Below are 72,089 nucleotides of genomic sequence, written 5' to 3' on the forward strand. Positions count from 1 at the left end.
GTCGTAAACCAGCGTCGGGTATGCAAATTAGGAGTTACGGCGGATCCACAACGGTTTTTCGCGTTCGCTACGTCGTCCGTAGTCAAGTTTCCCGTCGCAAATTTACACTTTTTTTTTGGTGCCTTAACTTTAGTCAGCAAGTGTATTGCTGTCTAAAGTATGGCCGTCGTTCCCGCGTCGAAATTTAAAAATCAACGTCGTTTGCGTAAGCCGTCTGGGAATACGGAAGTACGCTACGGGCGTCGCCGTTCAAAAAAAATGACGTCACGGCGCGCAAAGCACGGCGGGAGTTCGGAAACGGAGCATGCGCGGATAGCGCGCCTAATTTAAATGGCACACGCCCATTTAAATTGGCCCGCCTTACGCCGGAGGCCGCGGGCATAGTTTTCATCGCAAGTGCTTGGTGAATCAGGCACTTGCAATGAAAAATTGCGGCGGAGTAACTTATCTAGGATAAGTTACGCCGCCGCGATTCTACGTGAATCTGGCCCTATCACACTTCTATTCTGTACGATGAATTCCCATCTTATGTAAAGAGTAAGGGGCAGATCCTCAGAGCGAGTACGCCGGCGTATCTACTGATACCCGGCGTACTTTCAAATTTCCCGCGTCGTATCTTTGGTTTGAATCCTCAAACCAAGATACGACAGCATCTGGGTTAGATCCGACAGGCGTACGGCTTCGTACGCCTTCGGATCTTAGATGCAATACTTCGGCGTCCGCTGGGTGGCGTTCTCGTTGTTTTCCGCGTCGGGTATGCAAATTAGCTAATTCCGACGATCCGTGAACGTACAAGCGGCCGTCGCATTCTCTTACATCGTCTCTCGTTGGCTGTTTCCGGCGTATAGTTAAAGCTGCTGTTTTGCGGCGTATAGTTACACCTGCCATGTTAAGTATGGCCGTCGTTCCCGCGTTTAATTTGAATTTTTTTTTTTCGTTTGCGTAAGTCGTCCGTGAATCGGGATGGGCGTCATTTCCGTCCACGTTCCAAAAAATGACGTCCTTGTTGCATATGCCTTTTTACCACGTTTTTTTCAACGGAGCAGCGTGAAAACAGCCACAACTCTGGGAACGCGCGGCCGGTCTTCGCCGTGTTGGCCGCAGTTGTGTATCTGCACATCTGAGGGAAAACAGAGTGTTGGGTTTCTGCTGCGCTGGGAGGTGAGAGCGACATCTGAACACATAATAGGATCTTGTTCTGCAGTCAGTGCACTTTGATATCACAGCCAAATCCTATAATATAGGAGCCCATCCCCCCCTTCCAGGGCACATTAGATCATTCGCAGGTCTTTTACATTTCCACTCCATTCAGAAATAAAAACAAAATTATGCATTTAACCACTTAAGGACCAGACCAATATGCTGCTAAATGACCCAAGGGGTTTTTACAATTCGGCACTGCGTCGCTTTAACAGACAATTGCGCGGTCGTGCGACGTGGCTCCCAAACAAAATTGGCGTCCTTTTTTCCCCCACAAATAGAGCTTTCTTTTGGTGGTATTTGATCACCTCTGCGGTTTTTATTTTTTGCGCTATAAACAAAAATAGAGCGACAATTTTGAAAAAAATGCAATATTTTTTACTTTTTGCTATAATAAATATCCCTCAAAAATATATAAAAAAACATTTTTTTTCCTCAGTTTAGGACGATACGTATTCTTCTACCTATTTTTGGTATAAAAAAAAATCGCAATAAGCGTTTATCGGTTGGTTTGCGCAAAATTTATAGCGTTTACAAAATAGGGGATAGTTTTATTGCATTTTTATAATTTTTTTTTTTTTTTACTACTTATGGCGGCGATCAGCGATTTTTTTCGTGACTGCGTCATTATGGCGGACAATTTTGACACATTTTTGGGACCATTGTCATTTTCACAGCAAAAAGTGCATTTAAATTGCATTGTTTATTGTGAAAATGACAGTTGCAGTTTGGGAGTTAACCACAAGGGGGCGCTGTAGGAGTTAGGGTTCACTTAGTGTGTGTTTACAACTGTAGGGGGGTGTGGCTGTAGGACTGACGTCATCGATCGAGTCTCCCTATAAAAGGGATCACTTGATCCATGCGCCGCCACAGTGAAGCACGGGGAAGCTGTGTTTACATACAGCTCTCCCCGTTCTTCAGCTCCGGGGACCGATCGCCGCACTCCAGCGGCGATCGGGTCCGCAGGACCCGCAGTCCCGGTCACGGAGCTTCGGACCGGGTCGCGGGAGCGCACCGCGGGCGCGCGCCTGCAACCCACGGCTGGGTACTAGTACAGGACGTACCTGTACGTGGATGTGCCCAGCCGTGCAATTCTGCCGACGTATATGTGCAGGAGGCGGTCTTTAAGTGGTTAAACCGACTCAGAGACATAATTACCTGCTGCTTAGTGTCTACGGTTTTCAGTCTTCTTAAAAGGGATCCCTAGTTTTCACTTTTCTCACTAAATTTTGAGAAAAAAAAAAAAACTGCTTTTGCTGCCATACTTTCCTTCAATCTGGAGCTGACCTCTACAGAAAGTCTGCTCTGTTCTGCTGCTGAATGAAAGCAGCGTAATCGGACCCACTTCCTGTGAGCCCAGGCTGTTCTGGACACACCCCCCTACTTTTACCAGAGGCTCTAACAGGCATGTACTGGCCATTGGGACTACAGGGAGTTTCCCGGTGGGCCGGTTTCAGTGACAGCCTGTCAAAGTAATGGCTGCGCGGCTCGCCCCCTCCACTTCATGCAGTGATGTGGGAAGGATGAGAAAAATACAGAGGAGAATAAGTGAAATAATAAAAGAGGTGAGTGAGGACTCTATGGGCCGGATTCTCAAAGGACTTACGACGGCGCAGCGCCATGTACGCCATCGTAAGTCCTAATCCGGGCCGTCGTCTCTATGCGCCTGATTCTTAGAATCAGTTACGCATAGATATCCATTAAACCTGACAGGCGTAAGTCTCTTACGCCGTCGGATCTTAACTGCATTTTTTTGTTGACCGCTAGGTGGCGCTTCCATCGAATTCCGCGTCGAGTATGCAAATGAGCTAGATACGCGAATTCCCGAACGTACGCGCGGCCGACGCAATAAAGTTACAACGTTTACGTTAGGCTTTTCCCGGCGTAAAGTTGCCCCTGCTATATGAGGCGCAGCCAATGTTAAGTATGGCCGACGTCCCCGCGTCGAAATTCGAAAAATTTACGTTGTTTGCGTAAGTCGTCCGTGAATGGGGCTGGACGTCATTTACGTTCACGTCGAAACCAATACGTCCTTGCGGCGTACTTTGGAGCAATGCACACTGGGAAATTCCACGGACGGCGCATGCGCCGTTCCGAAAAAAGTCAATCACGTCTGGTCACAGTAGTTTTGCATAAAACACGCCCCCCTGATCCAAATTTGAATTAGGCGGGCTTACGCCGGCCGATTTACGCTATGACGCCGCAACTTACGGAGCAAGTGCTTTGAGAATACAGCACTTGCTCCTGTAAGTTACGGCGGCGTAGCGTAAATACGATACGCTGTGCCGCCGTATCATTGCGCGCCCCTACCTGAATCTACCCCTCTGTTTTTATGCTTGTTTGCAAACTTAAAGTGGGCCGGTCTGGATGAAGTCCAGGGCCAAATTGTTGCCTCAGTCCAGCCCTGGGCTCTAATAGGCTTCCGAAAAAGGGTAGGCCTTGGGGTGCAGGTGGATTGTTTTCCGCTCCCCCCCCAAAAAAATATATATACCACCAGCCGCCAGATATAAAGAATTATTTCAAAAATAGGATCAAGTAATAAGATTATTATAATATCAACGGGTTTCGGGGAAAAACGTCCCCTTCATCAGTGCTTTGAGATGAGAACAGTGCACTGGACTGAATTAGAGTACAAAATATTTGGTATTAGAGCTGGACAGGTTCGGGAGCCGCTGATTAAAGCTTCCATATCTCTATTGTCACAGGTCTTCTTTAACCACTTGAGACCCGCGCTATTGACAAAAGACGTCAACAGCGCGGCTCTCAAGTGCCGGGTGGACGTCATTTAAAGTGCATTACCCGCGCGCGCCTCTGGGGGGCGCGCAGCGGGTAAACACTGTCCCGGCGCATCGCTGAAGAGCCGATGCGAGTACCTGGCGGCCGCGATGTCCGCCGGGTACACGCGATCGTCGGTGACACAGCAGGTGACAGCAGGGACGTGGAGCTCTGTGTGTAATGATGAGGTGTAAACACAGAGCTCCACGTGCTGTCAGAGGAGAGGAGACCGATCTGTGTCCCTTGTACATAGGGACACAGCATCGGTCACCTCCCCCAGTCACCCCCCTCCCCCCACACAGTTAGAACACACCCAGGGAATACATTTAACCCCTTCCTCACCCCGTAGTGTTAACCCCTTCCCTGCCAGTCACATTTATACAGTAATTAGTGCATTTTTATAGCACTGATCGCTGTATAAATGTGAATGGTCCCAAATTTGTGTCAAAAGTGTCCGATACGTCTGCGGCAATATCGCAGTCCCAATAAAAATCGCAGATCGCCGCCATCACTAGTAAAAAAAAAATAATACAAAAAAATCATAATTCTGTTCCCCATTTTGTAGGCGCTATAACTTTTGCGCAAACGAGTCGCTTATTGCGATTTTTTTACAAAAATACGTCGAAAAATACGTATCGGCCTTAACTGAGAAAATTTTTTTTTTTTTTTTTTTTTAAATTGGGATAATTATTATAGCAACAAGTAAAAAATATATATATATTTTAAAATTGTCGCTTTTTTTTTGTTTATAGCGCACAAAATAAAAACCGCAGAGGTGATCAAATACCACCAAATGAAAGCTCTATTTGTGGGGAAAAAGGGACGTCAATTTTGTTTGGGAGCCACGTCGCACGACCGCGCAATTGTCAGTTAAAGCGACGCAGTGCCGGAAGCTGAAATTTCGCCTGGGCACGAAGGGGGTTTATGTGCCCAGTAAGCAAGTGGTTAAAAGCCGGTCTTGGCACGTACCTTTTGTTTCTCCAGGGTCACGTCCTGGTGTCTCTGCGGTGGGAGAGTGCTGCTGCCGCAACTCTTCCTGAATCGATCAATGCAGTGTGACATGACCTTCTGAAATATACAGGAGCGCGTACATTGCAGGGAGTGCGCCGGGACATTGATCAGGGAGCCAACCTCCGCATAGAGAATGAGAAGACCCCGGATAATCCAATGGTACGCAGTACACTATATGCCCAAATGTTGGGGGACACCTCAATCGCACCCGCTGTATGGCCAGAATGAAGGTCCCCCTCCTACATGATTGAGTTCAGATGTTTCCAGTACAAATCACTGTTAATACTTCAACATACAGACATTTTAGACAATTGTAGACAGCCTGGTGGTTTACGGTTTGGAGAAGGTCCTCTTCTGTTCCACCACGACCTCCTGCAAAAAGCCAGATTCATGAAGACATGGGTGTGATGGCAGAACAGGACATGGCACAGCAGGAGTTAAGTCCAGCACACAACAGTGATTTGGGCAGAGCAGGGTATGGCACAGCAGCAGGGGTTAGGTCCAGCACCCAGGGCAGAGCAGGGTATGGCACAGAAGGGGTTAGGGGGTTAGGTCTAGCACCCAAGGCAAAGCAATGTATGGCAAAGCAGGGATTAAATCCAGCACCCAGGGCAGAGGAGGTAAGGCAACGCGGGGTTAAGTGCAGCACCCATGGCAGAGCAGGGTATGGCACAGCAGGGGTTAAGTCCAGCACCCAGGGCAGAGCAGGGTATGGCACAGCAGGGGTTAGGAACAGCACCCAGGGCAGAGCAGGGTATGGCACAGCAGGGGTTAGGAACAGCACCCAGGGCAGAGCAGGGTATGGCACAGCAGGGGTTAGGAACAGCACCCAGGGCAGAGCAGGGTATGGCACAGCAGGGGTTAGGAACAGCACCCAGGGCAGAGCAGGGTATGGCACAGCAGGGGTTAAGTCCAGCACCCAGGGCAGAGCAGGGTATGGCACAGCAGGGGTTAGGAACAGCACCCAGGGCAGAGCAGGGTATGGCACAGCAGGGGTTAGGAACAGCACCCAGGGCAGAGCAGGGTATGGCACAGCAGGGGTTAGGTCTAGCACCCAAGGCAAAGCAAGGTATGGCAAAGCAGGGATTAAGTCCAGCACCCAGGGCAGAGGAGGTAAGGCGACGCAGGGGTTAAGTGCAGCACCCAGGGCAGAGCAGGGTATGGAACTGCAGGGGTTAAGTCCAGCACCCAGGGCAGAGGAGGGTATGGCACAGCAGGGGTTAGGTCCAGCACCCAGGGCAAAGCAGGGTATGGCACAGCAGGGGTTAGGTCTAGCACCCAGGGCAGGGCGGGGCATGGAACTGCAGGGATTAGGTCCAGCACCCAGGGCAGTGATTCGGGCAGAGCAGGGTATGGCACAGCAGGGGATATACTCGAGTATATACGGTAACTTTTTTATTTTTCATGAAAAGGTGAATATTTATTTTTTATGTAAGGGGCCCAGAGGAAACCCCCCACTTTTCAATTCACATCGCCCCCCCCCCCCCGCTGCTCAATTCATCAATTAACGCCGGCACCCCCCCCCCCCCCGCTTCTTAATTCATGGCAGCAAAAAGGTGACGCGAGTATAAGCCGAGGGGGGCGTTTTCACAAAAAAATTTGCTGAAAAACTCGGCTTATACTCGAGTATATACGGTAACTATTTTAATTTTTCATGAAAGGGTGAGCCTATCCTTGACGGCGACGTATCCCCTGTATACACTTTTATAGCGTCCGCCGGAGAACGCTGCATCAGCAGTAAGCGCAGCCTCAGCAAGGTCACAGCGCGGCGTCCTCCTTCACATGCATGGAACACAGATCTCTGCAGTGGCAGTAAATGTCACAGATTTGATGCATGTGCGCCATCGCAGCGCCAAGTGTAAAACGCTGAGACTGCAGAATTGTATACTGATACACTCAAAGGCTTTGGGGGCCTGTACCCACCCCCCCCCCCAGATGTGATGTCCCGAGACCCTCCCTTCTAGAGTGTAAGCTCTAAGGAGCCGGGCCTCTGATCCCCCCTGTATTGTAACTGCACTGTCTTCTCTGATGTTGTAAAGCGCTGCGCAAACTGTTGGCGCTATATAAATCCTATATAATAATAATAATATTAACCACTTCAATGCCGGGCACTTACACCCCCTTCCTGCCCAGCCCAATTTTCAGCTTTCAGCGCTGTTGCACTTTGAATGACAATTGCGCGGTCATGCTACACTGTACCCAAGCACGTTTTTTATCATCTTGTTCCCACAAATAGAGCTTTCTTTTGGTGGTTTATCTTATTTTGGTCTTTTGGTGATTTATCACTGCTGGGGGTTTTATTTTTTGTGCAACAAATGGAAAAGGACAGAATATTTTGAAAAAAAAAAAGTTTCACTTTGTTTCTGTTATAAAATTTTGAAAAATAAGCAAGTTTTCTCCTTCAATGACGGGCTGCACTGACGTGCACTGATAAGGCGGCACTGATATGGCTGCACTGACGGGCACTGATATGCCTGCACTGACGGGCACTGATATGCCTGCACTGACGGGCACTAATATGCCTGCACTGACGTGCACTGATATGGCTGCACTGACTGGCACTGATATGGCTGCACTGACGGGCACTGATATGCCTGCACTGATATGCCTGCACTGATATGGCTGCACTGACTGGCACTGATATGGCTGCACTGACGGGCACTGATATGGCTGCACTGACGGGCACTGATATGGCTGCACTGACGGGCACTGATGTGGCTGCACTGACGGGCACTGATGTGGCTGCACTGACGGGCAATGATATGGCTGCACTGACAGGCACTGATATTTTTTGTGCAAAAAAATAAAAAAAAACGAATATTTTGAAAAAAAAAAAGTTTCACTTTGTTTCTGTTATAAAATTTTGAAAAATAAGCATGTTTTCTCCTTCAATGACGGGCACTGATATGGCTGCACTGACGTGCACTGATATGGCTGCACTGATGGGTACTGATATGGCTGCACTGATATGGCTGCACTGATGGGCACTGATATGGCTGCACTGACAGGCACTGATATGGCTGCACTGATGGGCACTTGTATGGCTGCACTGGCGGCACTGATGATTTGATATCGGATTTGTACTGCACCGAATGCGCTCCCATAGGAGTGAGTCTAGGTGAGGTGGCACTAATGTGGTGGCACTGATGATGGGCACTGATAGGCGGCACTGGTATGCAGCACAGGAGTGACGTCACGCGACTCGGGCCAATAGCAGAGCCGGAGTCCACGGCCCCAGACAGAAGAGGGGTTGAAGATGGACGCGATGAGAGAGAGGGGACATTGCGGGCTTCTTCTGCAGGTAAGTGGCACATAATGGGCTACTATGCGATGCATAGTAGCCCATTATGCTTTTACTTTGCAGGGAACAAAGACCCATTTTATTTATTTTTTTAATTATTTATAGTGTTTTATTTTATTGCGTTTGAAAAAATGCCGCACAAAAAAACGTGTGACATAAAAAATTGCAATGACCACCATTTTCTTCTCTAGGGTCTCCGCTAAAAAAAAATATAAATATATAAAGTTTGAGGGTTCTAATTAATTTTCTCGCAAAAATTACCGATTTTTACTTGTAAAACGGAAAATGTCAGAAAAGGGCGGGGTCCTAATATTGGAACCATATAGGGGTAGATTCCGATACAATGGAGTATCTTTTTGCGGGGCGTAACGTATCTCAGATACGTTACGCCGCCGTAAATTAGGGCGCAAGTTCCGTATTCAGAAAGAACTTGCGCCCTAAGTTACGGCGGCGTAACGTATGTGGTCCGGCGTAAGCCCACCTAATTCAAATGTGGATGATGTGGGCGTGTGCATGCGCCGTTCGTGAAAGAATCCCAGTGCGCATGCTCGAAATGACGCCGCAAATAGTCATTGCTTTAGACGTGAACGTAAATTACGTCCAGCCTTATTCGCGAACGACTTACGCAAACGATGTAAAATTTTCTAAATTTGACGCGGGAACAACGTCCATACTTAACATTAGCTACGCCTCCTATAGCAGGGGTAACTTTACGCCAGAAAAAGCCGAACGTAAACGACGTAAAAAAATGCGCCGGGCGGACGTACGTTTCTGAATCGGCGTATCTACCTAATTTGCATATTCGCCGCGTAAATATACGGAAGCGCCACCTAGGGGCCAGCCTAAAATTGCAAATAAGATACGACGGCGTAAGAGACTTACGCCGGTCGGATCTTAGTCAAATCTATGCGTAACTGATTCTATGAATCAGGCACATAGATACGACGCCGCACACTCAGAGATACGACGGCGTATCTCCTACATGAATCTACCCCATAGTGTTCTTATCTATATCGAAGGAGAGAAGCCCAACATGTTTCGACTTGTAAGTCTTCCTCAGGGGGTTTTTTGTTGTTGTTCTCTATGATGATTTCTGCGATTAATAGATATATCAGTATATCTAATAACACAATGATATAAAAAATATATATTATAGGATCCCTTCAAAGAGGCAAATAATTAAACATTTATGTGACTCACATCCAATATTGAACACACAAAAAAGCCACAAGGCCTAAATGAGGCTGAATATCTCCCGGGGGCGCTCCTCTAAGAGCACAAGGGATAGAGAAAAGCCTTCAGGGGATGGAGTATCTGCGGGAATTAAAGTGGAATAAGTAATATTTGGCGCACGGATGGAATTCTTAAAATAAAAAAAAACATAAGCTTGGCGTCAATGAAAAAAAAAAAGTAACATTATTTCTTCGTATTTTTATGAATTTTCTTCAATCCCCCTTTTTTTTTCTTTATGTGTTTTGCCTACTTTAGTATTATCGGCATGTGGTACCACTCACTAGGGTGGATTCAGGTAGGGGCGCGCAATTTAAACGGCGGCGCAGCGTATGGTATTTACGCTACACCGCCGTAATATACAGGAGAAAGCGCTGTATTCACGAAGCACTTGCTCCGTAAGTTGCGGCGGCGTAGCGCAAAAGGGGCCGGCGTTAGCGCGCATAATTCAAATAATCCGGTAGGGGGCGTGGATCATTTATATTAGGCGCGTTCCCGCGCCGAACATACCGCGCATGCGCCGTCCCTAAAATTTCCCGACGTGCATTGCGGTAAATGACGTCGCAAGGACGTCATTGGTTTCGACGTGAACGTAAATGACGTCCAGCGCCATTCACGGACGACTTACGCAAACGGCGTAAAATTTTCAAATCGCGATGCGGGAACGACGTCCATACTTAACATTGGCTGCGCCTCCTAATAGCAGGAGCAGCCTTACGCCGAAAACGAGTTTTGCAAACGACATAAAAAAACTACCGCCGGGCGCACGTACGTTTGTGAATCGGCGTAAGTATTCTAATTTGCATAATCTACGCCGACAACTACGGAAGCGCCACCTAGCGGCCAGCGTGAGAATGCAGATACGACGGCGTAAGAGATCTATTCCAGTCGTATCTTAGGCTAATGTCGGCGTATCGAGCTTTCTGAATACAGAAAGTAGATACGCCGGCGCAGATTTGAATTTACGCGGCGTATCTATAGATACGCCGGCGTAAATCGTTCCTGAATCTACCCCACTGTGCATTAGACATTAGAAAGCCAAGGATTCCCTCACTTCAAGGGATTTCCTCTCACTTCCTGTTTGGCTATGGGACAGGAAGTGAGTGGAAATCTCCCCAATGGGACACAGATGGAGGAAATAAAAACCTGACAGGGGTTATAACCCTCTCTTACTCTATCCAAAATGGGGGAAAAAAAAGGTTTGCGTTTAGTTCTACTTTGACCCCTTCCTGACCATGCTATAGCCGAATAATGGCTACATCGCGGTCACACTTTGCCGGGAGGCCGTTCTATGACTGATGGGGACCCTGCTGTAAGGGACGGGGGGGCTCTCATAGGGTCCCTGATTTAAGGGGGGTTCTAAAGGGGACACTAATGTAAGGGGGGCTCTAATATGGATCCTGATTTAGGGGGGTTCTGATGAGGACCCTGATGTTAGGGGTCTCTGAAAGGGACCCTGAATTAAGGGGGTTCTAAAGTGGACACTGATGTAAGGGGGTGTCTCTTATAGGGACCCTGATGTAAGGGGGGCTCTGATAGTGACCTTGATGTAAGGAGGGATCTCTGATAGAGACCCCGATGCAAAGAGGGGCTATGGTGGGGACCCTGATGTAAGGGTGGGGTCTCTGATAGGGACCCTGATGTAAGGGTGGGGTCTCTGATAGGGACCCTGATGTAAGGGTGGGGTCTCTTATAGGGATCCCGATGTAAGGGGGGACTCTGATGATGTTCCTGATGTAAGGGGGGCTCTAATGGCGATCCTAATGTAAGGGGGGGCTCTGATGGGGACCCTGATGTAAGGGGGGCTCTGATAGGGACCCTGATGTAAGGGTGAGGTCTCTTATAGGGACCCTGATGTAAGGGGGGAGCTCTGATAGGGACCCTGATGTAAGGGGGGAGCTCTGATGGGGACCCTGATGTAAGGGGGGGCTGTGATGGGGACCCTGATGTAAGGAGGGGCTCTGATGGGGACCCTGATGTAAGGTGGGGCTGTGATGGGGACCCTGATGTAAGGGGGGGGCTCTGATGGGGACCCTGATGTAAGGGGGGGGGGGTTCTTTGATAGGGACCCTGATGTAAAGGGGGCTCTGATGGGGACCCTGATGTAAGGGGGGGGACTCTGATGGGTACCCTGATGTAAGGGGGGGGGGCTCTGATGGGGACTCTGATGTAAAGGGGGTCTGATTGGGACCCTGATGTAAGGGGGGGCTCTGATGGGGACCCTGATGTAAGGGGGGCTCTTATGGGGACCCTGATGTAAGGGGGGGGGACTCTGATGGGGACCCTGATGAAGGGAGGGGGGCTCTGATGGGGACCTTGATGTAAGGGGGGCTCTGATGGAGACCCTGATGTAGGGGGGGGGGGCTCTGATGGGAACCCTGATGTAAGGGGGGGGGGGTTTTGATGGGGACCCTGATGTAAGGGGGGGGGCTCTGATGGGGACCCTGATGTAAGGGGGGGGGGCTCTGATGGGGACCCTGATGTAAGGGGGGGGGGGACCCTGATGTAAGATGGAGAGGGATTTTTTCCTCCTGCAGATATTAGTAGAACACACCATGTGCTCCTCCCACCCATGCGTCTGCAGAGCCCCCCCCCCCCCCCTGATTATGACATTTCTTGGGTCACACAGGAGCAGCAGCTGGGCCAGTACAGGGATGGGAGTCATTTGTATCCATATTAGTCCTCCTGAATGATTGCAGCAGCTCCTGGTGATCCTTCCTCCTGATTGGTCAGTGGATCCCCCCATGCACACACGGCTGTGCCAGCCGCCCTCTCCGGTCCCGAAGGAGTTAACAAGCCTGCAGAATGGGGACCCGAGACACCGAGCAGGCCCCGCCCACCCGCTGACATCTAGCCCCGCCCCGGCCCCGACGTCAGAGCATTCTGCAAGAGAACACAATAACAGAGAGCGGCGATCACACTGTCCACCGAGCGCTGACCCGGAGGGATCCCAGCCCGGGACCGACTAAGAGGGGATCGCAGACATGGTGTCACCGGTCACTGTGGTGAGTGAGCCCGGGAGGGAGAGGATGGGGGGCAGGGGGCATCTATCAGACCCCCCCCCTTCTTCTGATACATTGTAGATCAAAGGTGCAATTATCTGCTGTCATGATGCCTCATTATACCTTGTATACAGAGGAGATACAGTGTGATACATTGTATACAGAGGAGATACAGTGTGATACATTGTATACAGAGGAGATACAGTGTGATACATTGTATACAGAGGAGATACAGTGTGATACATTGTATACAGAGGAGATACAGTGTGATACATTGTATACAGAGGAGATACAGTGTGATACATTGTATACAGAGGAGATACAGTGTGATACATTGTACACAGAGGAGATACAGTGTGATACATTGTATACAGAGGAGATACAGTGTGATACATTGTATACAGAGGAGATACAGTGTGATACCTTGTATACAGAGGAGATACATTGTATACAGAGGAGATACAGTGTGATACATTGTATATAGAGAGGAGAGCGCTGGATACAGTGTGATACATTGTATACAGAGGAGATACAGTGTGATACATTGTATATAAAGAGGAGATACAGTGTGATACATTGTGTATATATAGAGAGGAGAGCGCTGGATACAGTGTGATACATTGTTTATAGAGAGGAGAGCGCTGGATACAGTGTGATACATTGTATATAGAGAGGAGAGGGCTGGATACAGTGTGATACGTTGTATACAGAGGAGATACAGTGTGATACATTGTATACAGAGGAGATACAGTGTGATACATTGTATATAAAGAGGAGATACAGTGTGATACATTGTTTATAGAGAGGAGAGCGCTGGATACAGTGTGATACATTGTATATAGAGAGGAGAGCGCTGGATACAGTGTGATACATTGTATATAGAGAGAAGATTGCTGGATACAGTGTGATACATTGTATATAGAGAGAAGATTGCTGGATACAGTGTGATACATTGTATATAGAGAGGAGAGCGCTGGATACAGTGTGATACATTGTATATAGAGAGAAGATTGCTGGATACAGTGTGATACATTGTTGTTATTATTATTATTATTATTATTATACAGGATTTATATGGCGCCAACAGTTTGCGCAGCGCTTTACAACATCGGGGAAGACAGTGCAGTCACAGTGCAGGGGGGATCAGAGGGCCCGGCTCCTTAGAGCTTACACTCTAGAAGAGATAAATATATTGTTCTGTGGGTTGCATTTCTTATCTATGTGATCTCTATGTATAGATATAGAATGTGATACAATGTATTTGTTATGGAAATATATTATTCATTGTGCTGCACTTCTCATAGATCCGACCGCACTATGGAAATAACACATTTGCCTGATTACATATCGGCTCTAACAGTCTCCACCTACCTTCCTATCTGTCTGTCTCCCCCCCCCCCCCATCTCTCTAATCCATCTCTCTCTCATCTATTTCTCTCTCCCTCTAATCTCACCCCTCTCTCTCTCATTTCTCTCTCACATATTTCTGTAATCTCTCTCTCGTATTGCTCTCTCTCTCTCTCTCTCTCTCTCCCCCTCTCTCCAATTTCTCTCTCACCTTTTTCTCTCTCTCTTCCTCTTTCTAATCTCTCTCTCTTTCTCTTTCTCTTTCTCTTTCTCTTTCTCTCTCTCTCTCTCTCTCTCTCTCTCTCTCTCTCTCTCTCTCTCTCTCTCTCTCTCTCTCTCTCTCTCTCTCTCTCTCTCTCTCTCTCTCCCTCTAATCTCTCTCTCTCCCCCTCTCTCTACCCCCTCTAATCTCTCTCTCTCTCCCCCTCTCTCTACCCCCTCTAATCTCTCTCCCCCTCTATCTCTCTCCCTCTAATATCTCTCCCCTCTCGCTCTAATCTCGCTCTCTCCCTCCCTCTATTCTCTCTCTCCCTCTAATCGCCCCTTCTCTCTCTCTCCCTCTAATCTCTCTCTCTCTCTCTCCCCCTCTAATCTCTCTCTCTCTCCCCCTCTAATCTCTCTCTCTCCCCCTCTAATCTCTCTCTCTCTCCCCCTCTAATCTCTCTCTCTCTCTCTCTCTCTCTCTCTCTCTCTCTCTCTCTCTCCCTAATCTCTCTCTCTCCCTCTAATCGCCTCCTCTAATCTCTCTCTCTCTCTCCCTCTAATCTCTCCCTCTAATCTCTCTCTCTCTCTCTCCCTCTCCCTCTAATCTCTCCCTCTAATCTCTCTCTCTCCCTCTAATCTCTCCCTCTAATCTCTCTTCCTCTCTCTCTCTCTCTCTCTCTCTCTCTCTCTCTCTCTCTCTCTCTCTCTCTCTCTCTCTCTCCCCCTCCCTCCCTCCCTCTAATCTCTTCCTCTAATCTCTCTCTCTCTCTCTCTCTCTCTCTCTCTCTCTCTCTCTCTCTCTCTCTCTCTCTCTCTCTCTCTCTCTCTCTCTCTCTCTCTCTCTCCCCCTCCCTCCCTCTAATCTCTTCCTCTAATCTCTCCCCTCTAATCTATCTCTCTCTCTCTCCCCCTCTAATCTCTCTCTCTCCCCCTATAATCTCTCTCCCCTCTGATCTCTATCCCCCCCCTCTCTCTCCCTTATTAGTAATCCATAGTAATTGATGTTTGTAGTTGATCTCCCTCCTCCATTCTCTATACAATGTTCTCCAATAAATTTGACCTGCAGAATTTGGACCAGGATTATCTTTAACAACCGGCCCATTCTACTCTTTTTATTGTATGGAGACATCTCATTGGCTGTCACGTCCGGCCTTTGCTCCATTGCTCATTCGCCGGCCCCCATAGTGGATTTGTGATGCAAATCTCTCCATCACTTTTTCTCTTCATCAGCAGTTTTCCCTTCAATGTATTGAACTTCTATAGAATGCGTTGTTCTCTGCCGAGTCCATAATGGAAATGTATCCATCTATTACCTGGGGGGGCACCGGGGATCTGCGAGGGTCTGTGGGACTCTGTGGGGGTCTGCGGGACTCTGTGGGGGCCTGCAAGGGTCTGTGGGGGTCTGCAAGGGTATGCAAGGGTCTGTGAGGGTCTGCAAGGGTCAGTGGGAGTCTGCGAGGGTATGTGGGAGTCTGTGGGGGTCTTCAGGGGTCTGCAAGGGCTGTGGGAGTCTGCGAGGGTCTGCCAGGGTCAGTGGGGGTCTGCAAGGGTCTGTGGGAGTCTGCGAGGGTCTGTGGGAGTCTGCAAGGGTCAGTGGGAGCCTATATATTATTCATTGTGCTGCACTTCTCATAGATCCGACCTCAGTATGGAAATAACACATTTGCCTGATTACATATCAGTTCTAACAGTCTCCACCTACCTTCCTGTCTGTCTGTCTATCCCCCCCCCCCCCATCTCTCTAATCCATCTCTCTCTCATCTATTTCTCTCTCCCTCTAATCTCACCCCTCTCTCTCTCATTTCTCTCTCCCCCTCTCTTGCTCCCTCTAATCTCTCTCGCTCTAATCTCTCTCTCTCTCTCTCTCTCTCTCTCTCTCTCTCTCTCTCTCTCTCTCTCTCTCTCTCTCTCTCTCTCTCTCTCTCTCTCTCTCTCTCTCTCTCTCTCTCTCTCTCTCTGTGTGTCCATCTATTACCTGGGGGGGCACCGGGGATCTGTGGGGGTCTGTGGGGGCCTGCAAGGGTCTGTGAGGGTCTGCAAGGGTATGCAAGGGTCTGTGAGGGTCTGCAAGGGTCAGTGGGAGTCTGCGAGGGTATGTGGGGGTCTGCGAGGGTCTGCCAGGGTCGGTGGGGGTCTGCAAGGGTCAGTGGGAATCTGCGAGGGTCTGTGGGAGTCTGCGAGGGTCTGTGGGGGTCAGTGGGAGTCTGCGAGGGTCTATGGGAGTCTTTGAGAGTCTGTGAGGGTCTGCAAGGGTCAATGGGAGTCTGTGAGGGTCTGTGGGGGTCTGTGAGGGTCTGCAAGGGTCAGTGGGAGTCTGCGAGGGTCTGGGGGGTCAGTGGGAGTCTGCGAGGGTCTATGGGAGTCTGTGGGGGTCTGCGAGGGTCTGTGGGAGTCTGCAAGGGTCAGTGAGGGGTTCTGTGGATGAGAATGTGCTGAATGCACTGGAATAGTTCACACGTTCCAATCATTCCAGCCAATCAAGAATAAATATTTGAAATTAAATATTGTTTTTTTCCCCCCAATAGTGGCTTATTAGTTACTAACGGCCTGTGGAATGTTCTTTTTATATTGGATTCCCAACTGCTGGCCCTGGGGCCAATGGCGGCCCACCAAGCCTGCTCCTCCATCCCTCCTGGACAGGAGTAAATGAGTTCCTGATGGTGCAGATTGTGCCGTCTTCTTTCTTGGCGTTCTATCTTCTCCTCATTCATTATTAAGGGTCCTTGGCGCTGAGGATTTATAAACGAGCATTAATGACGCCGCCGCCGCCGTTCACCTTCATTTCTGATTTTACTATTTTTATTTCGGCCCTTTGGAGGATTTGGGGCGGAATATAAAGGCCGCCAAAAGCATTTTATTGCCCGCTGATATAAAATGTATGATTTTGGCAAAATTTATTTTACAGCAAAATGACTAAAAGCGGAAACTCTCATAGCCAGATTCAGAGAGTTACGCCGGCGTATCAGTAGAATCTGCGCCGTCGTAACTCTGAATCTGCGCCGTCGTAAATTTAAGTGTATTCTCAAATTCAGATACACTTAAATGTAGCTAAGATACGACCGCCTGCGCCGTCGTACCTTAGCTGTCTATTTAGGCCGGCCGCTAGGGGCGTGTACGCTGATTTACGCCTATTCACGAACATACGCTTGCCCGTCGCAGTAAAGATACGCCGTTTACGTAAGGCGTTTTCAGGCCTAAAGATATTCCACCAAAAAGATGGCGCAGCCAATGTTAAGTATGGACGTCGGAACCGCGTCGAATTTTACATTTTTTACGTCGTTTGCGTAAGTCGTCCGTGAATGGGGCTGGGCGCAATTTACTTTCACGTCGAAACCAATAAGTCTTTGCGGCGTAATTTGGAGCATGCGCACTGGGATATGTTCACGGACGGCGCATGCGCCGTTCGTTAAAAACATCAATAACGTCGGGTCACGATTCATTGGCATAAAACACGCCCACCTCTTCACAACTATTTTTTAGTATTTTGCATTTTTTTTTTCATTATTTTTGTATTGCAAGGAAGAAAGGTGATCAGAATTTTTTTTTTTTGGTTAAAGGGACAGTGTTAACAAAAAAAAACAAACAAAAGAAATAAGATTTTTTTTTTTTTTTTTTTTTTTTTAAAGCGTCCCGTCCCTCCGAGCTCACGCGCAGAAGTGAACGCATACGTAAGTCGCGCCCCAATATATAAATGGTGCTTAAACCACACATGTGAGGCATCGTCGCGATCGGTTTGGCGTGCTTGTCGCGCATTTCGCCGCGCGCAAAAACGCACATCAGTTGGCCGCGTTTGGGGTGTCATTTACAACGAATGTGCAGATGTGAATGGAGCCCGAGGCCGCATTCTCACCCGCGCGTTTCCTAAATGTGTGACAAAACATGCAAAAACGGTCGTTTGGCCGCGTGTTTTGGAGCCAATTAATCTCTGGGGGGGGGGGGGGGCAGATGTGCGTTTTTTTTCGCACAGTAAAACACGTATAAGACACCAAACTGCGCAGTAACTAAGCTTAAGGCCCTCAATTCACACCTGAGCGTCGGTCGTTTGGTCGCGCGTATTCATGCTTATTTGCGCGTTTGCATACAGCGTCGTCCGACGTTTTTGTACTTCGACGTTTTTTCTTTTAGCCAATAGGAAAGATGATCATCTTTTCATCACTTGTTGCTATGCTGGTAGATTAATCTTCTGCCTGGGTGAAAAGTTCTATTGATTAAAGCGACGAAACGCCCGTAGCAAACGCTCGTTGTCGCGCTAGTCGCTTGAATCGAGCGTTTCCATTACTTTCTATGGGAAATGGAAACGCTCAAATACGCCCAAACCGCACGATACGCGCGACAAAAAAAGGTCCGGGACTTGTTTGAGCTTCAGGCGTTCGGCGTTTGGGCGTTCGGCGTTCAGGTGTGAACAGTCACCATAGCAAATAATGTTATTTCATCCTTCTGGCGTTTGTGAGCGTAGTGCTTCAGGCGTAAAAACGCCTAGGTGTGAATGGAGCCTAAAAGATCTTCTTTGGCGTGATAAACGGGCAAAAAAAAAAATAATTTACGCTTCTCGAGCGAGAAGGTTCTGGAGCCGCTTCGGGGTGTGTCGGGGCGTGACGCGCGTTAACGTTTGAAAAAAAAACGCAAGTTCTGGTGCGAAAAGACGCACAAATGGCGTTTCCCGTGCGCGAGTCTGCGCCAAGCTGTACGGCGAAAGGCGACCCGGACTACAAATCTAAGTGCAATCCCCCGCGGGCGCTCTCTCCCTGATGGAGCATGCTGTGACTTGTAGTCCCACAACGCCCAGCCGTCTCCTGCTGCAGATAAAACACAGCGGAGTTGTTTGTGCTGGGCCGTGCTCTGATTGGCTGGAGGAGGAGTGCCGCGTCTGCAAAAGTCCCCCGCTGTTGTGCAATCGTTGTGTCACCTCCGGATGAAAACACAGAGCACGTGATTTGTTTGTTTTGAGCTGTAACCTCCTCCCCCCTCTCCTCCCCCTCCCCTCCCCCTCCCTTCCCATGACCCAGTGACCCTTTCCTTCCCAGCCAGGGTCACTGCAGCCACCTACCTGCCCCTGCAACCCTCCAATCATTAACCCCTTCCAGGCAGGAGGTGGCGACTGCAATGCAGATCCTAGCTAGAGATGCCCCCCTCCCCCTCCCCCAGTGCTCCAGGCTGGATTCAGCTTACACAACAAGGTTCATGTATGGAGGAATTTCTCATCGCACCCAAACGCCATCGCCGCCTTGCAGCTGCTGCGTTGCACAAATGCGTCTCAAAGACTTCACTTGTCTGACGACCGCTCTGATTTGTGCAACAAAACGCACATCCAGATACTTAGGAACAGGAACCCAATCGGATTGCACGCCGTCCACCGCCAAGCCTTTTACTTAAAAGATTTAGGGCCGGATTCAGGTAGCCGGGCGCATTTTTATGGCGGCGTAGCGTATCGTATTTACGATACGCCGCCGTAAATCAGAGAGGCTGGTGCTGTATTCACCAAGCACTTGCCTCCTAAGTTACAGCGGCGTAGCGTCAATGGGGCCGGCGTAAGCGCGCCTAATTCAAATGAGGATGAGGGGGGCGTGTTTTATATAAATGGGTGGTGACCCGACGTGATTGACGTTTTTTACGATGCGCCGTCCGTGTACATATCCCAGCGTGCATTGCTCCAAAGTACGCCGCAAGGACGTATTGGTTTTGACGTGAACGTAAATTACGTCCATCCCTATTCGCGAACGACTTACGCAAACAAGTAAAAAAAAACAAAATTCGACGCGGGAACGACGTCCATACTTAACATTGCGTACGCCTCATAGAAGCAGGAGCAACATTACGCCGGAAAAGCCTTCCGCAAACGACGTAAAAAAAATTCCGCCGGGCGCACGTACGTTTGCGAATCGGCGTATCTAGGTAATTTGCATATTCTACGATGGAAGCGCCACCTAGCGGCCAGCGTAAATATGCACCCTAAGATACGACGGCTTAAGAGACTTACGCCAGTCGGATCTTAGCCTAATTTTCGGCGTATCTTGCTTTCTGAATACAGAAAGAAGATGCGCCGGCGCAACTTTGAATTTACGCGGCGTATCTATAGATACGCCGGCGTAAATTCTTACTGAATCCGGCCCTTAGACACTTTTTTTGTGAAAATTGCGGCTGACGGAACCACATAAACAAATGTGCATTCGTTGCGTTTTTGCAGCTGAGCGCTGCGACACGAACGCACACCCCCTGGTTACCCCAATGTCATAAATTTTATTCCAAAAAAAAAAAAAAACAATAACAATACGATACCCAATTTTTGGGGGTAAAATATAAAAGATGATGTAAATAGATACTAAACATGTCACGTTTAAAAATTGCGCACGCTCGTGAAATGGCGACAAATACTTAAAAATTTCCACAGGCAATGCATCCCCATGAAATGGCGACAACCTATTTGTCTGGATGCGCCTGGAGGGATAGGGGTGCCTAAAATATATATATATATTTTTACACTGTCCCTTTAAAAAATATATATATATTTTACACTGTCCCTTTTAATTATTATTTATTTTTATTTAATTTTTTTAATCACTTTTATTTCTATCACAAGAGATGTATAATCTGTGCTAGAAATAAGGCATGACAGGTCCTCTTTAAGGAGACATCTATAGGAAATCTCCATAGGCAACGCTTTAAAAATGTCTCTAGCATAGGTGTGCGCAGCCTATTGCATTAGGGTGCGCACTCCAAAGCTCAAACACAACACACACTACCGATCACTCACAATCTTCATTCAGAAAGGGAAGGGGCCAGTAAAGGAGGAGAGGAGGGAAGCTGGAAGCGCTGTGACGCAGGAAGGGGAGGAGCTAAGGCAGTAGGGGTAATTTGTGCTGCACAGGATGATTAGAGTGTGCCTGGGCACACCTGACACACCCTGTGTGCACGCCTATGGTCTCTAGGTTACCTGTTTAAAGTTACAGAGGAGGTCTAGGGCTAGGCTGTGGTGGCACAGGACAGGCTGGGGGGGTACAGGGCTGTTTGGGGGGGTATAGGGCTGTTTGGGGTGGTACAGGGCAGGCTGGGGTGGCACAGAGCAGGCCGGGGTGGTACAGGGCTGGCTGGGATTGCATAGGGCAGGCTGGTCATGTCAGCTAAAAAAAAAAAAAAAACGGGATGGTGTCACCCCTCTAGCGGGTGTCACCCGGTGCGGACCGCACCCCCGCACCCCCCTAGCAACGCCTCTGGTCCTAACATCAGTGGGAAAAAAAACAATGCCCCATCTTTTGGCATCATTGAAAGCAATTGTGCTCCATCATTGGTTTAATTTGGCCCCATCGTTGGGTGTCAGTGGGAGGAATAGTGCCCCATCGTTGGTGTCAGTGGGAGGAATAGTGCCCCATCGTTGGTGTCAGTGGGAGCAATAGTGCCCCATCGTTGGGTGTCAGTGGGAGGAATAGTGCCCCATCGTTGGTGTCAGTGGAAGGAATAGTGCCCCAGCTGTTATAACTGCAAAGGGAGGGGCCAACTCAATATTGAACCCTCCGGACTAAGACTGGGATGCCATTAAAGTTTATGTGCGTGTAAAGGCCGGCGTCCCAATACTTTTGGTAATAAGTGTATGTCTGATGTTTTATCTTAAGAATGCAGGACAGTCTGGATGCAGAGAAGCCGGAAATGTTGCAGAATGACGGAGTTCTCCTTTAGACTCCCCCCCCCCCCCCCCCCCCCCCGGTGGCCTATATTAGTTGGGACGGTGGATGAGAATGAAGCGGCGCACGCTCGTGACACAGATTCTTGGGTCTCTTCCTTTCCTCTCTTCTCCCTGAAGCTTTTTTTCTTCCTGCCGCACTGAAGGAGGACAAAGGAAGGAGAGAATCGCAGACGAATGGCGGCATTATGTGACCCCGCCGAGCCGCCAGCTATATCTGGATTTCCAAATAAATGAATAAAAACGAACGGAAAAAAAGGTTTAGGGGCGATTCGCACTTCCACGTCGCGGGAATGCGGCTTTACAGCGTGCGGCACTGAGTAACGCTCTGCGGTGTAGTGCTGTCCCTCCGATGAGCCACGGGAGATCTGCGCATATTTTTGCCATTTTATTATCTAGGGTCTCTGCTAAAAAAAATATAATTTTTTTTTTGTGGTTCTAAGTAATTTTTTAGCAAAAAATACTGATCTTAACTTGTAAGCAACAAATGTTAGACAGGAAGGGCTAAATGCTTCTTTTATATATTTATCTATATACAGTATATGGATGTGTATATATCTATCTATCTATCTATCTATCTATCTATCTATCTATATAAATTATATATAGATAATATAAAAATATTATATATTATATAATAAATATATACATTACATAAATGTAAGTGTGTGTGTGTGTGTGTATATATATATATATATATATATATATATATATCTATATATATATATATATCTATATATAATTTATATAGTTATATATATTTATTTATTTATATATATATATATATATATATATATATATATCTATATATAATTTATATAGTTATATATATTTATGTAATTTTATATATATATATATATATATATATATATATATATATATATATATTTATGTAATTTATATATTTATTATATAATATATAATATTTTATATATATATATATATATATATATATATATATATATATATATATATATATATATATATATATATATATATATAATTTATATAGTTATATATTTAATATATATATATATATATGTGTGTGTGTGTGTGTGTGTGTGTGTGTGTGTGTGTAATTTTATATATTTATTACATAATATTTATATATAATATATTTCTTTTATATAATAAATAATCTGCCTTTTACAACAACCACGCCTTTTTTTTTTTTTGTTTTTTTTTGCTGGATTCACTCTTTACCTAGGAAATGCTCTCCAAAGGTTTGGTAAATTCTATCTTACCATACAATGACAGGTACTCGTTGAAAGGGCGCAGTGGCTTGCTCTGGTTGATGATCTAATTTCCAGGCCGGGGCAAACGGATGCCAGGCAGGGAGCTTATCCTGCCCACTGCTCCGCTTATCTCCAATACAACTGGCACCAGGAGACAGGAGGGTAAGCCGAGAAGCTGTCTGGACCTTGTGCCAATATTAATTTCCCCGCATCAGGCCCGGCTACTGAACGTACATTAGAGTAAATGAATATCGGTGCCAGGGCTCTCCTGGGCATTAATTCCTGCGCAGTGATTAAAGGACTCTTACATGTTTATAAACCATTGTCATGTTTAAATAACGGATGATCTGTGACTTCCATGATTAAACTCCGTGTCCTTGGTGGTATTACGTGGCGCAGGTGCATCTGGACGGGGGATTTTTATTTTATTTTTGACTGCCATTAAAAATGCGATTTTTATTTATTTATTTTTTTTTTATTTTTTTTTATTGACCTTTATTTATATAACATCTACAGAGAGGAAAAAATTAAAATAAGTAAACTTCCGGTGATTATGAGATTTGTCGGCTGCCAAGATAAAAATGCTGATTTTCGGGGAGATCTGGTCCATGGTGCCATTGGCTTCCTACTCAGCATTATAACCCACAACCAATGCCTTCTGAGGATTTGTTCCTCTCCATATATGGTAGAAAAATGCCAAGAAACAATGGGCCAGATTCATAAAGAATTGCGGCGGCGTAACGTATGTCCTTTACGTTACTCCGCCGCAAGTTTTCATCGTAAGTGCTTGATTCACAAAGCACTTGCGTGTAAACTTGCGGCGGCGTAGCGTAAAGCCGTCCGGCGCAAGCCCGCCTAATTCAAATGGGGCGGGGACCATTTAAATTAGGCGCGTGTTCCCGCGCCGAACGTACTGCGCATGCTCCGTTTTTAAATTTCCCGCCGTGCTTTGCGCGAAATGACGTCGCCCCGACATAATGTTTTGAATGGCGACGTGCGTAACATACTTTCGTATTCCCGGACGACTTACGCAAAAAAAAAAAAAAAATTTAAATTTGACGCGGGAACGACGGCCATACTTTAACATGGGCTGTCTATGGTTTCACCACCTCAATAGCAGCCGTAACTTTGTGACACGAAAAGCCGACTAGCGACGACGTAAGAGAATGCGACGAACGCGCGTACCTTCGTGGATCGCCGTAAACAGCTAATTAGCATACCCAACGCGGAAAACTACGCAAACTCCACCCAGCGGCGGCAAAGTATTGCATCCTAAGAACCGAAGCCGTACGCCTGTCGGATCTTAGCCAAATGCCGTCGTATCTTGTTTGTGAATTACAAATTAAGATACGACGCGGCAAATTTGAAAGTACGCCGGAGTATCAGCAGATACTCCGGCATACTTATTCTGTGAATCTGGCCCAATATTTCAACAAAATCATGATTCAATTTCCAAGATACAGCCACAATCTTTGCACAATGCTCATATATCCTGGAACACAAAAATGTCCTTGCAGCAGTGGCGGTGCGTCCATAGAGGGCGCAGGAGCGCCGCCCCCTCTCTCCTGCACCCGTCAATCACCAATAGAGAGACCAATCTCTCTATTGTCGCCACTATTGAGGTGTCCGGACCCTTGTCAGGCGCCGGGCATCTGAATTACAGTGGCAGGGTTTTTTGGAAGTGCCTGATTAGAGTTTAGACTTCCAAATTGGTAAACAACGGGTGCAATGTTCTGCGTTCACTGTTTACGCGTTCACTGCGTTCACTGTTTACTCAGTGTTGTGTTAGGGAAGTGAATAAATGGCTTCCCTAACACTGACACGCCTCTCAGCCAATCAGGTGCACCGGGTCTGTTTACCTGTCACCTCATTGGCTGAAGCGACAGTCGCTGCGATTGGACACCTATCAGGCGTCCAATCATAGCAGAAAAGGGCGGGAGAAGACATCGAAGAGGGAGGGAGCGTGGAGTACAACGCCATGACCCGAGACAGGTAAGTGCCGGGCGGAGGGGGGGGGCACACTTGCAGCATTTGATGGGGCAAGCTGGTGGCAATTGATGGGCACACTGGCAGCAATTGATGGCTTGATGGGCACAGTGTCTGCGCTTGATGGCACAGTGGCAGCGTTTAATGGGCACAGTGGTGGCAATTTCTGGGTACAGTGGCTGCGTTTGATGGCACAGTGGCTGCGATTGATGGCACAGTGGCTGCGTTTAATAGGCACAGTGCTGGCAATTTCTGGGTACACTGGCTGCGTTTGATGGGCACAGTGGCTGCGTTTGATGGCACAGTGGCTGCGTTTGATGGCACAGTGGCTGCGTTTGATGGCACAGTGGCTGCGTTTGATGGCACAGTGGCTGCGTTTGATGGCACAGTGGCTGCGTTTGATGGCACAGTGGCTGCGTTTGATGGCACAGTGGCTGCGTTTGATGGCACAGTGGCTGCGTTTGATGGCACAGTGGCTGCGTTTGATGGCACAGTGGCAGCGTTTAATGGGCACAGTGCTGGCAATTTCTGGGTACACTGGCTGCGTTTGATGGTACAGTGGCTGCGTTTGATGGCACAGTGGCAGCGTTTAATGGGCACAGTGGTGGCAATTTCTGGGTACAGTGGCTGCGTTTGATGGCACAGTGGCTGCGTTTGATGGCACAGTGGCAGCGTTTAATGGGCACAGTGGTGGCAATTTCTGGGTACAGTGGCTGCGTTTGATGGTACAGTGGCTGCGTTTGATGGTATAGTGGCTGCGTTTGATGGCACAGTGGCAGCGTTTAATGGACACAGTGGCTGTGTTTGATGGGCACAGTGGCTGTGTTTGATGGGCACAGTGGCTGTGTTTGATGGGCACAGTGGCTGTGTTTGATGGGCACAGTGGCTGTGTTTGATGGGCACAGTGGCTGTGTTTGATGGGCACAGTGGCTGCGTTTGATGGGCACAGTGGTGGCAATTTCTGGGTACACTGGCTGCGTTTGATGGCACAGTGGCAGCGTTTAATGGGCACAGTGGTGGCAATTTCTGGGTACACTGGCTGCGTTTGATGGGCACAGTGGCAGCGTTTAATGGGCACAGTGGTGGCAATAACAAGGTTGAGAAAGTCTGACCTACCGAACACATTCCATGCGGATTGGATTGGGGTTTTGGAGTTACTTGTATGGATATAAATGCTGCGGGTATTTTGCTGACACTCCGGCCTTATTTTAGTTTAGTTTTTTCTGGAGTTCTACTTTAACTTACCCATCTACCCCCATCTTACAAGTCTCATTGATTCACCAATATAACCCCTTATCACTCCAAGCTCATTGGATGTCTAGTAAAGGAGCTCCGAAGGCCTAAGAACCTCCGTTTAGAGCCGTGGCGCACACTGATACACGCCCGCATTGCAGCTATTATAAATACAGATAAGTGCCGCTTGATGGTTTGCGGTTGGGTTTCTGTCAGGATTCTTTATGAGCCTGTCTGTACAGTACATGGCGTGCATGGCTTATTTGTGTCTATTTACTGAGCTGTACGAAAGGCATAACAGGTCTGATTTATGGCGCTCTGCGCGCGTTCTGCAGGCTCGTAATTAATGTGCTTGGAGCGTCGTGCACGTCCGATTCTTAGAAAATATAAATGGCGTGTGAAAGCTGAGAAAACAATGTGTAACTCTTTTTCTGTAGGTTTTCAAACAAAGAGTTACGCCGGCGTATCAGTAGATACGCCGTCGCAACTCGGAATCTAAGCCGTCGTATGTTTAAGTGTATGCTCAAACTGAGATACACTTAAACCTAGCTAAGATATGACGGCTTGCGCCGTCGTATCTTAGGGTGCAATATTTCCGCTGGCCGCTAGGTGGCGCTTCCGTTGAGTTCGGCGTAGAATATGCAAATGACTACATACGCCGATTCACGAACGTACGCTTACCCGTCGCAGTAAAGATACGCCGTTTCCATAGAGAGGTACGCCGGGGTAAAGATAAAGCTGCCCCCTAGGTGGCCTAGTCAATGTTAAGTATGGCCGTCGTTCCCGAGTCGAAATTTGAAAAATTTACGTCGTTTGCGTATCGTCCGTGAATGGGGCTGGACGTAATTTACATTCACGTCGAAACCAATATGTCCTTGCGGCGTACTTTGGAGCAATGCACACTGGGATATGTACACGGACGGCGCATGCGCCGTTCGTAAAAAAACGTCAATCACGTCGGGTCACGAGTAATTTACATAAAACACGCCCCCCTCATCCTCATTTGAATTAGGCACGCTTAGGCCGGCCCATTTACGCTACGCCGCCGTAACTTAGGAGGCAAGTACTTTGTGAATACAGCACTTGCCTCTCTAACTTACGGCGGCGTAGCGTAAATACGATACGCCGCCTCAAAGATGCGGCCATCTACCTGAATCTAGCTACAGATATTTAGTTTGGCATGCTATACAAAGGGTTAAAGCAAGCTGCTGCAGTATCGGGACCTTGATCACCTGCTGGTGTCAATGTGCTTCCCAGAGGGGAAGTTTTGTAGTCCACCATTGGGTGTCTCCCAGCAGCCAGCAGATCCCAGTAATCAGTTTCCACCTGATGCTGGCTGCTGGGAGAGTATTTAGGTCCTCCCTTATTAATACCTTTTGCCCGAAATGTTTTTCTTGTTTACAGATACTGCTTGCCGTTATCTTGTTTGGCTCCAGGGGCCGCTCCTCAGGCTTCCTCCCCTGTGTGTCTCCTCTTTCTCCAAAGTGTTAGGCGTCCAATAGGATCTCCTGGCGCCTTGGCAAATCTGGAAAATGGGCCCACAGACCTGCCTCCTGATTGGCGGGGAGGAACTGTAATGTGACCATAGTGAAAATTAATTCGCTATCGTCACACAACAGGGTAGGATCGGGACTCAGTGCTCTGCGCCCGGAGCCCACCCTATTTTGACGCCTATTAGAGCCTCTGGCTTCAAAATACACACCCTCTGCCTATCCCTGCCATAGGAATTCATGTGTCCGGCGTCCTGAAAGGGGCTGGGCACATGTATAGGGAGGGCAGTGGAGGTGTTGGGGGGGGGGGGGGTGGCACCTGTTCCACAATGCACGGGCCGCCACTGTTGGAATATTACCTAATTGTCAGTGGGAGGAATAATTCCCCATCGTTAGTGTCAGTGGGAGGAATAATTCCCCATCGTTAGTGTCAGTGGGAGGAATAGTTCCCCATAATTGGTGTCAGTGGGAGGAATAGTGCCCTGTTGTTGGTGTCAGTGGGAGGAATAGTTCCACACCATTGGTGTCAGTGGGAGGAATAGTGTCCCATCATTGGTGTCAGTGGGAGGAATAGTACCCTGTTGTTGGTGTCAGTGGGAGAAATAGTGCCCTATCATTGGTATCAGTGGGAGGAATAGTTCCCCACCATTGGTGTCAGTGGAGGAATAGTTCCCCGTTATTGGGAGGAATAGTGCCCTGTTGTTGGTGTCAGTGGGAGGAATAGTGCCCCACCATTGGTGTCAGTGGGAGGAATAGTGCCCCATCATTGGTGTCAGTGGGAGGAATAGTGCCCCATCCATGGTGTCAGTGGGAGGACTAGTGTCCCATCATTGGTATCAGCGGGAGGAATAGTTCCCCCGTCATTGGGAGGAATAGTGCCCCGTTGGTGTCAGTGGGAGGAATAGTGTCCCATCATTGGGGTCAGTGGGAGGAATAGTGCCCCGTTGGTGTCAGTGGGAGGAATAGTGCCCTATCATTGGTATCAGTGGGAGGAATAGTGCCCTATCATTGGTGTCAGTGGGGGGAATAGTGCCCCATCATTGGTGTCAGTGGGGGGAATAGTGCCCCATCATTGGTGTCAGTGGGAGGAATAGTGTCCCATCATTGGTGTCAGTGGGAGGAATAGTGTCCCATCATTGGTGTCAGTGGGAGGAATAGTGCCCCACCATTGGTGTCATTGGGAGGATTAATGCCCCGTTGTTGGTGTCAGTGGGGGGAATAGTGCCCCATCATTGGTGTCAGTGGAGGAATAGTTCCCCGTCATTGGTGTCAGTGGGAGGAATAGTGCCCCATTGTTGGGTGTCAGTGGGAGGAATAGTGTCCCATCATTGGTGTCAGTGGGAGGAATAGTGCCCCGTTGTTGGTGTCAGTGGGAGGAATAGTGCCCCATAGCTCTGGGAGGAGAAGTACTCCCAAGGGCCCGATTAAAGGTAATCAAAGGGCCCCAGTTTGGAGACTGCTGCTTGAATTCTTGCCAAAATCCCATTTGTATTTCTGCTTTGCTGGCCTTGTGTGCCCATCGCTGACATTTATCAATCCTCATAGAGAGAAGAGCAAATTCCCTTTATGGTGATAAGCCGAGCCCGCCGGCCGGCCTGGTTCTACCATCAGCCCTTATCCCTTGATTAGAAGTGTCACCGTCCCTTTAAGAATCCTCGGCCATCCTTGTAAATCCCTGCGGCGGATGAGATTAGATGTATCAGGCCGGGGATAATGTCTGTGACCTGATAATATGACTACTAATGATACGATTGGTGTATTGTCATGGGGGGGGGGGGGGGGTTTGGAACACAGTCTGGACAATCTGACTAATGGAGCGGCGCCCCTCCCCCATAATAAAAAAGCGGCATTATAGTGAAAAGAAAGATGAAATTAATTAAAAGATTAAATTACAAAGCTAGCTTTTGCTGCAGTATTCGCTTTTATTTCCAAGATTTTCCCTGCAATACCTTTTCCTACCACTAGATGTCCTCAGTCTGATGGCCTCCATTTTTCAACCCTAGACCCCTGGTCCCCAACCTGCAGCCCGCGGGCCCCTTGATGTTTGCAGGGCGGCCCTTGGACCCAGCAGTCAGATTTGTAACGGGGGCCGTATTAGCTGCAGTTTTATGTAGCATGTCCCCAGTCTCTTGACTCCAGTCTCCCGACAACTCCTGTAGCAAAGCCTCTGACCATCTCCTCACTGTAAGCCTTCAGTCTTTGACAGTCTTTTGTAGCAATACATCTAATAAATATTGTATGTGGCCCTTTGGTGATACCAGGGGCCACCTGTGAGGCCCCATAGGCCGGGTAAGTTGAGAGCCACTCCTCTAGACCCACTGCCAACCTGTAAGTGGCACTTCCTCTGAGCCCAGGTCACCTGGGACCTACCCCCTTCCTGTGACGAGACAGAGAAAGGAGTACTATTTTCCTCAGTGTGGCCAGCATCACCCACTTCCTCTGAGCCCAGGTCATCTCGGGCCCAACCCCAATCTGTGATAGGACAGAGAAAGGAGTCCTCTTTTCTGCTGCCAGATGTCCTCAGTGTGACCAGCATCATTTTAACTCACTTCCTCTGAGCCCGGGTCATCCCGGGCCCACCCCCAACCTGTGAAGGAACAGAGAAAGGAGTACCGTATTTATCGGCGTATATCGCGCACTTTTTTGCCCTGAAAATCAGGGCAAAATCGTGGGTGCGCGATATACGCCGATACCCGCTTTCCCGCGCTGAGTTTTGAATACTGCGCCGACATATACCGAGCGCAGTACACTCGGGTATAGTCGGCCAGTCTCGGCTCCTTCCGCGGTCACGTCCTGGACGTACAGGACGTGAGCGCGACAGTTGCCGAGCCTGCCCGAGTGTACTGCGCTCGGTATATGCTGGCGCAGTATTCAAAACTCGGCGCGGGAATCGAGCAGGGGAGGACGTGAGGATGCCGCAGAAGGACGCCGGACCCGCCGAAGAGGACACCGGTCCCGCCGCAGAAGGACACCCGAAGCCGCAGAAGGACACACAAAGCCGCAGAAGGACGCCGGACCCGCCGAAGAGGACACCCGAAGCCGCAGAAGGACGCCGGACCCACCGAAGAGGACACCCGAAGCCGCAGAAGGATGCCGGACCCGCCGAAGAGGACACCCGAAGCCGCAGAAGGACGCCGGACACGCCGAAGAGGACACCCGAAGCCGCAGAAGGACGCCGGACCCGCCGAAGAGGACACCCGAAGCCGCAGAAGGATGCCGGACCCGCCGAAGAGGACACCCGAAGCCGCAGAAGGACGCCGGAGACGCCGAAGAGGACACCCGAAGCCGCAGAAGGACGCCGGACCCGACGAGACCGCCGATGGACGCCGCGCAAGACACCAAAACTGTAAGTACAAAAATAACTTTTTTCCCACAGGATTGGGGGTCACTTTAGGGGTGCGCGGTATACGCGGGAGCGTGTTATACCGCGATAAATACGGTACTTTTTTTCTGTTGCCAGATCTCCTCAGTGTGATGTCCAGCATCATTTTAACCCACTTCCTCTGAGCCCAGGTGATCCTATCACAGATTGGGGGTTGGTCCAGGACAGAGAAAGGAGTGTACTCATTTCTGCTGTCAGACGTCCTCAGTGTGATTTCCAGCATCATTTTAACCCACTTCCTCTGAGCCCAGAGGAGGAGGTGTATTGAAGTAGAACTAAAGGCAACATTTTGGAGGGATTTCCTCTCACTTCCTGTTTTGAGTATGGGACAGGAAATGAAGGAAAATCTCCTCAATGGGACACAGATGGCAAAAAAACAACAACAACCTGACAGGGGTTATAACCCTCCCCCACTCTATCCGAAATGAAGAAAAAAAAATAAAATGTTTTTCCTTCCGTGAACTTTGTCCCACTTTCCGTGGCGATGGCCTTAGTTGGCTGTATGGAAGAAGACATGGAATTTCATTCTCTGTACCGATTCCAAAAGAACACGAGAAGAGTGTGGAAGTGTCCGGAGATTAGAGAAGACGGAATGTTAAGTATCAGAATTCCAGGAGCACAGAATGCAAAAAAATAATAAATAAAAGGGATCATTAAACCCGCAGAGGAGCTAAAAATAGAGAAGATCCCCGGGATCAGGGCCGGGATTTGTTCCGATGAAAGATCCGGAAAGTTACCCAGAGCTGTCTGGATGTGAGATGTGTGCGCTCTTATATCGCCCACTTATACTGTGGTGCCGTACCACCATAGATTGTCAGCTCTTCTGCCTTCTGTATCCTCTCTTATATACCACCATAGATTGTCAGCTCTTCTGCCTTCAGTATCCTTCCGTATATGTGATCATAGATTGCAAGCTCTTCTGCCTTCTATATCCTCCCTTATGTACCACCATAGATTGTAAGCTCTTCTGCCTTCAGTATCCTCCCTTATATGTGACCATAGATTGTCAGCTCTTCTGCCTTCTGTATTTTTCCTTATATACCACCATAGATTGTCAGCTCTTCTGTATTTTTCCTTATAAACCATCATAGACTGTAAGCTCTTCTGTCTTGTGTCCTCTCTTATAAACCATCATAGGGCCAGATTCACAAAGAACTGCGGCGGCGTAACGTATCGTAGATACGTTACACCGCCGCAAGTTTTCATCGCAAGTGCCTGATTCACCAAGCACTTGCGTGAACTTACGCCGGCGGCCTCCGGCGTAAGCCCACGTAATTCAAAGGGGCGTGTGCCATTTAAATTAGGCGCGCTCCCGCGCCGGACCTGCTGCGCATGCTCTGTTTTGAAATTCCCGCCGTGCTTTGCGTGAAGTGACGTAATTTTTTCGAACGGCGACGTGCGTAGCGTACTTTCTTATTCCCGGACGTCTTACGCAAGAAGAATTTTTTTTTTTAATTTCGACGCGGGAACGACGGCCATACTTTATACAGCACATACGTGTGCTGTGTAAAGTTAGGGCAGGTCAAACGACGACTAAAATTGCGACGAGAAACTAGACTAGTGACGACGTAGCGAACGCGAAAAACCGTTGTGGATCGCCGTAAATACTCATTTGCATACCCGACGCTGGTTTACGACGCGAACTCCACCCAGCAGCGGCCGCGGTATTGCATCCTAAGATCCGACAGTGTAAAACAATTACACCTGTCGGATCTCAGGGATATCTATGCGTAACTGATTCCATGAATCCGTCGCATAGATACTCTGAGAGATACGACGGCGTATCTCCGCTGTGAATCTGGCCCTCAGATTGTAAGCTCTTCTGCCTTCATAAATACATAAAAGCTCTGACAGAAAGAAAAATGTGTGTGTGTGTGTGTGTGTGTGTGTGTGTGTATATGTATGTGTGTGTATATATATATATATATATATATATATATTTATATGTATATGTATGTATGTGTATATATATATATATATATATATATAATTGTATATGCTTTATACTATATTACACATTTCATTTTTTTTTTTTATATTTAAAATGAAATTCACGAGTACATAAAAGCCCTGCCAGAAAAAAAGAGAAAGAAGATATATATAATATCATTATAATTATTATTTTATGGGCTTTTCTATGCGGCATTATATACAGGAATACATTTTTCAGACATGAACTAGTAAAACCTCGATTGCACTTTGCACAATTTTTTTTTTTTTTTTTAAAGAGCCTGAAAGAGTTGCAATTATTTCAAGCATTTATAAGTAGGTAGCGGATTATTAAATTTTTTTCCCTTTCATCTCAGGATTATAAATATTAGTTTGACTCATAATAACTTTGTGGGGCCTGTCTGAGCAAGCCTTTCACAGGAAATCATTTCATCATTTCAATTAGTGATTGATCGGCTGAACACCAGCAAAATGCGCTATGACAGATGTGACGGGGGTTGTTTATTAATCACATTGTAGGAATTAATTTGTAAGCACAAAGGGAGGCCGTGCACAACGGCCAGCGGGGGATAAATGGGGGCGAAACGCGTCAGTGTGTCTGCATCTTGTCTTGATTTTAACACACAGTCTTAAAGGGAACCTTAAAGTGGAACTTTAGTCATTTTTTTCATCTTTCCATCTATGAAATTTTCTGCCCTTGTTGTTGTTTTAACTTTGGATAGTAAATCTTCTGCCATTAAATCCCTTATACAGCCCACTTCCTGTTTCCTTATACAGCCCACTTCCTGTTTGCTTATACAGCCCTCTTCCTGTTTCCTTATACAGCCCACTCCCTGTTTCCTTATACAGCCCACTCCCTGTTTCCTTATACAGCCCACTCCCTGTTTCCTTATACAGCCCACTTCCTGTTTTCTTATTCAGCCCACTTCCTGTTTCCTTATACAGCCCACTTAGAGTTGCCACCTCATCCCTTTAAACCCGAACACATATGAATTACACAGGTTCTGAGGCTAATTTAATGCAGATAAGGCAACAAGTGAGTTTAATTACCACATTAATCAGCCACAGAACATGTGTAATTAATATGTGTTTGGTTTTAAAGGGATGAGGTAGCAACCCTGTGCCCACTTCCTGTTTCCTTATACAGCCCACTTCCTGTTTCCTTATACAGCCCACTTCCTGTTTCCTTATACAGCCCACTTCCTGTTTCCTTATATAGCCCACTTCCTGTTTCCTTATATAGCCCACTTCCTGTTTCCTTATACAGCCCACTTCCTGTTTCCTTATACAGCCCACTTCCTGTTTCCTTATACAGCCCACTTCCTGTTTCCTTATACAGCCCACTTCCTGTTTCCTTATACAGCCCACTTCCTGTTTCCTTATACAGCCCACTTCCTGTTTCTTGTCTGGTCATTAGCCTAGGCTTCTGACATCAGGCACAGCTCTCTCTCTCTCTCTCTCTCTCTCTCTCTCTCTCTCTCTCTCTCTCTCTCTCTCTCTCTCTCTCTCTCTCTCTCTCTCTCTCTCTCTCTCTCTCTCTCTCTCTCTCTCTCTCTCTCTCTCTCTCTCTCTCTCTCTCTCTCTCTCTCTCTCTCTCTCTCTCTCTCTCTCTCTCTCTCTCTCTCCCCTTTCTGAGATGGGAATGAGGGACACCTATCAGCAAAAGTATGCAGGCATAGGACACACCCCTTGCCACGCCCCCTTAAAGGAGAATTGTACAAAAAAAAATTTGATTGGTTAAACCCACAAGTACTTTTTTTTTACCACTACTATTTCTTTATATTGGCTTTTGGAATTTAAAAATGCAGCAATTTAGAAATCAGATGAAAGGTTTAGCACTGGGAAACACTTTTTGATAGATAAAAAGTGCATTTTATATACATCTATATGGATCAGACCAAAATGAGGGACAAATGAGGAGAATGAGGGACATTGCTCCAAATCAGGGACAGTCCCTCGAAATGAGGGACAGTTGGGAGGTATGCTCTCGTAAGAGTTTACCAGGAAGGGAGGGGGGTGAGTCATAAGAGGGCCAATGAGAGCGGCAGAGCTGGAGGTGTGTCTCTGCGTGTCCGTCTAAATCCAAGAAGTAAACAGGCAGCAGCTTCAGCTGCCCACCAACCTGTGTCTTAGAATAACAGGGAGGTGAAGCCTCCATTAATCTACATTCTGTTTAGCTAGTTAGTGGGCATGGAGGAGGAGGGAGGAAATGGGCTGTCATTTAGCACTGTGTGTACAATAAAATGAATATCATTTACATTTTTTTTTTAAAAACACTTTATGTTATTTTATTATTTGTCCCAATCAAAAGGACACTAAAATATGTTTTTAATATTTATTTTTAATATTTAGAAGATTATAGAAAAATAAAACAATGTTGCCTGTTGTGGTTACATGCTGTATGATTTTTTTTTTATAATACAATAAAATAATATCATTGACATTTTCCACTTTATATTATTTTTTTATTTGTCCCATACAAGATGACACTAAAACATGTTTTTTTCTGGTAAAAAAAATACAAAAACTAATTATTTGCAAATTAAATTAATGTTTTTTTTCTTTCCAATTTTGAGCATTTCCTTGTTAAAACAAATTTAGATAAATAAAAAAATTAGGAATAAAAAAAGCAGAAATGTAAAAGCTAAGGGAAGAAGGGGAAGAAGGAGTTCATTAAGGTAAAAAAAATACAAAAACAAATTATTTGCAAATTAAATAAAATTTATTAAACAAATTAAAATAAATAAAAAAATTGGGAATTAAAAAAGCAGAAATGTAAAAGCTAAAGGAAGAAGATGAAGAAGGAGTTCATTAAGGTAAAATATTTTTTATTTTAGAGAGAGATTGGAAAGTAGTTTTAATGAAAATAAAAATAATATTTTTTTAACAAACACTGGTTGAAACAGAAATACAATTTTTTCATTTTTTTTTTACTTTTCTATAGATTTCATAAAAAATAAAATAATATTTAGAAAAATAAAACAATGTTGCCTGCTGTTTCCTGAAAAATGCTTTGGTTCCGAAGGCGTATACAGGTGCGAGAACTAAAGTGTTTTTTTTTTTTTTTATAATACAATAAAATAATATCATTGACATTTTCTTTAAAACCACTTTATAATATTTTATTATTTGTCCCATACAAGATGACACTAACAAAAAAAATGTTTCTGGTATAAAAATACATAAACAAATTATTTGCAAATTAAATTAATGTTTTTTTTTTCTTTCCAATTTTGAGCATTTCTTTGTTAAAACAAATTCAAATAAATAAAAAATTTAGGAATAAAAAAAAAAGCAGAAATGTAAAAGCTAAGAAATGTAAAAGCTAAGGGAAGAAGGAGAAGAAGGAGTTCATTAAGGTAAAAAAAAGGTAAAAAAAAAATACAAAAAAACAAATTATTTGCAAATTAAATTAATGTTTTTTTTTCTTTCCATTTCCTTGTTAAAACGAAAAAAAAAAAAAAAAAAAAAAATTAGGAATAAAATTTGTGTCAGACCATATAACCATTGTTTTTTTCTCTCCCCCCTGCAGGTGAAATGTGAGGGCCCCAAGCTGGTGCCATTCTTCAAGGCCACCTGCGTGTATTTTGTGCTGTGGTTGCCAACGTCCAGCCCGTCCTGGTTCAGCGCCCTGATCAAGTGTCTTCCCATCTTCTGCCTCTGGGTCTTCCTTTTGGCCCACGGGGTCAATTTCCTCGTCAGCCACCGGAGCGCCAAGATGATCCTGGCCGGGTTAATCTTCTCGGCCGTCGGCGATGCCTTCCTGATCTGGCAGGAACAGGGATACTTTGTCCATGGTAAGTGGAGCGCGGCGAGCAGCTATTGTGAGGCGGCCTTCTGAATGCGGCGTCCAACCTTCACCCGCCGTAAACGAATCCGCGGGATTATTTTTCACTCCGCAAGCAGACACAGCGATGACCTCCTGCCTGACGGCACAACAATAGCGGAGGGATTATTTAAAACCTTTTACTGCCTCTCACAAACCCGCTCTGCGTTCTTTATTCGCCAAATTTTATGTGATGCTAAAAACGAGCGCAAAAGCGGGAAAAGACGCGACGGACCTACACATGGGATAGCAGGTCCTTCAGTTTTTTTTTTTTTTCATAGTGCAGCTGTTTAACCACTTAAGACCCGGACCGAAATGCAGGTAAAGGACCTGGCCCCTTTTTGCGATTCGGCACTGCGTCGCTTTAACTGACAATTGCGTGGTCGTGCGACGTGGCTCCCAAACAGAATTGGCGTCCTTTTTTCCCCCCACAGATAGAGCTTTCTTTTGGTGGTATTTGATCACCTCTGCAGTTTTTATTTTTTGCGCTATAAACAAAAATAGAGCAAAAATGTTTAAAAAAATGCAATATTTTTTTACTTTTTGCTATAATAAATATCCCCCAAAAATATATATAAACAAATTTTTTTTCCCTCAGTTTAGGCCGATACGTATTCTTCTACCTATTTTTGGTAAAAAAATCTCAATAAGCGTTTATCGGTTGGTTTGCGCGAAATTATAGCGTTTACAAAATAGGGGACAGTTTTATTGCATTTTTATAAAAAAAATTTTTTTTACTACTAATGGCGGCGATCATCGATTTTTTTTTTCGTGACTGCAACATTATGGCAGACACTTCGGACAATTTTGACACATTTTTGGGACTATTGTCATTTTCACAGCAAAAAACGCATTTAAATTGCATTGTTTATTGTGAAAATGACAGTTGCAGTTTGGGAGTTAACCACAGGGGGCGCTGTAGGAGTTAGGGTTCACCTAGTGTGTGTTTACAACTGTAGGGGGGTGTGGCTGTAGGACTGACGTCATCGATCGAGTCTCCGTATAAAAGGGATCCATCGATCGATGCAGCGCCACAGTGAAGCACGGGGAAGCCGTGTTTACATACGGCTCTCCCCGTTCTTCAGCGACGGGGAGCGATCGCGACGGGGCGGCTATAAACGAATAGCCGCGCCGTCGTCCCGGATCGCTCCCCGAGGTAAGCCGCACGCAGCGGAGGGGGTCCCGATTGGACCCCCGACCCGCTAGAAGGCAGGGACGTATATATACGCCCATCTGCCTGTACGTGCCATTCTGTGGACGTAAATAGGCGTGCGGCGGGCGTTAAGTGGTTAACTGCATATTTACGCTGGCCGCTAGGGGCGTGTACGCTGATTTAAGTGTAGAAAAATGTAAATCGGCTAGATACGCGAATTCACGAACGTACGCCTGGCCGACGCAGTACAGATACGCCGTTTACGTTAGGCTTTTTCCGGCGAAGTTACCCCTGCTATATGAGGCGTACATGCGGCGTACCAATGTTAAGTATGGGCGTCGTTCCCACGTCAAATTTTGAAATGTTTACGTCGTTTGCGTAACTCGTCCGTGAATGGGGCTGGACGTCATTTGCGTTCACGTCAAAACCAATACGTCCTTGCGGCGTATTAGGAGCAATGCACACTGGGAGATTTCCACGGACGGCGCATGCGCCGTTGGTGAAAAACGTCAATCATGACGGGTCACAAGTTATTAACATAAAACACGCCCCCCTGTTCCAAATTTTAATTAGGCGCGCTTACGCCGGCCTTTTTACGCTACGCCGCCGCAACTTACGGAGCAAGTGCTTTGAGAATACAGCACTTGCCCTTCTAAGTTGCGGAGGCGTAACGTAAATCAGATACGTTAAGCGCGCGCAAAGATACGTGGATCTACGAGAATCTGGCCCTAAGTATATTATTCCCGTTGCCCCTGCTCAGCTATAGGAACCCTGCAGTGCTTGACTCACACATGCCACCTGCTGGCTGAAAATTACAAATACTAAATATTTATTATCAAAATTTCATATATACCGAGTTAAAAAAAAGAAATACAATTTCACTCCTCAATATAATATCCATTTACTTTATTTATCCAGGTATTTCCCTAACCGCAAATATTTTAGATATTGAGTGTATCTAAATAATTGTTACAAAGAATCTTATTAAGTTACATTTTAAGAGAGATACCTCTAGTATAAACAAAAAGGAGCTGAGAAAAGTCCATAAAGAAATATAGAACAAAAAAAGAACAAAAAATAAACAATTTAAAGTGGAGTTCCACCCTGAATTTTTTTTTTTTTAACCAAAAATCCCCCAAAAAATTGAAAAAAAAAAATTGAATTATTCTTTTTTTTTTTTACACTTACCAGAAATAGCGGTTGCTATGCGGAAGTCCATAATCTGCCTCTTCATCGTCCGCGGTGGGACTTCTTCCTCCGTCTTCTGTCGCGGTGTCTTCTGGTGAATGGGGCGCGCTGCCTTCTGGGAACTGTGTGTATCCCAGAAAGCAGCCGACCCATTCACAAAGAGCCGCGCAGCTCACGTATGCGCAGTAGGAAACGTGCAGTGAAGCCGCACGGCAAGCTGCCGGGAGCTGCTAGGATCGAGGGATCGGCCTCGGGGGGGGGGGGGGCTGGCATCGCGGGCGAGTAGGACAGGTAAGTGTCCTTATTAAAGTGTTTGTAGCTGCTGACTAAAAAAAAAAAATTGCGGGTGGAACCCCCCTTTAAAGTGCCCCCGTCCTCCCATGCTTGCATGCAAAGGCGAATGCGTGTGTCAGTTGTGCACGCACGCAAACAGCGATCGTCCCATGCATGTGAGGCATCATCACGAACGTCAGATCATGGGCAGTAATTCTAGCAAATCTGCAAATCTAAAACGCTAACCTGTAAAGGCTTTTAAAGCGTCGCCTAGCGCAGCACAAAACCACCACTGGCTGGGGTAGCGGGGGGGGGGATAAGTTAAGCAAAACTGCTTTTTAATGGTAGGAAAGTCTACCGCCCCACTGCAAGGCTAGCTTTGAATAAATCTAGACTTGCAGTTGTATAAATTGAGCGCTTGTCTTCCCGGGCTCGCTGCTTCTCTGCACAGCGACGGAGGATTTGCATTGCACATGAGCCCCTTATTCTGTAACCCACAAAGACTTCATTCACCTCCTCGCGTCTTTCCCACGTTTTTATTTTTTTTATTGGAGATGCCGAGAGCCGGCAACTGTAGCTTGCAGCTGAAATCATTGGCAGCCTCCAGTGCTCTGTGAATTCTACATAGAGAACGATTGTAACCCCTCCGGTCACATTGTATACGTCCCGGGATTCCACACTTCATTGGCTCTGTGGCTTCTGACAATGAGGCCAACACAATACTCGGGTAAAAGGAAAGTGAACCGGCCGCGGCATACAATGGGGCCAGTCTGCCGGGCTCGGGAATTGATCTGTTAGAGAAATACCGATTATTTCTCACTAGAAGCTTCTGAATTAAAGAGTCAGTTCATGTAAAGTCCAACTCCAGGCTAAGGGGTCATTCAATGGAGGGGCTGCACATCAAGGTGTGCAGAACATGTTGTTTCTTTTTTTTTTTTCAAGCTTTATTTAACCAGAGCAAACTTCATGACACCTGTGATGTTTAGCTGTCTGTAAGGGTGGCATTCTGACCACCAATGTAAGGGACATCCTTCCCACTGATCACCAATGTAAGGAACATTCTTCCCACTGATCACCAATGTAAGGGACATTCTTCTCACTGATCACCAATGTAAGGGACATCCTTCCCACTGATCACCAATGTAAGGGACATTCTTCTCACTGATCACCAATGTAAGGAACATTCTTCCCACTGATCACCAATGTAAGGGACATCCTTCCCACTGATCACCAATGTAAGGGACATTCTTCTCACTGATCACCAATGTAAGGAACATTCTTCCCACTGATCACCAATGTAAGGAACATTCTTCCCACTGATCACCAATGTAAGGGACATTCTTCCCACTGATCACCAATGTAAGGGACATTCTTCCCACTGATCACCAATGTAAGGGACATTCTTCCCACTGATCACCAATGTAAGGAACATTCTTCCCACTGATCACCAATGTAAGGAACATTCTTCCCACTGATCACCAATGTAAGGAACATTCTTCCCACTGATCACCAATGTAAGGAACATTCTTCCCACTGATCACCAATGTAAGGGACATTCTTCCCACTGATCACCAATGTAAGGAACATTCTTCCCACTGATCACCAATGTAAGGAACATTCTTCCCACTGATAACCAATGTAAGGGACATTCTTCCCACTGATCACCAATGTAAGGGAAATTCTTCTCACTGATCACCAATGTAAGGAACATTCTTCCCACTGACCACCAATGTAAGGGACATTCTTCCCACTGACCACCAGCCTTCTTTGACAATAAGGGGGGAACACATATAAAGGAAGAGGCGGGTATAGTGGTGACATCATTGCACAACTATGGCCATGGCAAGAGTTGTAGACATAGAACAAGCAATCTATAGGTTTTGTCTTTCCCAACTCCTGTGAATGCCTATCCATAATACTCTTAGGCTGGGTTCACACTATAGAACGTAGCGGCTCACAGCAGGAGTCCGGTGCGTCTCCATTCACCGTTTCAGGTCTGATTTTCAGTCCAAATTTTCGGCTGAATCTGAAACGGACCAAAAGACACACAGCAAATTTGCACCGGAGCCGTTGTGGAGATGTGTGAACCGGCTCCGTAGAGACAGGCCACCTGAGACTGGGAGAACCTAATGTGGCGATCTCAACATGGGAGTCCCTCGGAGACATCAGAAACCTCTGGAGGATTTTTTATTCATTGTCTACTAAAAAAATATATTATATAGATAACCGTCTTTTGTGTAGAGTTTCTAAGACATTTATGTCGATTTGTACACTTACCTTTGTTGTTTTCCACAGGCTTGCTGATGTTCGCCATCGCCCACATCCTTTATTCCTCCGCCTTCGGAATGAAGCCGCTGGACCTGCGTGCCGGAGCCGTGGTAGCCCTAATATCCAGCTTCTTATATTCCCTGTTGTGCATCTATCTCACTGGCCCCTTTGTATACTTGGTGGCGGCCTACACGGCCCTAATAGCCTTCATGGGCTGGCGAGCCATCGCCGGGGTCCAACTTTGCAATGACCTCTGGACATGGACCAAGCTCTCGGCCTGCATCGGCGCAGTTCTCTTCATCGTGTCCGACCTGACCATCGCCGTCAACAAGTTCTGCTTCCCCGTCCCTTGCTCTCGAGCCATCATCATGGCCACGTATTACGCCGCACAGATGCTGATCTCTCTGTCCGCAGTTGAGTGCAGGGACGAAGAGGATTATCAAAAGAAAAAGTAAGAAAAAAGTACAGAACTATTATGGAAACATGGGGACCTTTTCCCTCTCGCAAAAGGGATCTTGTCGTCTCCAGTGCATCGTGATTTCGCTTCTTTGAAGCTTCGCTGGCACCCTTTAAACTTTGGTTTCGTCGGCGACGCAGCGCCATGGCCGCTAAAAGAACAGGGTGGCCTGCTCTTTGCATCGCTTCAGGCTGGGTCAATGTGAAGCTTTTCTGAACTATGTTTTGTACATCATGCACAACCTTTAAAATTGTCATGTCTGTTTCAGAGGGCTTGCTACAGCAACCTAAGCACCCTACGGGCCCCACGTGAAGATCCCGCGGGGTCAAGATACCATGAAACCAAGCTTTCACCCATCTATCTTTTTTTTTATACAAGAAGCTCTTGGCTCGCAAGATAATGGCATGCGCTGGCGCTCCCAAAAAATATTTTAATGGTAGACCGCTGGTCCCCTTGCATCCCTGGTTTTGTAGAAATGGAGTAGAGTTGGTAGGACCTCATATAAAACTCAAGAAAGAGTTAAAGGGGACCTACGAGGAAGGAAATAATGGAGCTGAAACTTCATCCTGGCTTTGCCACCTACTAACTTGGAACAAGCAATCAGTCAGAAAAGTCAAAAAATTCTGAATTCCCATCTGCCAAACATATTCAGGTCAATGACTCACTTGGAAGTGAACTAACAGGGAGGTTGACTGCCTCAGGGGCCCCCGGCCCACCTTTAAATCAAGTGAGCAGTGGCAGATTCCATCCCTCTGTCCTCAAAGGTTTCCCTTTATTTTGAGCATCTGGTAGTTGCATAATATCAGGTTTTTTATGCATAATTCTTTTTTTCTTTGTTGTGAACTACGGAAACACTGAAGGTCTCAAATTGCAAATCACGCACCTGGTAGTGTTGATAGGGGAGGGGATACCGCAGAGTGGAATTGCGCTGACTACAATGGTGTCTGGAATCCAAGGTGAAGTTGCCTGACTTCCTTCCACAGGCCTAGAACCTTTGTGGATTAATGTATCATCTAAATGGGCATCTAAAAACGAGGGAAAGTAAAAAGTAATTTACTTTATTGGGGTTTCCATTCTCCCTGAGCACTCCGTTTAAGAGGTCTACACATAAGCGAAGATGGCCATTTAAAATAGATGATTTGAATCATTTTGGGTGTATGTCCCTGGGTGTGTTTTGAGTAATCCCCAGTGGGTCAAATCACCTGCTGAGTTTTAATATCTCTAATGCCCCGTACACACGATCGATTTTCCCGTCGGAAAATAAGAGCTTTTGGTCGGGAATCTTGACCGTGTGTATGCTCCATCTGACTTTTTCCAACTGAAAAACTGCTGGAAAAAGATAGAGAGCAGGTTCTCTATTTTCCCTCTGGGAAAAAATCAGATCGGAATTTCCGGTTGTGTGTACAAATCCCGACGTGCTAAATTCTGACGCATGCTCGGAAACAAATCGAAGCATGCTCGGAAGCATAGAACTTCATTTTCTTGGCTCGTCGCAGTCTAACTTTTGTTTTGACCGTGTGTATGCAAGGCAGGCTTGAGCGGAATTCCGTCGGAAAAACCATCCAACTTTTTTTCGTCGGGAACGCCGCTTGTGTGTACAGGGCATTAGTAGTGAGATTCCTATAGAGCAGTTTGTGTCTCTACCCCTCCCACAAGGTCAAAGTGAAGGTGTCAATCCTAATCCTACATTTTTAAATTCATTGAGCACCATGAAAACCCTCATTTGTAATTGTAATGACCAGGGTAGTTGGCTAGACAGAAGATTCTACTGAAATTGTACGTATAATGCCAGCAAGTTATTCAGCCATCAAAAAGTTCATTGCAAAAGGAAAAAAAACTTTTGGGGTTTTGTTAGCTTTTTCCAAGATTGCTGCTTATGGATGTGAATGATAATACTGTTTAACAATGCAAAAGAAGGACCTTTGATCAGACTTTGATGCTACAAATATGACCTCCCTTCTTGAGGGACCCTATTGTCTGAGAACCCTTACATAGAGTTGAGGATTACTCAAATGTTCATTGGAGGACACTGCGCTAAACATTTTCTACCTGTGGGTATTCTGCCAACTGCAGGAGGTTTTAACACAGTATTCAAAGCAAAAGGGGCCTCCCCCACTACTGGCAATACCACCAAGGATGCTTACAGCACAGCCACACTCCAAGGTCGGCTCTTTCAGGCATTTATTTAACCATCTACTATATATATTGTAGCTGTATCCATGATGTCTCTATCCAAAGACCACCGATTCTGAATGCATTTCACCAACATTGGCTTTTGGTGAAACAAGTTTAGATTATCCTGGTGATCAAGCCAATGTTGGTGAAGCACATTCAGATTATCCTGGTGATCAAACCAATGTTGGTGAAACACATTCAGATTATACTGGTGATTAAGCCAATTTTGGTGAAACACATTCAGATTATCCTGTTGATTAAGCCAATTCTGGTAAAAAAACATTCAGATTATCCTGGTGATCAAGTCAATGTTGGTCAAACATATTCAAATTATCCTGGTGATCAACCCAGTTTTGGTAAAACACATTCAGATTATCCTGGTAATTAAGCCAATTTTGGTGAAACACATTTATATTATCATGGTGATCAAGCCAGTTTTGGTAAAACACATTCAGATTATCCTGGTGATTAAGCCAATTTTGGTGAAACACATTCAGATTATCCTGGTGATTAAGCCAATGTTGGTGAAACACATTTATATTATCAATAACATTTTTATGTAGAGATTTTCAATACATGTATACATGCAAGACCATCCTCGTAAGCAACAATTAGTGGAGTGGCCATTAACAAATTTGACAATATCCAGAGCTCTGTCTGACCAACTAATGCCCTGTTTCCACTGAACGGAACGGTTCGGGTCAGTAAATTTGGAGCGGCTAGAATGGGACCGGTCTATTCTCGTGAGCGTTTCCACTGCAAATCGGACCGTCAGGGACCATTCAGGGTTTAGAAAAAATGTCCAGCGTGTCCACCAATCAGTGGAATGTATTGTATCTCCGCCCTAATGGAACCGTTCCATTTTCTATGGCCCCACATCTAAAGCAGGACCCAGAATGGTCCGGTACGGTTCGGTTTAATGGCACACTTTCATAATGGAAACACCCAAAATAGCGTACTGTACCGAACCGATCCGCTCAGTGGAAACGAGGCATATGTGTCCTCTTACGAGGGAGCGAATAGTTCGTACTGAGCCTTAGCTACATAAATCAGTTAAGTGCATGGAACGAAATAAACATTTCAGTGCCACATTTATATTATTATGGTGATCAAGCCAATTTTGGTGAAACACATTCAGATTATCCTGGTGATCAAGCCAATGTTGGTCAAACACAATCAGAAGTGGTGGCCTTTGGATGGGGACATCATGGATGCATCTATATATTGTTGATGGCTAAATTAATGCCTTGAAGAGCAGACAGTGGAGTGTGGCTCTTACTCCTTTGTACCTTTCAACAGTGAGTGGAGGCCTTGGCTATCCCAAGACAGTGAGAGGCGTAGGTCTGAAGTGTTGCTTCGGATTATTTTATTGTGGTCTTATTGTGCCAAGGAGCAGGTTCTGCCATTTACTGTGGGGATAGCCATTGGCCTCTTATATTTAGCATAAGGCCCATAACTTCTGTAGGCAGCAAAATAAAATTCAGTTCTGTGTCCCCCAATTAACTACTGAAGAAAGAAATGGATTTTAAAGAATCCTGTTTTTCCATCAAATCTCACCTCTGTTTTAATAATTGCCAAATATATCTGGTGCTATTTCCGTTCCCAAGATTGGGAAATGCGATTGATACTTCTTTCTCAGGTGCTTGTACCCATATGTTGTGATTCGTGGGAGTTGTAAACATCAGACCGAAGAGTGTCAGATTTAGCGCCTGTTATCTAGGCATTGTAGAAGCTTTTGTAGAAATCAACCAACAAGGAGGTTCCCCAGATCCTGATAAATGCACACTGAAGCCTCATAGATACTTGCCCTTTGGGTTCAACCACTAAACAAATAAAAACTCAAAATCTGCATTATCAGAACCCCAAACCAACAGCTGATCCAGAGCAAGGCAAAAAATAAAAGCCTTATGAAGCATGGTCCAATTTGTTCCAACTGGGAAAGAAAGCCTTTCTGATATCCAAATCAATTGGATAATGCCCGAATTAACATCCAACATCAATAGTGTTAGTTCTTATTATTGTCCAGTTATATTTTGTATATTTATAAAAACATTCAGCCCCTTGGGACTATTTACATCAGTCTTTATCAAACATTTTACCCCAAAATAATTTTCAGTCTTTGGGGAGTCCTTACTAAATTCAAGTTATTGGGTATCATTCGCAGAAATGCCTATTACGTTGTTGGTCAATAGAAGGATGTTTGGTATTTTATGCTGCTAGCTGTGCCTGGTGGCATTGATACCATTAAATGGGAGGCCAATCAGACAGAGCTCAAGTAACCCCTAGCAACATCTGGAAGAACCCTAGTGTTCCACAGAAACCTAGTTGAGAATGGCTGATCTTCAAAGCCTAGCTGCTGTGAAAGTCTGTTCCATGTTTAAGATATTTGCTCAAAGTGTTAATTACCTTAAAGTAAACAACTTTTTGTACCAAGCTCAGTATTCTCAGCTAGGGTTCCATGGAGCCCTGGTTGAGAATTCAGTCCATTTTGGAACAATATAGAGTACATCAGTCTTTTTCAAACATTTTACCCCAGATAAAACCCTAAAATAATTTTCAGGCCTCTGGGAACCCTTACTTACACCAATTTATTGGGTATCAGTATCAAAAATGCCTCTTAACCTTGGTGGTCAATAGAAAGATAATGTGGAAACCCTAAAATAATTTTCAGGCCTCGGTGGGAACCCTTACTTACACCAATTTATTGGGTATCAGTGGCAAAAATGCCTCTTTACCTTGGTGGTCAATGGAAAGATAACGTGGAACCCCTAGCAACCTTTGGAAGAACCCGAGGGTTCCACAGAACCCTGCTTCAAGATAGCTGATCTTCAGAGTTAGCTAAGCCTAGCTCCTGTGAAACTCTGGTCCATGTTAAAGTTCTTTGCTCAAAGTGTTAATTACCTTAAAGTGAACAACTTTGTACCAAGCTCAGTATTCTTCACCAGGGTTCCACAGAACCCTGGTTGAGAAATGTAGTCCCTTTTGGAGAAATATATTGTGCCCTGGGAGGCCAATCAGACTGAGACATCAGTCTTTCTCAAACATTTTACCCCAGATGAAACCCTAAAATAATTGTCAGGCCTCGGGGAACCCTCACTAAGACCAATTTATTAGGTATCAACGGGAAAGGTGGTCAATGGTTATTAGGTGGTCAATGGAAAGATAATGTTCTACTGGCTTTGCCAGGTGGGGTTAGTGCCATTAAATGGGAGATCTATCAGACAAAGCTCAAGGAACCCCTAGCAACCTCTGGAAGAACCCCAGGGTTCTACAGAACCCTGGCTGAGAATGACTAATCTCCAAAGCTGCCTAATCCTAGCTCCTGTGAAAGTGTGTTCCAAACTCCTAAAGTCAGAAGGACAAGCACAGCAGACGGGCAACTAGCATTTCTCAAAAAGACATGTAAATGGCAATCCCTGTATATCTGTCATGACAGGCAAGCTAAAGTTCAGGGCTGCTTTGAACAATTAGGAAGGACAATGGCGTAGATGCGTAAGTAGGACCCCTTTAAAACAGCTCAGGCACAGGGATTGCAGTGGTTGCACTTCAGACTGGGTTCCTGTTTGGGAAAGATTCTGGGTCTGGGCTGGTTTCAGCCTCCTTTTAACTGCTGAGGCATAAAATTCCCATATATGCAGGGCACAACAGCTAAGTTGGGAGAGATGATCTCTGATGATCATTCATAGCGGTGCTATGATGCGAGTACAGAGCCAGCACAACAATGCATTCACATGCATCCCTTGTGCTTGACCAAGTGAAGGGGGTAGATAGAAAGGCATCTTGGTGCGCTTTGTCTGCCCTTTTCTGCCCAGCAAATTTCCACTATGAATCTTACAGCTCTACCGACACACTGTTTAAGCTTGGGCAGTCAAGGGTGGCTGAAGTACACTTTCTGATTCAAACTCTATGCCTGCCCCTTGGGGGAGGTCCTAGGAAGAGTATTTTGGACTGAGTAGGATACAAGAACCCTTTCCCTGATATAAACCCTTTGCCTGCCGCTTGAGGATGTCTTAGGAAGGTTGGGACTTAGGAGTTGGGAACCCCCTTCCGGATACAATCCCTTTGCTGAGGGGGTAGGTCCTAGGAAAAGTAGTTGAGACTGAGAAAAAGATGGGGACCCCTTTCCTGATACAATCCCTCCACCTGTTTCCTGGGGGAGGTACTGGGAAAAGTAGTTGAGACTGAGAAGACAAAAACCCCTTTCCTGATACAATCCCTTTGCCTGTTCCTTGAGGGAGGTCCTAGAAAAAGTAGTTTAGACTGAGCAGAAGATGATACAATCCTCCTCAGTCTCAACTACTGATACAATTTTGATACCATCTCTTTGCCTGTTCCTTGAGGGAGTTCCTAGGAAAAGTAGTTGAGACTGAGGAGGAGATGGGAAGCCTTTTCCTGATGCAATCCCTTTGCAAGTTCCTCGAGGGAGGTCCTAGAAAAAGTAGTTTAGACTGAGCAGAAGATGATACAATCCTCCTCAGTCTCAACCACTGATACATTCCTGATACCATCTCTTTGCCTGTTCCTTGAGGGAGTTCCTAGGTAAAGTAGTTGAGACTGAGGAGGAGATGGGAAGCCTTTTCCTGATGCCATCCCTTTGCAAGTTCCTTGGGGGAGGTCCTAGGAAAAGTAGTTGAGACTGAGGAGAAAACAGGAACCCTTTTTCTGATACAAACCCTATGCCTGTTGCTTGGGGTAGGTCTTAGGAAAGTGAATAGGGACTGAGGAGGAGATGGGAACCCCACTTTTTGATACACTCCCTGTTTTTGCTCCTTGGGGAAAGTCGTAGGAGGGATAGTAGGGACTGACCCTTTAAGGATATGTTCTTTGGTCAGTATTGATGCCATGTTTTATTATGTTTATGACCTATGATGATATAGGTTCACATTACAACCATTAGCAGGTGGATCTAGGATTACAGATCCCTCTGCTTTAAATTTCTGTGAGAACTTCTGCCAGTACCTCCACATTATTTGAGTAGGTGTCACATTTTCCACAGACTTCTATGTGGGTAAAACCTTAAGATGAATAGTGGGAACCGAGGAGAAAGCTGCAGGTCCCGATCATTTCTCAGAGTGAGGACTTTGAAGCAAAAGGAATGGCTGACTGGAGACGTTGAACGGAATGGAAGTCTCACACAATGCTCCACTTCTTGGGCTCCATACTTCACACATCAGCATTGAGTTGGTCAATTGACTTAAATTTAAATAGCCGTGAGTGCATGGTAGAGGCTTGACTCACTCATTGGATTCTTATACCTGAAGACAAGCCAAGTTGGGCAGAATAGAAAACGGGAAGCTCCTGGTAGCCCTAACTGACTAGCTAACAGGGGCCAAAAACAGCCCGAGCCACTTCCTTTAAAAAGTCTAAAAAGGAACAGTCAGGGTTTGTTCACACCAGTGACCGTGTGTTGTGTTGCAGTATTTTGCCCATTACCGTATGCTTTATTGCGACGGGCAACGCTGCATGTTTAAAGCCTTGGCGCGGTGCCATTTCATCTTAATGGCACCCGGGTGCACATGGACATGTGTTGCAATACAGGGAAAGGCAAGGCACCCCTATGTATGCTAAAGCGTTTGCCGCACAGTGCACTGCAGTGCATGTCTGATGGCAAGATGCATTGGGATGCCATTCAAATACCGAATTGCCATAGTGTAAATGGGCCCTTAGGCTCGATTCACATCTATGCATGTTGCTTTTGAGCATTTCTGCAGTGATTTTTGTGGTGTTTGTCATGTTTTTGGACACGCGATTTTGCTGCGATTTATGATTTCTTACACTGTATATAGCTGGTTGCTAAGGAGGCCTGGAAACCGCCGCATCCTTAACAACCAATGAATCATCAGCTGTCAGCGGGCTTCCCGCTGAATCTAAAAAAAAAAGAATTGAGAAAAAAAAAACAGTGTGGGGTCCCCCCCCTCCCAGGTCCATACTAGACCCTTATCCGAGCATGCAGCCCGGCAGTTCAGGAAAACCATACCTGGCCTCATGCCCTCATCATGAGGGTAATGGGTGCTTTGGGGCAGGAGGGGCTCTGCGCCCCCCACCCCAAAGCACCTTGCCCCCATATTGATGGGGACAAGGGCCTCTTCCTGACAGCCCTTGCCCGGTGGTTGTCGGGGTCTGTGGGCGGGGGCTTATCGAAATCTGAAAGCCCCCTTTGACAAGGGGGCCCCCAGATCTCATCCCCTCCTATGTGAATGATTATGGAGTACATTATACCCCTACCCATTCACCAAAAAAAAAGTAGTGTAGTGTTATAAAATATAGTAGACAGTTTTTGACAAGTCTTTTATTAAAAATATCTTCTTCTTCTCCTTCTCCGCTTCTTCCTCCATCTTCTCCCACATCTTCATCCTCCGGGCTTCTCCTTCTCCCCCTTCTTCTTCCGCTCTTCTTCTTTCTTCTGTCTTCTTTGTCCAGTGTTCTTCTTCCTCTGCCGCCGCTCCTGCCGACGACCCTCCTCTGATGCTGCGTCTCGCTGATCTGTCAAGCATTTCCTAAATAAGGATGGGGGCGTGGCAATCAGATTACGTCACCCGGAGGCCAGGCTCCCTCGTGACATCACCGCCCCGGGGCATAATGGGGCCGTGATGGGTTTCTTTACCAATAAGCCGTCGGGAACCAGAATTGCCAAAAGTAACACTGAAATTCGACACGGGGGATCAAAATTCATGAAATTCCGGTCTCCGTTTTTATGTCATCCGAGTTTCGTGATCAACTCTAGTGGCAACATCTACACTATGGGCCAGATTCTCCAAGAATTTGTGGCGGCATCGCGTAAGCTATTTACACTACGCCTCCGCAACTTACTGGAGCAAGTGCCGTATTCCTCAAGCACTTGCTCCGTAGTTTGCGGCGGCGTAGTGTAAAAGGCCCGGCGTATCCCCGCGTAGTTCAAAGGGGGCGGCTTGTATTTAAATTAAGCGCGCCCCCGTGCCGATCGAACTGCGCATCCGCCGGGCTTAAAATAGCCCAGTGCGCATGCTCCAGTTCTCGACGGAAAACGTCAATGACGCCGACGTGTGCGTCATTGACGTAGGGTCGTATTCAAGAACGACTTACGAAAACGACGTACCCGACGGGAAAAGACGACGCGGACCCGACGCCATACTTAACATGGCATACGTGGGACTGGCGTAAGGTTACCCCCTCATATAGCAGGGGTAACCTTACGCTTACGCAAACGACGTAAGCGATGGTTACGCAACGCGATTTCGTTCGGGAATCGGCGTATCAGGATCATTTGCATAAACAAATGAGACCTGAACGTAAACGCCACCTAGCGGCCGGCGGCGAATTACATTTAAGATCCGACAGTGTAAGTGACTTACACCTGTCGGATCTACAGCGTATCTATGCGAAAATGATTCTAGGAATCACTCGCATAGATACGCTGGTCAAAAAAGAGAGATACGACGGAGTTTCCTGAGATACTCCATCGTAACTCTTTTGAGAATATGGCCCTATGGCATTACGGTAATGTGCGCGTTACATTGCACTTTACAGCAACACACGGTAAATGCATTGGAGTGATAACGTGCTATTCAATTGGTGACCCAATACACCTCGCTGATGGATGTGCATTGTAGCACAACGTAACACGAGGCCATTCGCTGAAACGCGTCGAGATGTGCTGCAAGGCACGTTGGGGCGCCATTCAAATTAATGGCACTGCATCCCACCAACTGTCAGTACCTCAGCACCATGGTGTGAACGGGCCCTATAAAATGCAATGGGCCCCTAGGTAGTCACTGAGTGGTTCATCCTCCAGCATCCCTCAAAGACTAAAAATCCTATATGGAATGACCAACAAAACCATTTACCAAGTTTTTATTTTTCCTCCTGATAGTTTTATTGCTGTTGTTATTTTTTTATTATTATTATGTAATTTTGGTGCAATCACTGATTTGTTTTCTAAACTGTATTGAAATATTTTGATTTTTCTTTTTCTTATATTTTATTTTAGGTTGGCTTTTCTAGAACCATGTACTGTATAGGAATGTGCGAAAACGTCATATTCAATAGTGTTCAACCTTTAGGGTTTTAGGACTATTATTTTTATGTATGGGAATGAGCTGTATTTACACCTTTCTTTTATGATGAGTTTAATCCTGGGGTCTCCAAACTTCAAACAGTCTCCAAACAAAGGGCCAGTTTGCCGTCCTTCACACTTTGGGGGGGGGGGGGGGGAGCTGGACTGTGGCCATTGGAAGAAAAAAAACTTTCCGGCATCAGTGGGAGTAAACCCCATCTTTGGTGTTAGTGAGAGAAATTGTGCCCCATCGTTGGTGTCATTGGGTGGGAAGAATAATGCCCCGTCGTTGGTGTCATTGGGTGGGAAGAATCATGCCCCGTCGTTGGTGTCACTGGGAGGACCTGTGCCCCATTGTGGGTGTCACTAGGAGGAACTGTGCCCCATTGTTGGTGTCACTGGCCCGGATTCACAGACACTGGCGCATATTTATGCCACGTAGCATATCTCCTTTACGCTACGCCGACGCAGCGCAGAGAGGCAAGCACTGAATTCACAAAGCACTTCCTCACAAATCTGCGCTGGGTTTCTCAGGCGTAAGTCGGCGTAAGTGGAAGTGGGCGTGAGCCATGCTAAAGAGGCGTGACCCCATGCAAATGATGGGCTGAGCGCCAGACAGATACGTATCGCCAACTGCGCATGCGCCGTCCCGTGGGCGCATCCCAGTGCGCATGCTCAGAATCACGTCAGAACTACTCCCTAAGATATGTCGGATCACTGCCTACGGCGTGAACGTAACCTACGCCTAGTCATATTCACGTCCTACGTAACATACGTCGGCTTGTGTTCCCTTTGCATGGATGCTGCTGAGTTACACCTCCTTTATGTGGCATAACTTTACGCCGGACGTATGACTTTACGCGCACTGCGTCGGACGGACCTACGTTCGTGAATCGGCGTATCTCCCTCATTTGCATATGTGAATAGAAAATCAATGGGAGCGCCACATGCGTCCAGCGTAAATATGCGCCCACTCTACGCCGCGTAGGCAAGTTACGTCGGTGGAATGAAGCCTATTTTCAAGCGTATCTTAGTTTCTGAGTCCGGCGCACAGATAAGACGGCGCATATTTGCACTTACGCGGCGTATCTGGAGATACGTCGGCGCAAGTGGTTTGTGAATCCGGGCCACTGGGAGGAACTGTGCCCTGTCATTGGTGTCGCTGGGAGGAACTGTGCCCGGCGTTGGTGTCACTGGGAGGAACTGTGCCCTGTTATTGGTGTCGCTGGGAGGAACTGTGCCCTGTTGTTGGTGTCACTGGGAGGAACTGTGCCCTGTTATTGGTGTCGCTGGGAGGAACTGTGCCCTGTTATTGGTGTCGCTGGGAGGAACTGTGCCCTGTCATTGGTGTCACTAAGAGGAACTGTGCCCTGTCGTTGGTGTCACTGGGAGGAACTGTGCCCTGTCATTGGTGTCACTGGGAGGAACTGTGCCCTGTCATTGGTGTCACTGGGAGGAACTGTGCCCTGTCATTGGTGTCACTGGGAGGAACTGTGCCCTGTCATTGGTGTCACTAAGAGGAACTGTGCCCTGTCGTTGGTGTCGCTGGGAGGAACTGTGCCCTGTTGTTGGTGTCGCTGGGAGGAACTGTGCCCCGTTGTTGGTGTCACTGGGAGGAACTGTGCCCTGTTGTTGGTGTCGCTGGGAGGAACTGTGCCCTGTTGTTGGTGTCATTGGGAGGAACTGTGCCCCGTTGTTGGTGTTATTGGGAGGAACTGTACCCCTTTGTTGGTGTCAGTAAGGGAAATTATACCCTATTGTTGGTGTTGATGAACTTATTGCCCCAAGGGCCGGATAAAAGCAAGCAAAGGGCCCTATTCGGCCCCTGTGCCGCAGTTTGGTTTAATCTCAGCTGAGTGAATCTCCTCGAAGGATAAAGTCGGCGAAATTTCCGCCAGGCCTGTGTATTGCTTTACCTATCTGATTTAAGATCCGCCGCCGCAAGTTTTAGAGGCAAGTGGGTAATTCACAAAACACTTACCTCCAAACTTGCGGCGGCAGATCGTAATTCCTCCGGCGGAATTCAAATTCCACGGCTAAGGGGAGTGTACTATTTAAATCAGGCGCGTCCCTGCGCCGATCGAATAGCGCATGCGCCGTCCGGAAATTTTCCCAGCTTGCATTGCTCCAAATGACGTCGCAACGACGTCATTGGTTTCGACGCTTATGTAAATGACGTCCATCCGTATTCGCGAACGACTTACGCAAACGACGTAAAAAATTCAAATTTCGCCGCAGGAACGACGGCCATACTTAACATTGGCTGCGCCTCATAGAAGCAGGGGTAACTATGCGCCGGGAAAACCCTTACGTAAACGTCGTAAAAACACTGCGTCGGGCCCGCGTACGTTCGTGAATTGGCGTATCTCGCTGATTTACATATTCTCCGCGTAAATCAGCGAGAACGCCCCCAGCGGCCATTTTTAAATTGCAGTTAAGATCCGACGGTGTAACACAGTTACACCTGTCGGATCTTAGGCATATCTATGCGTAACTGATTCTATGAATCGGGCGCATTGATACGACGGGCCTAACTCAGAGATACGACGGTGTATCAGGAGATACACCGTTGTATCTCTTTGAGAATCTGGCCCTCCATCTTTTGCTGGCTGTTTTTTCCTGTTGGAAAAAGTCCGATGGAGCATACACACGTTCGGGATTCCCGACCAAAAGCTCTCATCTGACTTTTTCCGCCAGGAAAACCGATCGCGTGTACGGGGCATGAGAGTTTCTGAAAAAAAAGGGGCGAAGTGGGGGAGCTCTGAGAGCTGATTGGAGGGAATGGACACACCCCCCCTCCCTTCACAGAGCACACAGGAACAGAGCTGAGGCTCTCAATCATAGGCTGTGTGCTGGAGCTGTGTGTGTGTCTTCTGAGCAGAAGAGGTTTTTTGTTTGAGGACACGTCCAATTTCACTGGAACTCTATTGGCAGACGTGTCCATAGGCTTGAATTCGGATTAGAAGAGCCGAGTATAATAAAAGTGCTGTACTAGGGATGCACTGCCTGCATACGTATTAAGCAAATACAATGTACTGTATAGAATTCAATACAACATGACAACCTTTTCAGGTGTATATCCAAAAAGAAACCACTGAAGTATCTCTTTAGTCGCTAAGACCACCCAACACCAACCAATCGAGAAGGTCGATGCATCTGCTAGCTTTCATTAGCTGGCCGGTGCTCTAGGGAGGGGATTTCACTACTGCTGTTTTATGGCTCCTCCCTCTTTTTTTTTTTTTTTTAGCCTGCTGTCCTAAAGAGACCCTGTCTCCTTGCCCATTTGAAAGAAGGGATGAGAGCGCCACAAATCTAATACGACTCCCAGAGGCGGCTCTAGGCTTTATGAGGCCTTAGGCAAAACTTGACATGGGGCCCCACTCTCGCCCATGATGGGAAAATAATTCAAGGACAAGGGCCTCTTCCCCACAACCCTGGCCGGTGGTTGTGGGGGGTCTGCGGGCAGGGGACTTATTGGAATCTGAAAGCCCCCCAGATCATGCTCTTTAATAACTAATGGGCGGGTGCCACCTGGTGATTTCACCTGGTAAACCCGCCCACTTGTGACATTATTGACTGAGGGCATGCTGGGTCATTGACGGAACAAGGGGTGGTGTCACCGATATTCACTGGTTGTTAGGGACGCTGGCGGCCCCGCTCCTGAGTCAGGGCTCTTAACGCTGCCTGAGCACAGCAGTGTTAAGGTCCCATGTCCCTCAAAACTGGGGTAATGCATTGGGTAAGTTAGGCGGCCACGAGGCCCCTGTAAGTGCGAGGCCTTAGGCGACCACCCAATTTGCCTAATTAAAGAGCCGCCTTTGACGACTCCAGTAAATCTTTATTGTACAGGACAAGAAGTCAGGCGAGAAAGTCAACGCATTTCAGGGGGGGTCAATAGTCACCCTTCACCAAGGCTTAGAGTCTGTCCGTAAATGAAGAGAATTCAAAGTTCTGGAGCTGGGCGCCACTTCCAAAGGGTAAAATCAACTTTATCGGTCAGCACAAGCACACACGCTCCCTCCAGGATCCTGTCACGTACCTGGTGGAGATCGAGCAGTAGAGGGGGCTTCTCTTGCACCTCCTGTCCAACGCCCCTGGTAGAGATGGCAGGGAGTGGAGGGCGCAGAGTGGCGCGAGGGCCGATGTAGTAGATGGCTCCGGCTGGGCCTTGGCAGAGAACCGATGGCTGGAGATCACTGGGCAGGTACTGAAGACAGGAACTCCGTGTTGCTGGAACAGCAGGCGGAGGTGTAGTCGGGACGAAAGCCAGGGGGTCATCAACAGCAGAGCAGGAACCAAGACGTAAGGGCAGAGACTGAGACTTAGTCAGGATACTGGCCGGGTCTGGTACTCAGTTGGGCAGCGAGGTACAGGAACATAAGGCAGGAGCAGAGTCAACTCAAGCCGGGGGTCACAGGTAGGCCGGCGGTGATCCAAGACAGGTACAGATGAAGCCGGGTCAAACACAAGGAACAGGTCTGGTAACAGGAAACAAGCTGAAAGACCACTCAGCAAAGTGTGTATGTCTATGCCTGGTTTAAATGGGTGCACTGACGCCAATGCGCACACGTGTGCGCGCACACGTGTGCGCGCACGCAAACCAACTCGCGCATGCGCCAGTGCATGACCCTAAATAGGTGCATTGGCCTTCAAGAAATGGGCAAGGTGACAGGGTCTCTGTAAGACCAGACCACATAGGCTTGTAGACCTGAAATCCAACTCTAACTTCGCCTTGAAGCCAAACAAAAATATCACCACTACAGCAGGGATCCCCAGGGGCCCGGAGCCCGGGAACCCAGAGGAGAACCCATCCCCCACCAACCTACTGGCCAGTTACGATAATCCTCCGGGTGGAACATTCCTTTAACTACAGGTCTCAACTGATCCATTTCTTTTTTTTACTACTTCTTTGCTTTTCTTTTCATGTGTTAATTTGTATTATTTTTTATATATGACAATTATTTGAAAGTCATTTATTAGGGTTTATGATGATTATCTATTCTGTCATGTGATCCTTTCACCTTTTTATTTTTTAATTGCAAAAAAAAAACACAAAAAAAACTGTACGGTTGTTGCCACTGAAAAAGCTTCTTCTGGGTTTTGAGGAGGAACTCCAGTGAAAAGAGTAATAAACCTGTCTTGTGGATATCTATCGTTCTGTGTCTGATTTGTGTCTCTTTTTTTTTTTTTTTGTGGTATAAAATCTGTTTATTCTAATCTATGGCTGACAACTTTAGAGACCAAATGAACTTCTGGTTTAACCACTTAAGGACCGGACCAATATGCTGCTAAATGACCCAAGGGGTTTTTACAATTCGGCACTGCGTCGCTTTAACAGACAATTGCGCGGTCGTGCGACGTGGCTCCCAAACAAAATTGGCGTCTTTTTTTCCCCACAAATAGAGCTTTCTTTTGGTGGTATTTGATCACCTCTGCGGTTTTTATTTTTTTTGCGCTATAAACAAAAATAGAGCGACAATTTTGAAAAAAATGCTATATTTTTTACTTTTTGCTATAATAAATATCCCCCAAAAACATATAAAAAAACATTTTTTTTCCTCAGTTTAGGCCGATACGTATTTTTCTACCTATTTTTGGTAAAAAAAAAATCGCAATAAGCGTTTATCGATTGGTTTGCGCAAAAGTTATAGCGTTTACAAAATAGGGAATAGTTTTATGGCATTTTTTTTTTTTTTTTTTTTTTTACTAGTAATGGAGGCGATAAACAATTTTTATCGTGACTGCGACATTATGGCGGACACATCGGACACCTTTGACGGTATTTTGGGACCATTATCATTTATACAGGGAATAGTGCTATAAAAATGCCCTGATTACTATGCAAAAGACACTGGCAGGGAAGGGGGTTAACCACTAGGGGGCGAGGGAGTGATTCTAACTGTGTGGGGGCTGGGCTACCACTGACATGACAGTGATCATCGTCCTGTCACTAGGCAGAACAGGGAGATGCCTTGTTTACATAGGTATCTCCCCGTTCTGCCTCTCCATGACACGATTGCGAGACACCAGTGGACGTCAAATCTGCGGGTCCCACGGGCACGGTGAAGGAGCATGCGGCGCACGCCCACAATGCTGCGATTTAAGGGGACGTACCTGTACGCCCATTTGCCCAGCCGTGCCATTGTGCCGATGTATATCATCATGCGCTGGTTGGCAGGTGGTTAACCCCTTCCATACCAGGCACTAACGCACCTTGCTGCCCAGGCCAATTTTCAGCTTTCAGCACTGTCGCACTTTGAATGACAATTGCGCGGTCATGCTACACTGTACCCATATGACATTTTTATCATTTTGTTCCCACAAATAGAGATTTCTTTTGGTGGTATTTGATCACCTCTGCGTTTTTTTTTTTTGCGCAAAAACAACAAAAAAATATTTTTTTTGAAAAAAAAAAGTTTTTCGTTTTTTCTGTTATTTTTTTTAATAAGTATTTTTTCTTCTTCTAAGTTTTCTTCTTCGATTACGGGCACTGATGGGCACCGGTGAGGCGGCACTGATGGGCACTGATAGGCGGCACTGATGGGCACTGATGGACACTGATAGGCGGCGCTGGTATGCGGCACTGATGGGCACTCATAGGCAGCACTGATGGGCACTCATAGGCGGCACTGGGCACTCATAGGCGACACTGATGGGCACTCATGGGTGGCACTGATGGGCACTTATGGGTGGCACAGATGGACACTGATAGGTGGGCACTGGGCATGGATGGGCACTGAGGGGTGGCACTGATGAACACTAAGGGGTGGCACTGATGGACACTGAGTGGTGGCACTGAGGGCATTGCTGGGCATCACTTGTTTATCCCAGTGCCCATGTTGCCAGTCAGTGCCCATTTGTGGGCACTGATTGGCATCTTTCTCATTTAATTTTTTTTTTTTACAGCCCCCTTCCCTGGTGGTCCAGTGTGGGCATCGACGGCTCTTCCTGTTTACATCGTGATCAGCCCTCATTGGACACGGCTGATCACGTGGTAAAGAGCCTCCGCCGGAGGCTCTTTACCCAGATCAGCGATGCAGGGTGAAATCCTGGCATGAAATCCTGCAGGACATCAATAGACGTCTTGTCAGGATTTCACAACCACTTTCCGGACATCAATTGTCTATTGACCGGGCGGGAAGTGGTTAAAGAAATGTGTCACTGAAGCCAAATTTCGCCAGCCCCTCCTCTAAGTACCTCCTGTAAGTAAGGCCAGAATCTGCTACGGATGGCTTGGTGCCAGATACCCCCCCCCCCTGCATACCCTTCAGAGGTGTAGTGGCGTGCACGCCTCGGTGGGTTTACGGTGGGTGGTGGTCATAAATTTATGGCTGATAGGTGTACATCTGATGTCGGGTCCCCTTTAAGGGCAGGATTCGGAGTCGAGAGATCATCATCTGCTTCCAAAACACGAAGACGCACATTCCAGATTCTACTGCTGTCAGTTTTGCTGGAAAAAAATGAGTCACAATTCAAACACCATCTGCCCCTCTTCTGCGCTCGCCGACATGTGACAGCCACACGCAACAAGCTCGCTCTCCCTCTACTCAACAGTTTCTCGCTCGCTGAATTTAAGCGCCTTATTAATTATGGAATTGGATGTCAGGTGGGGAATAATAATAAAAAAAAAAGTGTATTGAAAGGTGCTCTGCGGGAAAATAGGGGCGGGGCCATTGCCAAAATGTACTTCTCTGAATGTGGAGAGGCCACAGAGTGCTTATTGTTAGTTCTGGGCTTAAAGGGGAACTCCATGTTCATGAAAAAAATTATGATATACAGTGGGGCAGATCCACAAAGATCTGTCCCGGCGCAGCGTATCTGAGATACGCTACGCCGCCGTAACTTACTTTTTTTGGTTTGAATCCTGAACTAATTTGCGCCGTAAGTTACGGCAGCGTAGTGTATCCCTTGCGGCGTAACGGCGCCTAATTCTAATCAGCGAGTAGGGGGGGGGCGTGTTTCATTTAAATGAAGCGCGTCCCCGCGCCAAACGAACTGCGCATGCGCCGTCCCTAAATTTCCCGCCGTGCATTGCGCTAAATGACGCAAGGACGTCATTGTTTTGACGTGGACGTAAATTACGTCCAGCCCGATTCACGGACGACTTATGCAAACAAATTGCTTTCTGGGTCTTGGCAATCTTCTTATAGCCTAGGCCAGTGATGGCGAACCTCGGCACCCCAGATGTATTGGAACTACATTTCCCATGATGCTTAACAACACTGCAGAGTGCATGAGCATTATGGGAAATGTAGTTCCAAAACATCTGGGGTGCCGAGGTTCGCCATCACTGCCCTAGGCCATCTTTATGTAGAGCAACAATCCTTTATATCAGATCCTCAGAGAGTTCTTTGCCATGAGGTGCCATGTTGAACTTCCAGTGACCAGTGTGAGAGAGTGAGAGCGATAACACCAAATTTAACACACCTGCTCCCCATTCACACCTGAGACCTTGTAACACCAACGAGACACCTGACACCGAGGGGAGGGAAAATGGCTTAATGGGCCCAATTTGGACATTTTCACTTAGGGGTGTACTCACTTTTGTTGCCAGCGGTTTAGACATTAATGGCTGTGTGTTGAGTTATTTTGAGGGGACAGCAAATGTACACTGTTATACAAGCTGCACACTCACTACACAACATTGTAGATACAAAGTGTCATTTCTTCTGTGTTGTCACATGAAAAGATAGAAGAAAATATTTATATAAAATGTGAGGGGTGTACTTACTTTTGTGAGATACTGTACATGTTAACCTTGAAGAAAATAATTATTTGATCCCCCTGCTGATTTTGTATGTTTGTCCTCTCATAAGACCAGACAGTGTTTTTCCAATTTTCTATTGTCCAATTTCGGTGATCTGTGCCAATTGAAAAGGTGCCCTAAATATAATGGATGTGTATGATGAGATAGGTCAGTGTGCAAGCGCCATCTAGTGGTCAAAAGATTGTCAGTGCAGCAACTAAAGTCTATCCATAACCATTGTTAGGTGAATAGGGAATGGAAACATTTTTTTTTTCTTGCTGTCTTTCTATATCCCATTGAGAACATTTCCTGATCATTTACATTTTTTTGTGCCAGAGACAGAGGGAGACAAAGACTGAAAACACTTGAATCTGACTGAAGACACAATATACAGCAACAGTTTATTTATTTTCCATAAAGCTTCGTCTTCCTTCCTTGAGCTCCTGCTAGACTGAGATGATGCCATCAGTCTTCACCTGGAGCAGTAGTTCTGCTTTGTTTAAGCGTAATCCTGAGCTCTGCACTCTGTAGGTAGTGCACTCCTGAACCCTGCACTCTGTAGGTAGCATAATCCTGAACCCTGCACTCTGTAGGTAGCATAATCCTGAACCCTGCACTCTGTAGGTAGCATAATCCTGAACCCTGCACTCTGTAGGTAGCATAATCCTGAACCCTGCACTCTGTAGGTAGCATAATCCTGAACCCTGCACTCTGTAGGTAGCATAATCCTGAACCCTGCTCTCTGTACATAGCATAATCCTGAGCTCTGCACTCTGTAGGTAGCATAATCCTGAGCTCTGCACTCTGTAGGTAGCATAATCCTGAGCTCTGCACTCTGTAGGTAGCATAATCCTGAACCCTGCACTCTGTAGGTAGCATAATCCTGAGCTCTGCACTCTGTACATAGCATAATTCTGAGCTCTGCACTCTGTACATAGCATAATTCTGAGCTCTGCACTCTGTACATAGCATAATTCTGAGCTCTGCACTCTGTAGGTAGCATAATTCTGAGCTCTGCACTCTGTAGGTAGCATAATTCTGAGCTCTGCACTCTGTAGGTAGCATAATTCTGAACTCTACTCTCTGTACATAGCATAATCCTGAGCTCTGCACTCTGTAGGTAGCATAATCCTGAACCCTGCACTCTGTAGGTAGCATAATTCTGAGCTCTGCACTCTGTAGGTAGCATAATCCTGAACCCTGCACTCTGTAGGTAGCATAATCCTGAACCCTGCACTCTGTAGGTAGCATAATCCTGAGCTCTGCACTCTGTACATAGCATAATCCTGAGCTCTGCACTCTGTACATAGCATAATCCTGAGCTCTGCACTCTGTACATAGCATAATTCTGAGCTCTACATTCTCTATCTAACACACTCCTGAACGCTGCTCTCTGTAGGTAGTGTAATCCTGAACCCTGCACTGTGTACATAGAATACTCCTGAACTTTGTACTCTGTTCGTAGTATAATTCTGAGCTCTACACTCTGTATTTAACACATTCCTGAACCCTGCACTCTGTACATAACGCACTCTTGAACTCTGCACTTTGTATGTAGTGTAATCCTGAACTCTGCACTTTGTACATACCATAATCCTGAACCCTGCACTCTGTATGTAGCATAATCCTGAGCTCTGCTCTCTGTACATAGCATAATCCTGAGCTCTGCACTCTGTACATAGCATAATCCTGAGCTCTGCACTCTGTACGTAATGCACTCCTGAACCCAGCTATCTGTAGGTACTGTACTCCTGCTAGACGATGATGCCATCAGTCTTCACCTGGAGCAGTAGTTCTGTTTTGTTTAAGCATGATCCTGAGCTCTGCACTCTGTAGGTAGTGCACTGCTGAACACTGCTCTCTGTAGGTAGCATAATCCTGAACCCTGCACTCTGTACGCCTATCCTTGTCGCCTATCCTTGTCACCTATGCTTGTCGCCTATCCTTGTCACCTATGCTTGTCGCCTATCCTTGTCGCCTATCCTTGTCGCCTATCCTTGTCACCTATGCTTGTCGCCTATCCTTGTCGCCTATCCTTGTCGCCTATCTTGTCGCCTATCCTTGTCGTCTATCCTTGTCGCCTATCCTTGTCGCCTATCCTTGTCGTCTATCCTTGTCGCCTATCCTTGTCACCTATCTTGTCGCCTATCCTTGTCACCTATCTTGTCACCTATGCTTGTCGCCTATCCTTGTCGCCTATCCTTGTCGCCTATCTTGTCGCCTATCCTTGTCGCCTATCCTTGTCGCCTATCTTGTCGCCTATCCTTGTCGTCTATCCTTGTCGCCTATCTTGTCGCCTATCCTTGTCGCCTACCTATGCTTGTCGCCTATCCTTGTCGTCTATCCTTGTCGCCTATCCTTGTCGCCTATCCTTGTCGTCTATCCTTGTCGCCTATCCTTGTCGCCTATCCTTGTCGTCTATCCTTGTCGCCTATCCTTGTCGCCTATCCTTGTGGCCTATCCTTGTCGCCTATCCTTGTGGCCTATCCTTGTCGCCTATCCTTGTCGCCTATGCTTGCCGTCTATCCTTGTCGCCTATCCTTGTCGCCTATCCTTGTCGCCTATCCTTGTCGCCTGTCCTTGTCACCTATCCTTGTCGCCTATCCTTGTCGCCTATACTTGTCGCCTATCCTTGTCGCCTATGCTTGTCGCCTATCCTTGTCGTCTATCCTTGTCGCCTATCCTTGTCGCCTATCCTTGCCGTCTATCCTTGTCACCTATCCTTGTCGCCTATTTTTGTCCCCTATCCTTGTCGTCTATTCTTGTCACCTATCCTTGTCGCCTATCCTTGTCCCCTATCCTTGTCGTCTATTCTTGTCACCTATCCCTGTCGCCTATCCTTGTCGCCTATCCTTGACGTCTATCCTTGTCGCCTATCCTTGACGTCTATCCTTGTCGTCTATTCTTGTCACCTATCCTTGTCGCCTATCTTTCTCGCCTATCTTTGTCACCTATCTTTGTCACCTATCCTTGTCGCCTATCTTTGTCGCCTATCCTTGTCGCCTATGCTTGTCGCCTATCCTTGTCGCCTATCCTTGTCGCCTATCCTTGTCGCCTATCCTTGTCGCCTATCCTTGTCGCCTATCCTTGTCGCCTATCTTTGTCGCCTATCTTTGTCGCCTATCCTTGTCGCCTATCCTTGTCGCCTATCCTTGTCGCCTATCCTTGTCGCCTATCCTTGTCGCCTATCCTTGTCGCCTATCTTTGTCGCCTATCTTTGTCGCCTATCCTTGTCGCCTATCCTTGTCGTCTATCCTTGTCGTCTATCCTTGTCGCCTATCCTTGTCGCCTATTTTTGTCCCCTATCCTTGTCGTCTATTCTTGTCACCTATCCTTGTCGCCTATCCTTGTCCCCTATCCTTGTCGTCTATTCTTGTCACCTATCCCTGTCGCCTATCCTTGTCGCCTATCCTTGACGTCTATCCTTGTCGTCTATTCTTGTCACCTATCCTTGTCGCCTATCTTTGTCGCCTATCTTTGTCACCTATCCTTGTCGCCTATCTTTGTCGCCTATCCTTGTCGCCTATCCTTGTCGCCTATCCTTGTCGCCTATCCTTGTCGCCTATCCTTGTCGCCTATCCTTGTCGCCTATCCTTGTCGCCTATCCTTGTCGCCTATCTTTGTCGCCTATCTTTGTCGCCTATCTTTGTCGCCTATCCTTGTCGCCTATCCTTGTCCCCTATCCTTGTCGTCTATTCTTGTCACCTATCCCTGTCGCCTATCCTTGTCGCCTATCCTTGTCGCCTATCCTTGACGTCTATCCTTGTCGTCTATTCTTGTCACCTATCCTTGTCGCCTATCTTTGTCGCCTATCTTTGTCACCTATCCTTGTCGCCTATCTTTGTCGCCTATCCTTGTCGCCTATCCTTGTCGCCTATCCTTGTCGCCTATCTTTGTCGCCTATCTTTGTCACCTATCCTTGTCGCCTATCTTTGTCGCCTATCCTTGTCGCCTATCCTTGTCGCCTATCCTTGTCGCCTATCCTTGTCGCCTATCCTTGTCGCCTATCCTTGTCGCCTATCCTTGTCGCCTATCCTTGTCGCCTATCCTTGTCGCCTATCCTTGTCGCCTATCCTTGTCGTCTATCCTTGTCGCCTATCCTTGTCGCCTATCCTTGTCATATAAAGAAGAACACATCAAACACAAGTTTCTGAAATCTGCCTTTATTTGATGCAAAAACCACATCAATATACAGCAATAAAAATGACAGTGAAAACATCTCGGAGATGGTCGATCTATCATAGTCATAAAAATGCTAAAAATGTCCATGCTATGCCAGTTTGTACTTTTTGTTTGTCCTTTAAATAATTTAAAAACATGAGAATATACCCCTCTACACCCCCCCCCCATCCCCCCGTCCCCACGGGTCGCAGGGATGATGCTATTTACAAACAGATCTTCTCTAAAAGGATGGCGGGAATATAACTGGTTGGTAAACCAATGCGGGTTTTGTACTTGATGATGGGCAAAGCTAGATGGCGGTAATAGATGGGGGTAATAGATGGGGGTAATAGATGGGGGTAATAGATGGCGGTAATAGATGGGGGTAATAGCTGGCGGTAATAGATGGCGGTAATAGATGGCGGTAATAGATGGCGGTAATAGATGGGGGTAATAGATGGGGGGTAATAGATGGCGGTATTAGGTGGCGATAATACTGTAGATGGGGGTAATAGATGGCGGTAATAGATGGGGGTAATAGATGGGGGGTAATAGATGGCGGTATTAGGGGCGATAATACTGTAGATGGCGGTAATAGATGGGGGTAATAGATGGCGGTAATAGATGAGGTTGAAGATGGGGGTAATAGATGGGGGTAATAGATGGCGGTAATAGATGGCGGTAGTAGATGGCGGTAATCGATGGGGGAATTAGATAGCAGTATTAGATGGCGGTAAAAGATGGTGGTAACAGATGGCGGTAACAGATGGCGGTAACAGATGGCGGTAACAGATGGCGGTAACAGATGGGGGTAACAGATGGGGGTAACAGATGGGGGAAATAGATGGGGGTAATAGATGGGGGTAATAGATGGCAGTAATAGATGGCGGTAATTGATGGGGTTAATAAATGGGGGTAATAGAGGGGGCTAATAGATGGGGGTAATAGATGGCGGTAATAGATGGGGGTAATAGCTGGCGGTAATAGATGGAGGTAATAGATGGGGGTAATAGATGGCGGGAATAGATGCGGTAATAGACGGCGGTAATAGATGGGGGTAATAGATGGCAGGATTAGATGGCGGTAATAGACGGCGGTAATAGATGGGGGTAATAGATGGGGGTAATAGATGAGGGTAATAGGTGGCGGTAATAGATGGGGGTAACAGATGAGGTAATAGATGGGGGTAATAGATGACTGTAATAGATGGGGGTAATAGATGAGGTAATAGATGGGGGTAGTAGATAGGGGTAATAGATATGGGTAATAGATGAGGGTAATAGATGAGGGTAATAGATGGCGGTAATAGATGGGGGTAACAGATGGGGGTAATAGATGGGGGTAATAGATGGCGGTAATAGATGGGGGGAATAGATGGGGTAATAGATGGCGGTAATAGATGACTGTAATAGATGGGGGTAATAGATGAGGTAATAGATGACTGTAATAGATGGGGGTAACAGATGGCGGTAATAGATGACTGTAATAGATGGGGGTAACAGATGAGGTAATAGATGGGGGTAATAGATGACTGTAATAGATGGGGGTAATAGATGAGGTAATAGATGAGGTAATAGATGGGGGTAGTAGATAGGGGTAATAGATGGCGGTAATAGATGAGGGTAATAGATGGGGTAATAGATGGGGGTAATAGATGGCGGTAATAGATGGGGGTAATAGATGGGGGTAATAGATGGCGGTAATAGATGGGGGGAATAGATGGGGTAATAGATGGCGGTAATAGATGGGGGTAACAGATGGGGGTAATAGATGGGGGTAATAGATGGGGGTAATAGATGGGGGGAATAGATGGGGTAATAGATGGCGGTAATAGATGGGGGTAACAGATGGGGGTAATAGATGGGGGGGAATAGATGGCGTACAAATATTCAAAACCATTTAATCGGTTTTATGATATTCACAATAAATTCAGATCAACGGCAAACCTAATTTGGAGACCTAATCCATGTAAAGCGGAAATCTGGGTAAGGGGCGGTTCACACCACAAAAACGCACTCCAGATCCGTTCCAGGATGCGTTTCTGCATGAGCGTTTTTTAATTGTTTCTGATGCGTCCCAGTGCATTTGAGTGTGTTTTTCTTTTTTCTGTCGGAATATCCGACAGCGAAAGATTGAGAGCATGTTCTCTTTTTTTCCCAGAAAAATTTCCCTGTTGGAAATTCCGATCGTGTGTGGACATTTCCAATGCGTAAAAATCCTACGTACTCTCGGAATCAATTTCGATGCATGCTCGGAAGCATTGAACTTCATTTTTCTCGGCTCGCCGTAGTGAGTGTACGTCACCGCGTTCTTGGCGGTCGGAATTTTTCCGACAGCATTTGTGTGACCGTGTGTATGCAAGACAAGCTGGAGCCAACATTCCGTCGGAAAAAAACACCATGCTCTTGTTGTCGGAAATTTCCGATCGCGTGTACGTGGCATAAAAGTTAGCATTTTGGTAAGACGTTTTTTTTTTTTCTTGGTGGGAATGCGAGGCGGGATGAAAAATAAAAAAAATAATCAAATGCATTATTATATTTATTGTGATGTATTATTATATTTATTGTGATGTATTATGATATTTATTGTGATGTATTATATTTATTGTAATGTATTATGATATTTATTGGGATGTATTATGATATTTATTGGGATGTATTATTATATTTATTGTGATGTATTATTATATTTATTGTGATGTATTAAGATATTTATTGTGATGTATTATTATATTTATTGTGATGTATTATGATATTTATTGTGATGTATTATTATATTTATTGTGATGTATTATATTTTTTGTAATGTATTATGATATTTATTGGGATGTATTATGATATTTATTGGGATGTATTATGATATTTATTGGGATGTATTATGATATTTATTGTGATGTATTATTATATTTATTGTAATGTATTATGAAATTTATTGTGATGTATTATTATATTTATTGTAATGTATTATGATATTTATTGTGATGTATTATGATATTTATTGTGATGTATTATTATATTTATTGTGATGTATTATGATATTTCTTGTGATGTATTATAATATTTCTTGTGATGTATTATGATATTTATTGTGATGTATTATGATATTTATTGTAATGTATTATGATAGAGGTGAAATCATTCTTTTAATACATATATATATATATAAAAAAAAAAAACCCTTTGAATGGGTTGTAAAGGTAAATAGTTTTTTCCTAAATAGCTTCCTTTCCCTTAGTGCAGTCCTCCTTCACTTACCTCATCCTTCCATTTTGCTTTTAAATGTCCTTATTTCTTCTGAGAAATCCTCACTTCCTGTTCTTCTGTCTGTAACTCCACACAGTAATGCGAGGCTTTCTCCCTGGTGTGGAGTGTCGTCCTCGCCCCCTCCCTTGGACTACGGGAGAGTCAGGACGCTCTCTACGTTGCAGATAAAGGAGATGTGTGCTAGTGGGCGTCCTGACTCTCCGGTAGTCCAAGGGAGGGGGCGTGTATGTTGGTATATATGGAAACTATTATTTTTGTATGTGGATATCATTAAATAAATAATAATAATAATAATAATAAAAAAACAATGTCCCACAGTAAAAAAAAAAAAAAAAAAAGAGTTGATGGGAAGATGGATGGAGACAAATACGGGGCAATCTAACAAGGGGGCACTCTTTACGTCTAGAGGAAAAAAGATTTCGCCTCCAAATACGGAAAGGTTTCTTCACAATAAGAGCTGTGAAAATGTGGAACAGACTCCCTCCAGAGGTGGTTCTGGCCAGCTCAGTAGATTGCTTTAAGAAAGGTCTGGATTCTTTCCTAAATGTATATAACGGGCCAGATTCAGATACAATGGCGTATCTTTAGTTCTTTTGTTTGGGAGCCACGTCGCACGACCGCGCAATTGTCAGTTAAAGCGACGCAGTGCCGAATCGCAAAAACTGTCCGGGTCCTTTAGCTGCCTAAAGGTCCGGGTCTTAAGTGGTTAATAATTAATAATTTAAAAAATATATTTATTTAACCACTTCCGGACCGCCTCCTGCACATATACGTCGGCAGAATGGCACGGCTGGGCACAAGCACGTATATATACGTCCTGTACTTGTACCGAAGCTCCGGGACCGCGGACTCGATCGCCGCTCGAGTGCGGCGATCGGTCCCCCGGAGCTGAAGAACGGGGAGAGCCGTGTGTAAACACGGCTTCCCCGTGCTTCACTGTGGCGGCGTATCGATCGCGTCATCCCCTTTATGGGGGAGACACGATCGATGACGTCACACCTACAGCCACACCCCCCTACAGTTGTAAACACACACTAGGTGAACCCTAACTCCTACAGCGCCCCCTGTGGTTAACTCCCAAAATGCAACTGTCATTTTCACAATAAAGAATGCAATTTAAATGCATTTTTTGCTGTGAAAATGACAATGGTCCCAAAAATGTGTCATAATTGTCCGAAGTGTTCGCCATAATGTCGCAGTCACGAAAAAAATCGCTGATCGCCGCCATTAGTAGTAAAAAAAATAAAAAAATAAAAAATGCAATAAAACTATCCCCTATGCAATAAAACTATCCCCTATTTTGTAAACGCTATAAATTTTGCGCAAACCAACCGATAAACGATTATTGCGATTTTTTTTACCAAAAATAGGTAGAAGAATACGTATCGGCCTAAACTGAGGGGAAAAAAAAATTATATATGTTTTTGGGGGATATTTATTATAGCAAAAAGTAAAAAATATTGCATTTTTTCAAAATTGTCGCTCTATTTTTGTTTATAGCGCAAAAACTAAAAACCGCAGATGTGATCAAATACCACCAAAAGAAAGCTCTATTTGTGGGGAAAAAAGGACGCCAATTTTGTTTGGGAGCCACGTCGCACAACCGCGCAATTGTCTGTTAAATTGACGCAGTCCCGAACTGTAAAAACACCTTGGGTCTTTAGCCAGCATATTGGTCCGGGGCTTAAGTGGTTAATAACTTGATTTTTTTTTTATTTTTTTATGATTTATGTATTTAATTCTTGAACACTCAAACGCTCGATGCACCTAAACTTGCGCTGACGGTGTGTTTTTTTTATAAGAAGGTTTTCCCCTGCCAGGAGTTCCCCACCCAGCATGCATGAGGCTTTTAAGCAACTTCCTCAGCGTTTGGAAAATACCTCAACATTTTGGTCAAAAGAGGAAAATTGGTTTGCAAAAGGCGTGAAAGCGACCGTCTACATCAAACTGGAACAACTGTCTCTCAATACCATTCGTCACCCAAATATAATGCTATTTCAACATCTTTATCCCAGGAATATGACAACAGTTTACATCTTCATCCATAGAACAGAAACAATGAACACCTGTCCTGATTTTCATGGTATGGTAATAAAACAGGCGGCTGTGATCTCCCATGACCAGTGGCGGTGCGTCCATAGTGGGCGCAGGAGCGCCGCCCCCTCTCTCCTGCACCCGTCACTCAACAATAGATAGATTCATGCATTGCATGAATCTATCTATTGTTGTCGCTGCCGCCCACTATTCAGGTGTTCGCCCCCCTGTTGAGCGCCGGCCATCTGAATTAGGGGTGTTTTGGAAGTTCCCGATTAGAGCCGTCGGCTCTTAGGCTCCATTCACACCTAGGCGTTTTAACGCCTGAAGCCCGACGCTATTGCAGCCTGAAATACGCTGGAGGGGTGATTTAACATTGTTCTCTATGGTTCACATCTCCACGCCGAACGCCGAAACGCCGTACGCCTGAGGCTCAAAACAAGTCCCTGACCCTTTTTCTCAGGCGGCTTTGGCGTTCGGCATAGCCGATAATGTGTAAATCACCCCTCCAGCGAAAACCGCGGTAAAAAACGCAGCGTTTTGTCGCGGAAAAAAACGCCGCAATTTGCTGCGGCAAATCGCGGTACAAAACGCTGCGCTAAGGTGTGAATGCAGGCTTCCTGATTAGAACCTGCGGGCTCTAATTGGCTTCCAAATTTGTAGGGAGCGTCCGCACTGCTGTGCGTTTGCTGCTTACGTAGTGCTGTGTTAGGGAATCGCTTCCCTAACACTGACCCGCCTCTCAGCCAATCAGGTGCACCGGGTCTGGCTACCGGTCACCTGATAGGCTGAAGTGACAGGTGCTGTGATTGGACGCCTATCGGGCGTCCAATCATAGCAGAGATGACATGAAGAGGACGGGAGAAGACATCGAGGACTCGGAGGGAGCGTGGAGGATGGCGCTGACCCCAAGGTAAGGTAAGTGCCGGGCGGGGGAGTGGGGGCAAACTGGCAGCATTTGATGGGGCAAACTGGCAGCATTTGATGGGGCAAACTGGCGGCGTTTGATGTGGCAAACTGGTGGAGTTTGATGGTTCAAACTGGCGACATTTGAACCTTTATCATTTAGAGAGCCTTGGATATACCTGTGAGTCAAGTGACCTCCCCCCTAATAATCCCTCTTCACAAGGCGTAGGGAAATGTGGTTCAAAACATTTACATAAAAAATCTGAATAATTTTAAAGTACAGCTGTGGCCAGACTACAGACATTTAAATATTTACAGATCCAAACAAGCAGAAATTAACTTTCAAACAAGCCCTCACTGACCTCTGTAGCTGCAGGCACTCTGAAGTAATTCATCCTCAAAGTTTTCATCTGGAGCGTCTCAATTCATTTTCTCAGTGTAGTTTAGTTCTTCCCGCCCAGTCTTCTAATCCCTATTGTAAACACAGACCGTGTTCAAAGGAAGAGGGGGGGAAGCAGAGTGCTGAGCCCTTGTTTTCATTTTTTTCTACTGTGAAATTTGAGGATAAATTGCTTCACAGTGGCTG

The 72,089-nt window shown here is 46.3% G+C and overlaps 1 protein-coding gene across 1 annotated transcript; it reads left to right on the top strand.

Moving 5' to 3' along the window:
- Window positions 1-12,356: 12,356 nt before the first annotated feature.
- TMEM86A (transmembrane protein 86A) lies at window positions 12,357-43,247 on the top strand. The gene is made up of 3 exons (XM_040328007.1): window positions 12,357-12,522; window positions 36,554-36,818; window positions 41,757-43,247. Exons 1-3 carry the CDS (start codon window positions 12,502-12,504, stop codon window positions 42,182-42,184), a joined length of 714 nt encoding a protein of 237 aa, XP_040183941.1. The 5' UTR covers window positions 12,357-12,501; the 3' UTR covers window positions 42,185-43,247.
- The last annotated feature ends 28,842 nt before the right edge of the window (window positions 43,248-72,089 follow it).

Source organism: Rana temporaria, chromosome 11 (genome assembly GCF_905171775.1).
Source record: "Rana temporaria chromosome 11, aRanTem1.1, whole genome shotgun sequence".
Classification (NCBI taxonomy): Eukaryota; Metazoa; Chordata; class Amphibia; order Anura; family Ranidae; genus Rana; species Rana temporaria.

Excerpts from the sequence above, each read along its gene's own strand:
- TMEM86A (XM_040328007.1), top strand. The coding sequence starts at position 12,502 with ATGGTGTCACCGGTCACTGTG. Across the intron at positions 12,523-36,553 it reads TGGTGTCACCGGTCACTGTG|GTGAAATGTGAGGGCCCCAA; the intron begins GTGAGTGAGCCC and ends TCCCCCCTGCAG. Across the intron at positions 36,819-41,756 it reads ACAGGGATACTTTGTCCATG|GCTTGCTGATGTTCGCCATC; the intron begins GTAAGTGGAGCG and ends TGTTTTCCACAG.